A 72,089-nucleotide genomic window follows, 5' to 3' on the forward strand; every position below is an offset into this window, starting at 1 on the left:
CTTCAGGATTTCCTTGGGTCATCAGAGTACTAGCAAAAGTCTGGTAGGAATCTGGTAAGGCATCAAGAACAGTCTGCACAAGGGAATTATCTGAAATGACTTCACCTGCAGAAATAAGTTGCTCATTGATATCCTTGACACCAGCAAGGAAAGTGTCCATATCATCTTCGCCATGCATAATCTTCAACTCTAGCTCTTTCCGCAGCAAAGCAATTTTAGCCTCATTGCGGCTTGCATAAAGACCAGCCAATATATCCCAAGCATGTTTTGCAGATTTTGCTGAACGAATGTGAGGAACAATGGTGTGCTTCACAGACAACGCAATCAATGCATGAGCCTACGCATCCTTTACATCCCAACGAGCTTGTTCTGTCATAGGCAAAACAACTCTAATAGCAGCAATCCTTGCAGCAAGACCTACAATATCCTCAACATCGCCTACATCCTCAGAACCAGGATGTACATCAATGCCCTGCACAATGTTCCAGACACCCTTTTAAACAAAAACATTTTGCATCATATAAGCCCACATAGGGTAGTTGTCCCCATCCAACCTGTCCTCAACAACAAACATCTTGAACACATCTGTGTTGTTGTCAGCCATGGTAAATGCTGCACCTGATGTGAAAACTACCCAAAAATAGGAGAAATAGAGCGGGAACAACTTGTGCTATATAGCACAAACCGTAAAAGACTGTAAGGCACCTGTTATGCAGAAAACAGCACTGACAGAAATTCTGCACAAAATGACTAGATTGCCTGTGTAGACTTTACTGTATTGGAAATGGAGGCCGAAATGAGCCCGAATCAAAAATCCCGAAATATTTTTCGACTTGCAAATGCTTGCCAAACCTCATTGTAATCGGAGAAAGTGAGAAAGTGTGTGCGCGAGCAGCTCGCAACTAAGCCCGAGAGGACGTAACCTACTCTGATACCAATTGTTGGAATTAGGGTTGTAGAGAAATGCACACAGCTTGGAGAAGACGAAGGAAGCTCAAGGCACACAATAGAGAGTGTGTTACTTAGTGTGCAATGGAAAGATAGATAGCCCTAAAGTGATGGGCGTATATACAGTGCTCGGGGGAAAAAACCTCCTAAAGAGGGAAAAAATGCCCCGGAGTGGTATCAGAGCTATGCATTTTCTATGTGCATTGGCAGCTCATTTTGGTTGGGATGTACATCAATCAGACATTTTTATTGCTTTCTTGAATGGTGACATATTTGAGGAAGTTTATGTAACGCAGCCTCGCGGTTTTGTCATAAAAGGACAAGAGGACAAAGTGTGCAGATGTAACAAGGCTTTGTATGGGTTGAAGCAATCTCCTCATGCTTGGTATGACAAAGCTGACACTCATTTGGTTAAACGAGGCTTTTGTAAAAGTCCAACAGAAAGCACATTGTATGTAAAGCGTGAGGGTGATGTACTTCTCATTGTGGTTCTTTACGTCGATGATTTGCTGATCACTGGACCAAATGAGATACATATTGCTGAATTTAAGGCTGATTTGAATGCTACTTTCAAGATGAAAGATTCGGGGTTGTTGCATCATTACTTGGGTATACAGTTTAAGCAATGTGATGGTGGTATTGCTTTGTGTTAGAAAATTTACATAGAGACATTGCTATGTAAGTTTGGACTTGAGGATTGCAAACCTATTGCCACTCCCATGGAAACAGGTTTGAAGTTGAGTCTATATGATGTTGGCAATCCTGTTGATGTCACTCTTTACCAGACTGTTGTTGGTTGCCTCATTTATGTATGCAACACGGGGCCAGATATTCAATTTGCAGTCTCACAAGTCAGCAAATTTATGCATAGCCCAGGGTCTAAGCATTGGCAAGCTGTCAAGAGGACTTTTCGCTACCTTAGTGGAAATTTATATCTTGGCTTGTTTTATCCCAAGGGAGGATCATTGCAGCCAGACTTACATGCTTTTTCGGACTCAAACTGGGCTGGTTGTTTTGACACGCGAGTGTCCACAAGTGGTTTTTGTTTCATGCTTGGCAGTTCCTGTATATCATGGTTGAGAAAGAAGCAACCTACTGTGGCATTAGGAAAAATTTTCACTCACAAAGGGGCCTTATAAGGAGTTTGACTTCCTCTCTCATGTCCAAAATGGGCGTGGGGTAAACTTTTTGCAAATCAACTCTAAACTTGGGCGATTTGACAGTTAGAATCTACTCTTCAATCTCTTTCTATTAATATATAGCATGCCATGAGATTCCTCATATTTTGATAGGTTCTATTTTTTTATTCTCTTGTGATGTGACAACTCTGTCTAAAATCTAGAGAATCAAAAATAGAATCTTTCAAAACATGAGGAATCTCGTGGAGTGCTATATATCAATAAAAAGAGGTTGAAGAGTATATTCTAACTGTCAAATCTCTGCCAAGTTTAGAGTTGATTTGCAAAAATTTTACCGCACGCCCGTTTTGGACATGAGAGGGGAAGTCAAACTCCTTATAAGGCCCCTTTGTGAGTCCAAATTTTCCCTAATGCCACTTCGAGTTGTGAGGCTGAGTATAGGGTAGTCTTCACAGGTACGGTTGAGTGTGTATGGCTCAGACGCCTTATGGCTGATTTTGGTGTTGGACAGGACACTGCCAACACTATCTACACAGGCAGTCAGAGCGCATTGGCAGTTTCGAGGAACCCAATTTTTCATGCTCGCACAAAGCACATTGAGGTGCATTACCACTATGTCAGAGAGAGGCTCTTAGCAGGAGAGATCAGCTTGGCTTATGTGCCAACACAGGACAACCTTGCAGATCTTTTCACAAAGGCATTGTCTTGTGAGAAGCTTAAAGCTTTCCACAAAGCTTTGGGCTTACTCCCCTTTGTGGACTGATCATGTCCTCAGGGCATGGCACTTCCCTTTACTCATGTTCCAACTCTCATTCACCGCATCACTCCATGGGGGATTTGTTACCATATACATGTGGTAGTGATGTGTGTGAACACACTAGGACCATCAGGGCATTTTTTCCCTCTTTAGGAGGTTTTTTCCCCCGAGCATTGTATATATGCCCATCACTCTAGGGCTATCTATCTTTCCATTGCACAATAAGTAACACACACTCTATTGTGTGCCTTGAGCTTCCTTCGTCTTCTCCAAGCTATTTGCATTTCTCTGCAACCCTAATTCCAACACCAGATTCGTCAGATGATTCTAGATCATCGACACGTTGTGAGCGGGATGAAAACACACACAGCGCCTCTATAACGACCCGGCACACACTCTTGGGAAGATACACACACACACTATGGGGCACCACTTGGCTTAGACAACACACCTGGCCGAGACAGGGAACACACCTCTGGAGTGAGAGGAGAGAAACTATCCACTTGCCCACTCCACACAGACACACACACACACACACACACCCAAAAACTCAGCTCAAAAGAGGAGAATTTCTGATGTTTAGATACAAATGAGCTTGGGCCAACACCAATGGGGCCAACAGCTCACACAATATGGGTAAAAGATACCAGATACAATCACAAACTAGAGCAGAAACTTCGCTCATAGGAGAAACTTACACAGAAAAACAGCAGGCAAAGAGTGAGGAATTTGGCAAAATGGACAGCTCCATCGCGTCCGTAACGGCCCAAAACCCCAGTTTACAATGTCAAAGTGCTCAAATCCGACCTCGGATGAGCAGTTTACGGCCAAAACAGGCTCCAAAATGAGCAAAAACACACCTGCGGCTGTTCCTCCTCTCTTCTCCACGTTTTTTCTGGTCTTCTCTCAGTTTTTTCAGTTCCCACACTTAGATTTATTAGTTGGGCACCCTTGGCCTTTTAGATGACCTCAAACGGACCCCGAACAGGCCAAAAACTGACCTCGCAGTGCATAGTTGTCACCTTTTTGCATCATTCGCACACCTGGCACTCAGCTTTTTTCCAATAATGCATCTCGCCACCACGTGAAGTGGCCCCAAAAAGTGGTCCTAATGATGACCTTTCTGCATAACTCTCACAAGCAAACACCCACGTTGTGTCCGTACTTCTCCGCGTGCAAGTATTGACCCTGTTCGGCCTCTTGACGCCACTAGATGCCATCCGACGCACCAGCTTACCTCATGCCGTCGGCCCGTGGATAGGCCCGTGGATAGCTTCCTCGAGAAGTTTTATGCGCTATCAACTCCTCCTTATTGTAGAAAAAACACACTAATACTGATAATAGAGAAAATCGCTGCACTACGTACATGCTGTCCTACCTGTACACATGTGGGCCCCACGTGACCACCTGGCTCTGGAAAATGGGCAATTCTTTATTTGATGCCCCATGCATGTGTATGTACATATGCGCAATCCCTTGCTCCAAAAAACTCCTGACAACGTGGCTTCTTTGATTCTTCTTGCTGCCTCTGTTCCATCTTTTGCTTGAGCTCATTGTGAATGCGCTTCCACATGGCGCTGGTAATTTCCCGTTTTTCTTCAGCTTCCTTCCTCTTTTGTTGCTTGATCCTTTCCAAAACCTCTATTTGCATGCGTATCAGTGGAACATTCTCGGCTTCATAGTCTTCTTTCTCATCATCCGCTTCTCTTTCTTGGGTTTGATGCTGATCTTTCTTTTGTTGGCGGAGTTTTTCCTCAATGCCTGAGCCTCTTCCATTGTCCTCCTAGCATGAGTAATGGAGATAGATTATGCCAAATGTGTACCATTTTTCTTCAGCCGGGTATATCCCAGTGTGTATGGGCTATCATGCTCCTCCTTCGAAGATTGGTACTTAGAAGGAGTATCTCTTGGGTGGGACCCCTCTTCCTGGCTACTTCGAGCATGTGACTTGGTTTTCTCGTTGTCAAAATCCCTTAGAGGTGCACTTTTCCTTGTCTATTTGACTACTGGGTTCGGCCTTGTAGAAGGTGTAGCCACTGGTCTTATAGCTCTTTTGGATATGTGGATTAGATCTATCTGCGCTTCGACAGGTGGTAGATCGTCGATCATTCCTAGTGCTTGATAGGCTATCTGTGTGAGCATTGGTCCCCCGTTCATGTAAGCTTTACTTTCTTGACTGCCCTTCAGGTTTGTTTCCACAATCGTGTCAAGAAGGTAGTTGCCAAAGTCGCAATTGACCACCCTGTCTTCAGCCAAGCCCATTGCCATTACCACTGCCATATGCAACAAAGGTTCGGTATATCTAGGTGGTTTCTGCACCTTGCAATGTTGTGATATAAGATGCAATGGCAGTTCTGTTTCTGAGTAGATCAGGTCTTGATACGTCAGCTTGTGGCCTCGTTGCTTCAAAAAGGCTTTATCATTGTCTATTGCCTTCGTTTTCTGCAATAGATTGTGCGTCCCCCGCGGCAGGTGGAGGGCTTCATTGATAATTTCCGCTGTAATTTTTACCTTAATGACTACCCCATCCTTGTCTGTCAAAGTTGCTTCCCCATTGTATTGAATTGAACTATGAGCTCATGAGCTCATCTGAAGTCTGTTCCCCAAGGAGGCAGTCGTAAGAAGTTTTCGAGTTGTAGGTACCTGACCCCTGCTTGCACCTCTGGTTTTTGGTGCAAAGTCCACATTTCCTGTGGAAAGATGGTGGTCTTTACAATTTCTCCGGTCTGCTGCTTGAAACCTTCCGATGAAGATGTTTTCCGGAATTGCTTCAAGTACTTGTTCGGTGAGGTGAGCTTTCTCATTTAATGAGATATCAGTTATCTCATAGGGTGCCACATTCCGCTCCCTCTGTGCTTTCCTTCGAGGCATCCCGTTGCCAATTTTTTCAAGTGAAATCAGGTTTTAGCCATTGATCAAAATTGTCGAAAAGTGTTAACTTGACCATAAAATGAAAAAGTGAGCTTAACTTTGTCAAAACTACTCCAAATTTGACCAAATTTCACCAACGCACCTAGGATTACTATAGGCACAAGACTCTAATGTAACAGATGGAATTTGTCAAAATGGACAGCGCCATCGCGTCCGGAACGGCCCAAAACCCCAGTCTACAATGTCAAAGTGCTCAAATCCGACCTCGGATGAGCAGTTTACGGCCAAAACAGGCTCCAAAATGAGCAAAAACACACCTGCGGCTGTTCCTCCTCTCTTCTCCACGTTTTTTCTGGTCTTCTCTCAGTTTTTTCAGTTCCCACACTTAGATTTATTAGTTGGGCACCCTTGGCCTTTTAGATGACCTCAAACGGACCCCGAACAGGCCAAAAACTGACCTCGCAGTGCATAGTTGTCACCTTTTTGCATCATTCGCACACCTGGCACTCAGCTTTTTTGCAATAATGCATCTCGCCACCACGTGAAGTGGCCCCAAAAAGTGGTCCTAATGATGACCTTTCTGCATAACTCTCACAAGCAAACACCCACGTTGTGTCCGTACTTCTCCGCGTGCAAGTATTGACCCCGTTCGGCCTCCTGACGCCACTAGATGCCATCCGACGCACCAGCTTACCTCATGCCGTCGGCCCGTGGATAGCTTCCTCGAGAAGTTTTATGCGCTATCAACTCATCCTTATTGTAGAAAAAACACACTAATACTGATAATAGAGAAAATCGCTGCACTACGTACATGTTGTCCTACCTGTACACATGTGGGCCCCACGTAACCACCTGGCTCTAGAAAATGGGCAATTCTTTATTTGATGCCCCATGCATGTGTATGTACATATGCGCAATCCCTTGCTCCAAAAAACTCCTGACATAATTTGCCCACCCCCTAGCCTGCTAGATCATTCATGATCAGCAGCAGCAAAGAGAGATATGAGATTCGTCGCATCACAGGTCTCCTCATCCCTCACAGACATCACTCGCTCTTCAGAAAACTCATCTTGCTCCACCATCATCAACTTGGCATGATACAACTTAAGACGCAACCCATTTACCCTTGACTTATGTAGAACACCATCCAGGTTAGCCAGCTGATATGTGCCATTTGGAAAACACTCTACTACCTTGAAAGGGCCTTCCCACTTAATTTGAAACTTCTTTTGGAAGGTGTTGTCCAGCTTACTGTTGTAGCGCAAAACCAAGTCATGTTTCTTGATACCCTTACTTTTGACCTTTTCATTTATCTTTGCCAAAGCCTTATCCTGCCTCTGCCCATAATGCTCCAACGCGCTCATTCTATCCAACTGGACCTCTTGTAACTGCAAGAGCCTCTCTTTGAATGCATCACTAGGCGGCCCAAGCAACTTCTCTAACATCTTGACCGCAGGCAACTCTACCTCCACAGGCAATAGTGCTTCCTTTCCATACACCAAATGGAATGGAGTAAACCCTGTACCTGTCTTCACTGAAGTACGGTAAGCCCATAATGCACTAGGCAATTCCAAATCCCAATTCTTTCCTTGGTGCTCTGTCACTTTAGAAAGAATTTGTACCAACTCACCATTGAACCTTTCATTTAAGCCATTACACTGCGGGTAATAAGGAGTGGTATGCTGGTGCCTAATCTTCATCTTTGCACATAAAAAATCTAGCAGTTTAGCTCTAAAGCCAGGCCCCTTATCTGAAAGTAGCTACAGTGGCACCCCAAACTTGCAACATATTTCATCATACACAAATTTTGCCACATCCTTTGCAGTGATCTGTTTTACTGCTATAGCCTCTGCCCATCTAGAGAGATAGTCCACTGCCGTCAAAATATAGCTTTTGCCCCTGCTTGTGATAGGTAACGGGCCTATTGCATCAATCCCCCACTTTTCAAACACATCAAACGCCATAATGGTTTTTCGTAGCTCTGGCTTCAACACTCTCTTCCCAAATGCTTGACACCTATTGCAAGACCTACACCAATGGTGAACATCCTTGTGCAAACTAGGCCATACATACCCCTCTTGCAAAATCTTATGCAAGGTGATCTTTAGAGCAAAATGGCCACCACATGCGCCTTCGTGATTCTCTTCCAACACTCTGTGAAGCTCCTCCCGCCAAGGTACACGTCTCAACACGAGATCAGCCCCTTTCATGTATAAGACATCACCAATCAATTTGTACCTGTAGGCTCTACGCACTAAGCCATACTTCTTAGACTTCTGAATATCCTTTGGAATGATTCCTGTTACCAAAAACTCTTCTTCTTGAGCCAAACTTTCCCGGCCATGATAAAGAGGTAAAGTGGTCCTCAACACAAATAGCTCCCCAATCATGCCTTGAGCTGCTTCATGTGCCTCTCCATTTAGAGCACGTTCAATGTGTCTGATGCTCCATGCTTCAAACTTTTTTAACAGGCCTTTAATTCTAAAGCACATTTCCTTCAATGAGGTGTTCTTGCTCTTCCACACACCCAGCACTTGCTTCACCACTAACAAGGCATCACCTTTTATGCTCAACCTTCGAATCCCATGCTTCAAACAAATGTGTAATCCAGCTTCCAAAGTAGCATATTCAGCCTCATTGTTGCTATGAGCATCCAATTTGAACCCTCTCGTGCATACTAGCTTCCCCTCTGGATCATAAAGTGCTATACCCCCTGAAGCTGCATCGTGGCTCTTTCTGTATGAACCATCAAAGAACAACACATGTGCATTGCTGATCTGTGGCACTTCTTCAACTACCTTTCTCACCACCTCTTCCTTAACAATAAGGGGATTCTCCTTGTAGGTCAACAAATCAGCTAGGGTAGCCCTTGTACTATCTTCCACTAGAAAAGAGAACTCAAACTCTTGCAGCTCAATTACCCATTTCTTCACCACATTTGACATGTTAATACCATTAATTAACTGTGGCAAAAAGGCATAACCCGTCAAGAAAACAAAAGGCCGTGGTAGCAAGTAATGACGAAATCGTCGACAAGCAAATATTACACTGGCCATCACTAGCTCTACTTCCGATAACTTTCTCTCCGCTACCAACTTCACTCGGCTTGCACAATACACTGGCCTCATATAATGGCTTCCCTTCCCCTTTTGCAATAGCATGGCTCCAATGGCATCATCCCCTACAGATGGATTTACATAAAAAACTTTCTCCCAATCAGGAGCCTGCATGGCTGACAACCCCCCTAACACCTCTTTCACCTCTTGAAACACTTCTTCACACTTGTCATCCCATTGCAATGGATCATGCTTTGCCACTTGCTGTAATGGATAAAGAAGCTGCGAAGACAATGGAATAAACCGTGCCATATACTTCACTTTGTGTATAAAGGTTGCCAATTGCTTCGTACTCATAGGTGATGGAAGAAGAATAATAGACTTCACCTTATCTGGATCAGCCTCAATGCCATTTTCTGACACCATATGGCCCAATAACTTCACCCTTGGCTGTGCTAGATGACATTTCTTTGGATTTAGTTGTCCTCCACATTCATCATATCGAGCCAATACCATCTGCAGCTTCTCATGGTGTTCAGCCCTACTGCTATAAACACAGAAGTCATCCATAAAAGCCTTAACACAACTACCAATGAATGGTTCCAACACCCAATTTGCTCTTTCTTGATAGAAAGGTGGTCCATTTGACAACCCAAACGGCAACACTGTGTAGCAATAGCAGCCCCATGGCGTAATAAATGTTGTCTTTGTGCGGTCTTTAAGAGCAATCTTCAATTGAAAATAGCCTGAAAAACCATCACACACACTGTACCTCTCATAACCTGCCACTGAATCCAAGATCTGATCGATGAATGGAAGAGGATATGGGTTCTTCTTAGTGGCTGCGTTTAAGGGTTTAAAATCTACACAAATTCTCCACTTCCCATCCTTCTTTGGACTGACTACTACTGGACTCACCCATTCTGTGGTCTCCACTCGAACTATGAACCCTGCCTTCAATAACTTGTCCACCTCTACCCGCAAGGCTTCCATTTGCTCTTGACCCATCCTTCTTAGCCTTTGCCGTACTGGCTTAGCACCTTCTTTCAGCTCTATATGCATCTCTTCACCCTTGAACCCTCTGATCTCTTCATATGAAGTAATGAACAAATCAGGAAAACTAGCCAGCATATGCAAAAATATATCCTTCTCCATAGCTAAGAGGTCTTCACTAATCATTTGCGTCATTAATTCCTGCTTCTTTGACAACTCAACCTTGGTTTGCATCAGCCCTTCAATCACTTCATAAGGCCCGTCACTTTCATCTTCAACTTCATTCGCAAATGCGACTAAACCACACTCCTGGATTTCTTTATCCATCAAAATAAATGCAGCATCAGCATCCTCATCACTGCTGGTAGTGCTATCACTGTCCTCATCTGTCACCGTGGAAGAGTCTTCATCACTAGACTCATCCTCATCTTCATAAAGCTCCTCTAATCGTTTCCTTGTGTCCATATTATAAAGCTTCTTGGTACCTGTCTTTCCATAGAGGCTAATTGTACCATGTCGCCAATCTTGAACAGCTCCCACTGCACGTAACCATGGTCTGCCCAGTATAATAGGATATGCTCCCAACCCTGCTGGCATCACATGAAAATCAACCACTGCCTTTGCATCATATGCCTCCACTTCTAAGCTCTTTACAACACCTAAGCATTTTACTTTTTGATGGTTTGCCAATCTGATCCGAAACCCTGACACCCCAGCCACTGTGAGACCCATCTTCTCAACACATGAGTGTGTTATGACGCATATTTGGGCTCCGCCATCCACATAACCTTGTCCCAAATTTTTCCTTTTATGCCACACATCTACTATTGGACAAATGTCTGGTAGCTCATCCATTGCCAACACCTTTACTGAACCTCTCTCTGGCTCTTTCTCCATTGGGTTAACCATCCTCTTCCACTGTCGCTTTAGCTTAGGCACCATCTCTATAAGCTGCCCAAAAGTAACATCTGCCTTCCTGCTCGTCAGATCCTCCCTCAAGTCATAGCTTAATTGCCCATCCCCTAGTGAAAAATCTGAAACATGAAACTTTCGACGAGCTCTCCTTTTCCTCTTGGCCTTGACATCCTCGTCTTCATGGCTCTTTCCTTTCTTCTTACTAGGACCTGGGGCACTTCTTCCTTCCTTATCCTCTGTGGTCCTCTTCCCAATAGGCATCACTAATGTATCCTCTAGCTTTGATGCCTTCTCCAAGGTGACTACACTTAGCACTTTTGTCTTTCCCTTTTCCTCCTGGGTCAGTCCACTGGTTCCTTCGTCTCCCTTAATTTCGATGCCATAATCATGCGACCTAGTTAGCACCTGTTTTGGCAATGGATACATGTCTCCCCCCATCCTTGGTGGCTTATCACATTGCGGGCTGATGTGGCCCAACTCTCCGCAATTATAACATGTGGGCGTCTGCCTCCAAAACCTACTATTACTTTGTCCAGCACCATTCCTAGGTCTTTCTTCACCTGCTGGCTGATTTGCAAACCGCCCTCGACCTCGAGTATTTCCCACTTGACCTAGCATGTTTAGGCTGAGATTCTTCATCAAATCTACCATTTGCCTCATGTCTTGCCTTAGCCCATCATCTTGCACTGCTGTAGTGACCACTGCTGGCATAACCTGAGTAGTAACAGGAACTACTGGTTCATGATGAACCCCTGACATACGACCTTGTAAAGAGTCCATAGGCTGAAATTCAAACCTCATTGGCAAAGACTCCACCCCTAATTGGCTCATTTTCCTCAGCTTCCACTCTTTGTTCCTTGCTACCTCTAGTGCATTTTCATATGTCCTAGGCTTCTTTAGCTCCACTCTCCAACGTATATTCTCCCAAAGACCAGCCAAGAACCTGTCCTTCTTCATCATGTCAGGCGGGGGTACCTGTGGTGCTAAAGCCTTGCACATCCGCTCCCATGCCAATGAGAACTTACGTATGTACGCATCTACTGGCTCACCTTCCTTTTGCACCAAAGCCTGTACTTCTTGCCACACTTTGTCAGGATCTTCTATCTTCACAAACTCCACTTCCAAACCATGTCGTAGATTGTCCCAACTCAACCTTACAGGTGGATCAGCCACATGCAACTCCTCTTCAAATGCTTTAGACCAAACTCGTGCATCACTCTTCAAACAAATTTGGAGAAGGCGTAACATTTGCATAGGGTCATGAATCTGGTTGCTAATGCAGGCAACCTCCATCTTTTCCAAAAAGTCTTCCACATCTTCATCACTTCTTCCATGAAACTCCGGATAAGAGAAAGCCATGGCTAGAGAACCCCTTCAAACACACGTGCAAGAACCCAAGACTTTTGACTACCCAATCCCCAGAAACTTCAATGGAGCTCAAATTTAGATGAGAACAAACACATGCACATCAAATGAGTTTTCATAGTTGATCATCGGAATTACAACAGGCGAAGGACATTCCAGGATCTCTCTCAATCTTCTTGGCCCAAACATAAAGACTATGCGCTGCTGGAAAAAGATCTTCCTGGACACATGAACATTAATCTGAATTCTTTGAGTTAAATGAAAAGGAGTAAACTGAGGGCCATTTTGATCATCCATTAAAGCCAACCATGAAGCTCCCAAGAAGACACACTTGACTTATCCTCTGATTTTTGCCCAAATCTCAGCAGCATAACAGCATAAATGGCTCAAAATACCAAAAAACCAGCCATCATAACTTGGGAAAATTTCGACAGAGTTTCCCCAGAAGTAGAGCAATGAGAACCCAAAATATAGACTGTATCTGTATGCATAAACTGCCAACAATAGAACCCGAGCATCCAATAGGACTCACTAGTACATAGCCTATGGCGAGGTCACGAAAAGGGTACTCCAGCTACCTGTATCACCGAAAGGATCTCCACATTTGAGAATCCCCCAGCTCAATAAAAACCTCACGCTATCGACCCTCACACGAAGGCTAATGCAAATCGCATATAGTCAAGTCTCAGAAATGACTATCTTCTAGACCAAGTCTCAGAAATGGCTGGGACTGCCAACTACAACCAAGTATGGCTCCCCAAATGCGTACAATGGCAGTTTCCACAAGTAACGTACAATCCAGTAGACAATGCGCTCAAACAGGCGCCAAGTGATGCATACCCACAACAACTGCAAGTGACATCACTGCTAGTATATCACTGTTCTCCAGCTACCTGTACCTGTGTGAATCACCTGTACCTGTACCTGTCCCTGTAACCTGTAACCTGTAACCTGTAATCTGCAACCAGCAACCTGTAATCCCGAAGCTCGAAGCTTGAAGCTTGAAGCAGAAGGTACTCGAAGAAGATCCTCCGTGGGGGCGCCAAAAGAATGTGAGCGGGATGAAAACACACACATCGCCTCTATAACGACCCGACACACACTCTTGGGAAGATACACACACACACTATGGGGCACCACTCGGCTTAGACAACACACCTGGCCGAGACAGGGAACACACCTCTGGAGTGAGAGGAGAGAAACTATCCACTTGCCCACTCCACACAGACACACACACACACACACACACACACCCAAAAACTCAGCTCAAAAGAGGAGAATTTCTGATGTTTAGATACAAATGAGCTTGGGCCAACACCAATGGGGCCAACAGCTCACACAATATGGGTAAAAGATACCAGATACAATCACAAACTAGAGCAGAAACTTCGCTCATAGGAGAAACTTACACAGAAAAACAGCAGGAAAAGAGTGAGGAATTTGGCAAAATGGACAGCTCCATCGCGTCCGGAACGGCCCAAAACCCCAGTCTACAATGTCAAAGTGCTCAAATCCGACCTCGGATGAGCAGTTTACGGCCAAAACAGGCTCCAAAATGAGCAAAAACACACCTGCGGCTGTTCCTCCTCTCTTCTCCACGTTTTTTCTGGTCTTCTCTTAGTTTTTTCAGTTCCCACACTTAGATTTATTAGTTGGGCACCCTTGGCCTTTTAGATGACCTCAAACGGACCCCGAACAGGCCAAAAACTGACCTCGCAGTGCATAGTTGTCACCTTTTTGCATCATTCGCACACCTGGCACTCAGCTTTTTTCCAATAATGCATCTCGCCACCACGTGAAGTGGCCCCAAAAAGTGGTCCTAATGATGACCTTTCTGCATAACTCTCACAAGCAAACACCCACGTTGTGTCCGTACTTCTCCGCGTGCAAGTATTGACCCCGTTCGGCCTCCTGACGCCACTAGATGCCATCCGACGCACCAGCTTACCTCATGCCGTCGGCCCGTGGATAGCTTCCTCGAGAAGTTTTATGCGCTATCAACTCCTCCTTATTGTAGAAAAAACACACTAATACTGATAATAGAGAAAATCGCTGCACTACGTACATGCTGTCCTACCTGTACACATGTGGGCCCCACGTAACCACCTGGCTCTGGAAAATGGGCAATTCTTTATTTGATGCCCCATGCATGTGTATGTACATATGCGCAATCCCTTGCTCCAAAAAACTCCTGACAACGTGGCTTCTTTGATTCTTCTTGCTGCCTCTGTTCCATCTTTTGCTTGAGCTCATTGTGAATGCGCTTCCACATGGCGCTGGTAATTTCCCGTTTTTCTTCAGCTTCCTTCCTCTTTTGTTGCTTGATCCTTTCCAAAGCCTCTATTTGCATGCGTATCAGTGGAACATTCTCGGCTTCATAGTCTTCTTTCTCATCATCCGCTTCTGTTTCTTGGGTTTGATGCTGATCTTTCTTTTGTTGGCGGAGTTTTTCCTCAATGCCTGAGCCTCTTCCATTGTCCTCCTAGCATGAGTAATGGAGATAGATTATGCCAAATGTGTACCATTTTTCTTCAGCCGGGTATATCCCAGTGTGTATGGGCTATCATGCTCCTCCTTCGAAGATTGGTACTTAGAAGGAGTATCTCTTGGGTGGGACCCCTCTTCCTGGCTACTTCGAGCATGTGACTTGGTTTTCTCGTTGTCAAAATCCCTTAGAGGTGCACTTTTCCTTGTCTATTTGACTACTGGGTTCGGCCTTGTAGAAGGTGTAGCCACTGGTCTTATAGCTCTTTTGGATATGTGGATTAGATCTATCTGCGCTTCGACAGGTGGTAGATCGTCGATCATTCCTAGTGCTTGATAGGCTATCTGTGTGAGCATTGGTCCCCCGTTCATGTAAGCTTTACTTTCTTGACTGCCCTTCAGGTTTGTTTCCACAATCGTGTCAAGAAGGTAGTTGCCAAAGTCGCAATTGACCACCCTGTCTTCAGCCAAGCCCATCGCCATTACCACTGCCATATGCAACAAAGGTTCGGTATATCTAGGTGGTTTCTGCACCTTGCAATGTTGTGATATAAGATGCAATGGCAGTTCTGTTTCTGAGTAGATCAGGTCTTGATACGTCAGCTTGTGGCCTCGTTGCTTCAAAAAGGCTTTATCATTGTCTATTGCCTTCGTTTTCTGCAATAGATTGTGCGTCCCCCGCGGCAGGTGGAGGGCTTCATTGATAATTTCCGCTGTAATTTTTACCTTAACGACTACCCCATCCTTGTCTGTCAAAGTTGCTTCCCCATTGTATTGAATTGAACTATGAGCTCATGAGCTCATCTGAAGTCTGTTCCCCAAGGAGGCAGTCGTAAGAAGTTTTCGAGTTGTAGGTACCTGACCCCTGCTTGCACCTCTGGTTTTTGGCGCAAAGTCCACATTTCCTGTGGAAAGATGGTGGTCTTTACAATTTCTCCGGTCTGCTGCTTGAAACCTTCCGATGAAGATGTTTTCCGGAATTGCTTCAAGTACTTGTTCGGTGAGGTGAGCTTTCTCATTTAATGAGATATCAGTTATCTCATAGGGTGCCACATTCCACTCCCTCTGTGCTTTCCTTCGAGGCATCCTGTTGCCAATTTTTTCAAGTGAAATCAGGTTTTAGCCATTGATCAAAATTGTCGAAAAGTAATAACTTGACCATAAAATGAAAAAGTGAGCTTAACTCTGTCAAAACTACTCCAAATTTGACCAAATTTCACCAGCGCACCTAGGATTACTATAGGCACAAGACTCTAATGTAACAGATGGATTTTGGCAAAAAGGAACATGGATCGCGATCCATGTTGGGAAGAATTTGAAAATTCTAACTTTGGGAACTTGATCTTGGGCATAAGGGGATGCTATTGAGCAATTTTCTCTAAATTTAGGACTGAAGGCACATGGATCGCGATCCATGTTGGGCAATATTTTGGAAATCTGATGATATCATCTGGTAGGGTTCATCTTGATTATGACTTGGTCCAAAAAATTTGGAATTTAGATCAATGGTTTGACACTTGGGTTGAATTTTGGAAATCATGTACAGATTTAGAGATTTTGGCTTTTTGAAGTGGATTTTGGGATTCAAATGGCTTGAAACTCTATGGCTTGGCTTTCTTGATCATACTAAATTAGATGGCATGGGTTTTACTTATATTGGGCAAAAAGGTACATGGATCGCGATCCATGTTGGAAAGAATTTTGATACAATTCTTGTGCACATTTGTTCCTATAGGTTTTCCTAGTACACTGGTGAAATTTTTTCAACTTTGGACATGTTTTTCCATAGTTTGCCCCATGTTTTAGTTTATGGCCATATTTTTTCTGTTTCGACCAAATCTGTTTCTGGCAACCACTTTTGGAGTCATGTTTTGCCTAAGATCTCTCCTTGCTTTGATTTCTGATGATTTAGGTATGTAGTTCATAGCTTTTCTTGGTTCCTTGGCAATTTCCCCCAAACATTGAATTCTTTTGAGAAGGCAAACTGAATCCTGCAAGTTTCACCATTTTGCAAGTAAACTTTTGCTTAGTTTTGATCCCATCACCATTCTTAGGTTACATTTGCTTGTTGATAGGCTTCAAGGAGAGTGTGAAGTTTCCCAAATAACTTTAGCAGTAATTTGACCAAAAAAACATTTGCAAACTGAAAGTAGCAATCCAAATGGGTTTGATGATCTTTAGAGCTTTTTTGTGATTATTTTGCAACACCGGTACTATTTGTACATTGTCCAGCTAGTGAGCCACTTTTATCCTAATTTTTGCAAAAAGGAACATGGATCGCGATCCATGTTGAGATGCTTTTTGAAAAACCAGTCATAGGAGTTTGTTCCCGACCCTCTATTGTTGCTCCTGTAGAAGTTTCCATGATTTTAGGGTTTGGGGAACATGGATTGCGATCCATGTTCCAGCACTTTTTTGTGTTGTTTTTAGCTTGGTTGATTCTGTCAGTTAGTTGGGATCTACTGATGAACTTTTTCTTGTTTTCGATGGGTTTTAAACTTCCTCATTGGCCCTGTCAATTTGCCGATTTTGTGACCTTGTACTGCTTTGATTTGTTGTTTTGGGACTGTTGATGCAATATGGGTAACACACACATGCTCTTGCAAGGTTAATGATCATACCTATCAAATCTAGTGTAGTGAGATCCACCAAGGTGGTCACAGCGGGCAGAAGCAACTCCAAAACTCTATGCTCCTGCGTCTCTCTCTCTCTCTCTCTCTCTCTCTCTCTCTCTCTCTCTCTCTCTCTCTCTCTCTCTCTCTCTCTCTCTCTCTGTGTGTGTGTGTGTGTGTGTGTGTGTGTGTGTGTGTGTGTGTGTGTGTGTGTGTGTGTGTGTGTGAATGCAAATGAGCTTCTGTCCCCTTTTGACTATATGATCCCAGTCTACCCGGAATGCCCATTTACACTTACCTTCAGTGCTCATATCTTGTTGTTCATATCACCTGCGGTTCGAACCGTTCGTCATTCTGACACTCGGTTTACAAATGGCATTCGATCTGTCCTTCAAAAGTTCGCTCAAAATTCATCTTGTGTTGAGTTTTCCCATATTTGCCATGTTTGAAGCCCTCACTTTGAAGTTTTGGTGTTTGCTTTCAAAAGTCGATTTTGACTTTCGTGGCTCGACTTATCAATTTTTTGTTGATTACCTGTCATTTTTTGCTTTTTTTGTAAAAGAAATTTATTTACAATGATTATTAGTCGGCCAAAACTTAGCCAAAATTAGTGTCGCCTCCCTTATATACATACTCTTATTCTGGTATTAGATGGTGACGGTATGGCTCATGATTATGCCAACTAAGAGTCTGTCAGGCTCTGAAAAACTTGTGTTTTTTAAAGAAAAGGAAACAAAAAGAAAAGAAAAGAAGTAAGATAATAATAATATTATATACAAATGATAATCCAGCCGCATTTCCTCCCTTCCTAGAGTGAGTCATCCGTGACGAACATGTGTCAGAGTGCTTGGGAATAAAGTGTGTGTCTATGCATAGCCGTATAGTGTGGCTCTTTGATGCTGATGGAGGATATGCATGGGAAAACAAAATGTTGTGCAAGAGATAGATGCTGAACAATATTTTCAGTGGCTGTTGGTGGCGAGGTTTCTTGGAAGCTGCATGGTCCAAACAATAGTAATTGTAGAAGACGCGCTCTGTGTTTAACTGTGACCTGCAAAAGTTTTGATGCTGCCGGTGGGGTTGCTTTTTGGCACTTTTTGGGTTGCCATCGAAATTGCTTAGGTATGGATCCGCTAGAAGAGGCATCATGAAGGCGAGGTTGTTTTGGTTGCCATACCCATTTGAGTGTGTTTGGATGTCGAAGATAGTGGTCGATTGGGTTAGGCCATTTGACAACAGCGGTGGGCAATTTGTGGTGGTTTAATTTCTGTGTAGGCAATGTAGATTTACGCATATTGGTTTGTTGTTTAGGTATCCACAATTGCCTAGGCTTGGTTTCCATGATTGATTTCTTAACCCATATTTTCGTGACCATGGTGGTGGATGATCGCTGAGCTGTTGCATGTGGAGATGGTAGAGGTTCCTCCTATACATGGTCCGTTTGTATGAATGGCGTGGTGAAAGATTGGCCCTCGTGTTCGATGAGTAAAGCGTTGTCCTACCAGTTTGGTGTGGCTTGATAAGTGTGCATCCACGGCACTCCCACAATAACTACTTCATTAAGATGTTGATCTTCGACCACATGAAATTGATGTGGATAAAATGTCCCATCAATGTTGATTGGCAAATTTATGTGGCCTAGACTGTCCATAGTACCTTTGTTTGTGACTTTGAACCCTATAGTGTTGGGCATTAGAGGTTCCTGTGTGATTTTTCTAAAAGTTGAGTAGTTAACCACATTAGCTTTGGCCCCTGTGCCCACTAACTCTCTTTTGGTGGTGCCGTCGGCAAGTTGTAACTGAACGTGTAGATCCATTCCTCCTAACCATGTAGCCGCCGTTTGCATGGATGCTATTGGAGCATTCTTAATAGCCACGTCCTGTTGTTCTTTCCTCTGGAAGCTTGCTTGTTCCCTATGTTTTAATATTCTGAGTTTGGCTTCCTACTGTGCTTGACGTCTGCACTGAGCTGCTGCATGGAGTGTTCCGAGTTCTTCTGGTGTCAGCGGACAAGGTCTTTTGGTCTTCTTCTTAATCCATTTGGACAAGTTCTCTTACAAAGATATTGTCCAATATGCGTCGGCACTCGGCCACCCCTTCTTTGTCAGGTACGGTCTTCCTTTGTCTTTGGAGTTAGGTGGATATTCATCACCTAGAATGGAATGATAGCATACCCTTCCTCATCATAGAATTTGGTGACGGTCACCTCGTTTACACAAACATCAAGATTAGCTAGTATTTGTTGCCATCCAAACGGTTCGAACGTCTCTTTTGGAAAAGGCTTTGGTATGTATGCTTTGTCTTGTGCAGTCCTATCAAGAATGCAGTCTTCCTGTTTTAGACTTCCACAATCCAAAGCTTCTCCTGTCCATTGGTGAGCTTTGTTCTGGAGCCAAGCCGGTATTCCTCCTTCTTGGTCAGTTGTGGAATGCAAGTCTTCTGCTGGGGTTCTTTCTATGTCTCTATAGCTATGATCTATGACACCAATTTTCATAGTGACATCCTTGTTCCTGAGATAGATATAGTCATAGCCCCAATCTTGCACCATTTTGAGCTGACGCATGCCAAGTATGATGTCGAAATTACTGTTCTCATCGAAATTCATAATAGCGAAGGTGTATTCATATGCAATTCCATAAGAGTTTACTAGAATCTGCTCCAAGATGCCAATAGGTCTCTCCAGGTACCCATCCGCTAGTTGAAGTTTCATTCTACTTTTCCTTAGAGCAGGTTTTCCCCACTTTTTCCACATTGCTTTGGTGGCCATGGCAATTCTCGCTCCACTATCCAATATCACTACCAATTTTACGTCCTTGTACTCTATCGGTACGATAGTATTTCCTTCTTCACCTTCACAATAGTCCCCTACCTTGTTTACTGGCACTGGCTCATGTTTAGTTTGCTTCGAGGGTTGTGTCTTTAGTGTGTTTCAAGAAGCCTTGGGTGAAGGAATTACCAGCCCTATGTTTTCCAAATTTTTTGCGACCTCGTCCCAAAGATGCAGTCTAATATTCAGTAACTCTGATAGAGTCAATGTACAATGGATAGGGGATGACATCAGCTCGTGAGAAGAGTTTTAGTATCCATCATCTTAGGATTGGCTTTCCATTGAGATGGGACTTTCCTTACCTCAGATCAAGTTTCAGGGTTACCAATAAATGAAGGTAAAGTCTTCAACGACTGTGGTTTACAGTCTTCCAATATCGATATGCCAGCATCGCCATACAATGATCGGATGTCATTTGGGTAGAGCTCATGCTCCAAGTGGAATTCTGGGATAGGAGCTGACACAAGTGTGGCACTTCCATCGTTTCTATTCCTAATCTATTCCCATAGCTCTTGAGGCCATTGTTCTTCTACCTTCGGAATTGGCAGTGGTACTTGAGAATGCATTCCATCTCTTGTATTGGCTACCATCTTCGTATCCAACGGTGTTTCGTCTACAAGATTGGGTAGGTTATTCACTTCGATTTCCCTCGCCTCTAACTCCTGAATCTTTTCTCGTATGAGTACCTCGATTTTTGGAGTCGTAGGAACTGATCGTTCCATAAACGCTTGAGCGGCTTGAATGAGCTTTTTGCACATCTTTAGCCTCTCTTTCTCATAGCTTGGATGAGGGTATGTTAACCATCTATCCTCTTGGGTTTGGTTAAGCTTTAGCCTTGCCTCGTAAGATTTCGAAAGGTTCAAACGCCTTGTCTACTAAGACTGACCCTCCTGATGGTAGTTTCAACGGTTTCTTTATGTCGTTTTTGCCCTTAAGGTCTCTTTCCCTTTAAAGTTGTTCCTCTATTTTCAGCAATTTGGTTTCCAATGCCGTTTTTTCCTTTTCTCTTTTGGCTTTCATCTTGTTTCATTTCACCTTCCAGGATTTTTTAAGGGTTCGGACAGACAAGTTGTCCATCTCTGTTTGGCTAGTTGGGACATTCCTTGCTACCTCATGTGCTTGAGCTCTAGTGACTGCGTTTATCAGAATGTTTGATTTTGTTTCTGATCCACTTGAGCTTGGCACAATCCCTATTTTGTTCATGGTTGCTTTTCCTTTGTTTTCGGGGTTTTTTGGGCAGTGTGGAATAAGATGGTCGGTCGTGCATCCGTCACAGAATCCAAAAAAGTTCACCCGCTCATCTTTGTTTGGACAAACTCTAGCCCAATGATCACCGCCACATTGGTAGCATGGTCCTACACGTGGTGGAGAAGCTTGTGGAGATCCCATCGATTGTCCTGTTCTAGGAGGGTACCCTCTAGGTTTGTAGCCTTGATTTTCCATAAACATGAGCATATTCTCATCAACCAAGTAATGATTTTTGGTTGGTTGTGCTATGTATGAGGGCTCGGGAATTTCTTCCGGAATTATCCATGGATTATGTCCCTCTGGAGCATATGCATTCCTATCAATTTCCCTTTCATAAGTATTGTCTGAATCTTCTGGGTATGAGACTACCTGGATCATCCTCTGATCAGAAGATGGTTCTATGGGTTGAGAAATCCTTACCATAGCCCTTTTCTCCTGGGGTAAAAGAGGTCGATGTCCCAACACAGGTTGAGCTTTTTTCTTACCCAAGATTGTGTTATTATGTCACACTTGGTACCGTGGAGGGGGCGGAAGTTTTTGTCCCCCATATGGTATGTATTGTCTCTCTCTAACATAGTTACGATTATAGAAACATTCATGAGTTTCGTGGTTTGTCCATTTTTGTTCTGTAGCACACCATTTCAATATTTGTTGTGCGTTTACTCTTGGCCTTTGTTGAAGGTTGCTCCACTGGGTTGGACAATCTCCTCCACAAGTATCGCATTTTCGAGTGGGCGGTTGTCGTGTGTTTGGGTTCGTCCTGTTTCCTTGGTTTATCCTCCAGACCACTTCCTCGACCATTCGATCAATGTCCGTCACAGTTGGGTTTTGCCCTGCCAATTTTGTCGTGGACTCACTTGTGGTTGAAGAGGTGCTACTAGTCCCCTGATCTGTGTCTTCAATCACCTTCCCATATGCTTTGCAGTTATCTACAAGATACAACGCCTGTTTTGTGACTTGATCAAAGGTTTCACATGCTTTCAGGTGCAAGTCCTTTTTGAGCATGTCATTTTGCAATCCCTCTATGAAGAGGACTGATAGTCTTTCATCCTGAGGTAGTTCTCGAGCAGGGCATCTTTCTATGTACTACTTGAAACGAAGCGATGCTCCTTCACTTTCTCTTTTCCTTTTGCCTAAATGCATAGATCTGGGAGACAATGTTACGCTTGATCCCTCTTTTTGAGCATTCCTCAGCGTCAAAAAAGTTGCTCAATACGTGGGAATTCCAAGCTGTTTAATGGTTGGAACCAAGTCAGGGTAGTACCTTCCAATGTCAACCCAAATCCTTCATATTGAGTGTGGAAATCAGTTAGCTATTCCGCTCTCAATACTTGTTTGAAGATTGAAACATGGGCATACGGATCTCCAGATCCATTATACTATTTGGGTAAGTATTTTTCCACCTGAGATGGTCGCATACGCCTAGCCTTTGCAACCATTCTAACAACTCCTGGTCCCCATGGTGTGGCTTCTCTTGGTTCATAATCTCCTCTTGGTACTAACAGTGGCATCCTATCCACTATACGTTCATCAAGTCGATCTCGTGTAATATCAGAGGGATTCCATTGGTGTAACTGAATTCAGGAACAGTACTATCCCTATGTGTGTTCATGGAAGCCCTAGTCGTCATCGATCCTAAAGGTTCTATTTTTGGAACTCGTTCATGTCCATAAGATTCCTCCACTCTGGTTCTCAAGGGGCTCTCAAGTGCAGTCTCAGGTCTGATGTGAGTAGTCGTGGTTTTTAACTCTTTTGGATTTACGTAGTATTGGTGGAGTGGTCCTCCAAAATATGTATATCTCTCTAACTCCTTCCAATCCATTGGATAGTACTTTCGACCATACTTGTCCATTATGACCACATGCCTACTTCTGCCCTCCGTGTACATATAAACATACAAGTTTTTCCGGTCTATTAATTCTTTGATGCGGGGCTCGTCACATCTGTAATAGAGTGTTTGTTCTCCATTATTGAACTTATAAAGCCCCACATATATGTTGTCTGTGTTAAGGTGCTCTGTCTCATTGGTGCATCTAAGTACCGCTCTTTTGTTTCTCTATTTTGGGTGGTGCATCGGCCAGCTCATTATCTACTTTTTCCTTGGTGCCACTCATTCCCCATTTATCCACAATAAAAGGGTTATGAACCACTAGGTACATCATTCCCTCTCGGTCGAAATATCTATCCTCATCATAATCAACATCTACAAGGTCTCTGAACTCGCTCGGCTTATTTTCCAGCTTAACACAGTAGCGGTCCATTCCATCCTTATAGATTTGGCTTTAAGCACATTTTCAAATTGAAACTTCAAATACAACAATTTCACATCAAATGTAGGCTTAGAAGGACCTGCACCCATCAAATTTGTTTCCTTAGGGTCTGACTTGTTAGAATCTTCAGTCATGAGGCCGTATGATCTCTCAGATGAAGTGTCAGAGAAACTCTCCTCTAAAATGGGTTCCAAAGGCGGCAGTGGTCTCTGATTCACACTTTCTTCTATTGAGTGATTACTCCCTTGATCAAAGATGTTGGGGTTCCTATTCTGGTACAATCTTCTTTATCGTAGATTCATGAATAATTGGTTACAAAAAAATCCAAACCAAGTTACCTCATTAAATAGTTTGAATCTCCCGTTTGATCTTGCTTGTTGGGTAGTATCTTCTAGTACCTACAACCTGTCAAGAATTTTCTTGATAGTTTTAATCTTATAGCTGTTCTTGTTAGTTCTTGCTTTTGTTCGACAAAACTTAGCACACAATTCCCTACACAACCTCAACAATTTTGATCCAATTTCAATTTTGAAAGAAGCACCAGGTTTCTATGGACTAGCTCCTTGTATGGTAAGTTTCTTTCTCTATTCTGACTCAGAGGTACATGGATCGTGATCCATGTTGAGAAGCCAATTGAACTTTGTTGATATCATCAGATTAAACATGATTAAGAGGTCTTCCAGTACCAATTTTTTTTAAATGAATCTCTGGATTGGAGGCTAAGTTGATTTTGTCACTTTGTCTGAGCTTCTGTGAGTTCTGAGCTGTTAGAATGGTTTTTTGCATCCAATTTCAACTCTGGAAGGACCACTAGACTCTCTGTGATGCCCTCTAGCTATGGTAATAGTTTGGTATCAATTTGTGTTAGGGGAACATGGATCGCGATCCATGTTCCTTTGTGTCAAAATACACTGAATTTTGTCCCACATCTAGTCCTTGGCCTAGTGATGCTGACTATATGGTTTTTGAATGCCTTAAATCTTTTTCGGACAGACAAAAGTCAGCTTTAGGGTTTATTTCAGTGGTTTTCCCCTTGATCTGATTTTTGCCACCTTCTACCCTCTTTTTTAAATTTTCTGATAAGGGTCCAATAGGATAAAGTGCTCCAATTGTTATCACTTCCCTGCTCTTCTTTTATCAGCTCAAACTTCCAAAAAGGTACATGGATCGTGATCCATGTTTGGCAAGATTTTCGATTGACACTTTGAGCTGATCACACAAGGTATGATGATGCTATTCCCCAAGTCTTTTTGGATTTGGTCAGTTTTTTCCAAGTGAGAAGCAGGATTTTGTGTCTGTTTTGCGGTTTTTTGCAAACCACTCCTTTTCTGGTATTTTGACCAGCTTTTTTCACTTTTTGTCTATGGATCCTTTTGGAAAAGTTGTTCAACTAGTAATCAGGAGTACACTGGTCAAATCTTAATGTCAGATGTCTACCTAGAACATGGATCGCGATCCATGTTGGGAAGCACCTGGGCATGAAATTTGGTTCTGTTGATTCCTTGCTTCTAATTGATCCCAATTCTCATCCCTTTTTGGATTTGGGCAAATAAAAGTTTAGTTTTTCCATTTTTTTCTTTTTTTCCAAGGTTTTGGTCTGCTCACCCCAATCTTTTGATTTTTATCATCTTCTAGCCCTGTTTTTTTCACCAAACTCAAGGTTCTGATGCCTGAGAGCCTGTTCTAAGCAGAGGAAATGATTTTAGCACATTTTGCCAAAAAGGTACATGGATCGCGATCCATGTTTGGCAAGCAAATTGACAGTTTTTAGCACAGTATTTTCCAACAAGTGTTTTTATCCCCTTTTTGGAAGTTTTACTGTGTTTGGTCCAGTTTTGAAGCTCTGACCATCATTTCTTCAATGTTTCCAAGTTATTGTCTTCAACACCAAACTAAGGTTTTTGACAATTTTTTCCTCGATCCTTTTGGTCCTAACCTACTCCTATAACTGAAATGAATATGCAAACAGAACTGAACTTAACAGTACGGAAATAACAACAACGTGTGTGCCCTTTCAAAGCATGTGAAAAATCAAAGCGAAATACTATCTTGTACTTCACTCACAACTTTCTTTGCTCTTAAGGAATAGCAGTGGCTAGTCTCGGACTCCAGTCTCAATCAAGCACTAAACCTACATCTAGCTGCTTCACTGTCTATGGGTAAGCAAAACGGGTATCAAAAGCTTGAAGGGAGATTTTTTGTTTTTTGTACACTAAGTCACTCACCACCTAAGGACCGGTTTCCCCGACAACGGCACCAATGTCGCCGCGACGGACGTCTGCAGCATAGCTCTTTGTACTAACATAATGTCAATATGCAAGGAAGCGACTCGGGATGGGGCACGGAGACTTAATGAGAGTGTCAATCTCACCAAAGTGAAGTCAAGGGCTACTCGTTCTACGACAAAAGCAAATCAACCACTTCCTTGTCAGACAATCAGTATGCGTCCAATCTCACCACTTAACGTCCTCACGCATTTTCGGTATCCAAACGAATCTGGAATGCCACAAAACTTAAGGAGAGGTATCACAACACTTATGGGCTCAATCCTACCAAGTTCTGTCACCATATGAGAAGGTACATAAATCACGATCCATCACAAAAAATGGACAGAAAACTGAAACAGAAGTACTTGGAAAGATCTTCCTTAATCATAGAAACACTTATCCATGGTCAAAACATCAAAAAGCAACCATTTTAACCCCCAAATCAATGCATTTAGCTCACAAACAATACGTCATGAACCACAGCAGAATTGGAAATGATAACACTTAGATTGTAGAGCAAGAGACAAGGAGCGCAATGTGTTATTCGGAATAGAATTCTGATTACCAACTCAGGAGAAAAGAAGATTACAAGTTGTAGTCACAAGAGCCTCCATAGTGCAGGTTTTTTACTTCCTCCAGCTAATGATACTTCTTTTCTCAAAACTAAGGGTTTTGACTTTAAAAGTTAGGAGGCTTTCCCATGGCCATCCGGCCTCTTACAAGGGTGTAGAATTAGAGAAATAAAGAGGGTATTGTCTAATCACATCATGATTACAACTCATCTTAGGCTGAATTACATGGTTTTTTTCAAAAAAATAGAGTGTCCACAGGGTTTAGTGTGCATACGTTGTGAGCGGGATGGAAACACACACAACGCCTCTATAATGACCCGAAACACACTCTTGGGATGATACACACACACATTATGGGGCACGACTCGGCTTACACAACCAGCCTGGCCGAGACAGGAAACACACAGACGGAGTGAGAAGAGAGAGATTTCCCACTTGCCCACTCAACACTCACACATACACACTCACACACACACTTTCAATTCAGCTCAAAGGAGGCAAATTGCTATTGTTTATACTCAATGAAGCTCATCCCAACACCAATGGGGCAAATAGTTTACACAGTATTGAGGAAATACACCAGATACAACCACAAAGTTAAGCAGAGGCTTCACTCACCGGAGAAGATTACGCAAAAAAATAGCAGAAAATCTGTGAGGAATTTGGCAAAATGGACAGTGCCATTGCGTCCGGAACGCCCAAAAACCCCACTCTACAATGTCACAGTGCTCAAATCCGACCTCGGATAAGCAGTTTAGGGCCAAAAAATGCTCCAAAAACAGCAAAAACACACTTGCGGCTGTCCCTCCTCTCTTCTCCACGTTTTTTTCTGGTCTGCTCTCCCTTTTTTCAGTTCCCACACTTATCTTTATTAGTTGGGCACCCGTGGCCTTTTAGATGACCTCAAACGGACCCCGAACAGGCCAAAAACTGACCTCGCAGTGCATAGTTGTCACCTTTTTGCATCATCCGCATGCCTGGCACTCAGTTTTTCCAAATAATGCATCCCGCAACCACGTGAAGTGGCCCCAAAAAGTGATCCTCATGATGACCTTTCTGCATAAGTATCACAATAAAACACCCACGTCGTGTCCATACTTCTCCGCGTGCAAGTATTGACCCCGTTCGACCTCCTGATGCCACTCGATGCCATCTGACGCACCTGCTTACCTCATGTCGTCGGCCTGCAGATAGCTTCCTCGAGACGTTGTACGCGCAACCAACTCCTCCTTATTGTAGGAAAAACACAGTGGTACTGGTAATAGTGAAAATCGATGCACTATGTACACCATGTCCTACCTGTACACATGTGGGACCCACATAACCACCTGGCTAAGGAAAATCGGCAATTCTTTATTTGATGCACCATGCATGTATATGTACATATGCGCAATCCCTTGCTCCAAAAAACTCCTGACATAATTTGCCCATCCCCTTGGTCTGTCACTTTAGAAAGAATTTGTACCAACTCACCATTGAATCTTTCATTTAAGCCATTACACTGCGGGTAATAAGGAGTGGTATGTTGGTGCCTAATCTTCATCTTTGTGCATAAGAAGTCTAGCAGTTTAGCTCTAAATCTTGGTCCCTTATCTGAAAGTAGCTCTAATGGCACCCCAAACTTGCAACATATTTCATCATACACAAATTTTGCCACATCCTTTGCAGTGATCTGTTTTACTGCTATAGCCTCTGCCCATCTAGAGAGATAGTCCACTACCGTCAAGATATAGCTTTTGCCCCTGCTTGTGATAGGTAACGGGCCTATTGCATCAATCCCCCACTTTTCCAACACATCAAACACCATAATGGTTTTTCGTAGCTCTGGCTTCAACACTCTCTTCCCAAATGCTTGACACCTATTGCAAGACCTACACCAATGGTGAACATCCTTGTGCAAACTAGGACATACATACCCCTCTTGCAAAATCTTATGCAAGGTGATCTTTAGAGCAAAATGGCCACCACATGCGCCTTCATGATTCTCTTCCAACACTCTGTAAAGCTCCTCCCGCCAAGGTACATGTCTCAACACGAGATCAGCCCCTTTCATGTATAAGACATCACCAATCAATTTGTACCTGTATGCTCTACGCACAAAGCCATACTTCTTAGACTTCTGAATCTCCTTTGGAATGATTCCTGTCAGCAAAAACTCCTCTTCTTGAGCCAAACTTTCCCGGCCATGATAAAGAGGTAAAGTGGTCCTCAACACAAATAGCTCCCCAATCATGCCTTGAGCTCCTTCATGTGCCTCTCCATTTAGAGCACGTTCAATGTGTCTGATGATCCATGCTTCGAACTTTTTTAACAGGCTTTTAATTCTGAAGCACATTTCCTTCAATGAGGTGTTCTTGCTCTTCCACACACCCAGCACTTGCTTAACCACTAACAAGGCATCACCTTTTATGCTCAACCTTCGAACCCCATGCTTCAAACAAATGTGTAATCCGGCTTCCAAAGTAGCATATTCAGCCTCATTGTTACTATGAGCATCCAATTTGAACCCTCTCTTGCATACTAGCTTCCCCTCTGGATCATAAAGTGCTATACCCCCTGAAGCTGCATCATGGCTCTTTCTGTATGAACCATCAAAGAACAACACATGTGCATTGCTGGTCTGTGGCACTTCTTCAACTACCTTTCTCACCACCTCTTCCTTAACAATAAGGGGATTCTCCTTGTAGGTCAACAAATCAGCTAGGGTAGCCCTTGTACTATCTTCCACTAGAAAAGAGAACTCAAACTCTTGCAGTTCAATTACCCATTTCTTCACCACATTTGACATGTTAGTACCATTAATTAACTGTGGCAAAAAGGCATAACTCGTCAAGAAAACAAAAGGCCGTGGTAGCAAGTAATGATGAAATCGTCGACAAGCAAATATTACACTGGCCATCACTAGCTCTACTTCCGAGAACTTTCTCTCCGCTACCAACTTCACTCGGCTTGCACAATACACTGGCCTCATATAATGGCTGCCCTTCCCCTTTTGCAATAGCATGGCTCCAATGGCATCATCCCCTACTAATGGATTTACATAAAACACTTTCTCCCAATCAGGAGCCTGCATGGCTGACAACCCCCCTAACACCTCTTTCACCTCTTGAAACACTTCTTCACACTTGTCATCCCATTGCAATGGATCATGCTTTGCCACTTGCTGTAATGGATAAAGAATCTGTGAAGACAATGGAATAAACCGTGCCATGTACTTCATTTTGTGTATAAAAGTTGCCAATTGCTTTGTACTCGTAGGTGATGGAAGAAGAATAATAGACTTAACGTTATCTGGATCAGCCTCAATGCCATTTTCTGACACCATATGGCCCAATAACTTCACCCTTGGCTGTGCTAGATGACATTTCTTTGGATTTAGTTGTCCTCCACATTCATCATATCGAGGTGTTCAGCCCTATTGCTATAAACACAGAAGTCATCCATAAAAGCTTTAACACAACTACCAATGAATGGTTCCAACACCCAATTTGCTCTCTCTTGATAGAAGGAAGGTCCATTTGACAACCCAAATGGCAATAATGTGTAGCAATAGCAGGCCCATGGCGTAATAAAAGTGGTCTTTATGCGGTCTTTAAGAGCAATCTTCAATTGAAAATAGCCTGAAAAACCATCACACACACTATACCTCTCATAACCTGCCACTGAATCCAAGATCTGATCGATGATTGGAAGAGGATATGGGTTCTTCTTAGTGGCTGCGTTTAAGGGTTTAAAATCTACACAAATTCTCCACTTCCCATCCTTCTTTGGACTGACTACAACTGGACTCACCCATTCTGTGGTCTCCACAGGGACTATGAACCCTGCCTTCAACAACTTGTCCACCTCTTCTCGCAAGGCTTCCATTTTCTCTTGACCCATCCTTCTTAGCCTTTGCCGCACTGGCTTAGCACCTTCTTTTAGCTCTATATGCATCTCTTCGCCCTTGAACCCTCTGATCTCTTCATATGAAGTAATCAACAAATCAGGAAAACTAGCTAGCATGTGCAAATATATATCCTTCTCCATAGCTGAGAGGTCTCCACTGATCATTTGTGTCATCAATTCCTGCTTCTTTGACAACTCAACCTTGGTTTGCATCAGCCCTTCAATCACTTCATAAGGCCCTTCACTTTCATCTTCAACCTCATTCGCAAATGCAACTAAACCAAACTCCTGGATTTCTTTGTCCATCAAAATAAATGCAACAACAGCATCCTCATCACTGCTGGTAGTGCTATCACTGTCCTCATCTGTCACCGTGGAAGAGTCTTCATCACTAGACTCATCCTCATCTTCATAAAGCTCCTCTAATCGTTTCCTTGTGTCCATATTATAAAGCTTCTGGGTACCTGTCTTTCCATAGAGGCTAATCGTACCATGTCGCAAATCTTGAACAGCTCCCACTGCACGTAACCATGGTCTGCCCAGTATAATAGGATATGCTCCCAACCCTGCTGGCATCACATGAAAATCAACCACTGCCTTTGCATCATATGCCTCCACTTCTAAGCTCTTTACAACACCCAAGCATTTTACTTTTTGATGGTTTGCCAATCTGATCCGAAAACCTGACACCCAGCCACTGTGAGACCCATCTTCTCAACACATGAGTGTGTTATGACGCATATTTGGGCTCCGCCATCCACATAACCTTGTCCCAATTTTTTCCTTTTATGCCACACATCTACTATTGGACAAATGTTTGGTGGCTCATCCATTTCCAACACCTTTACTAAACCTCTCTCTGGCTCTTTCTCCATTGGGTTAACCATCCTCTTCCACTGTCGCTTTAGCTTAGGCACCATCTCTATAAGCTGCCCAAAAGTAACATCTGCCTTCCTACTCGTCAAATCCTCCTTCAAGTCATAGCTTAATTGCCCATCCCCTAGTGGAAAATCTGAAACATGAAACTTTCGACGAGCTCTCCTTTTCCTCTTGGCCTTGACATCCTCGCCTTCATGGCTCTTTCCTTTCTTCTTACTAGGACCTGGGGCACTTCTTCCTTCCTTATCCTCTGTGGTCCTCTTCCCAATAGGCATCACTAATGTATCCTTTAGCTTTGATGCCTTCTCCAAGGTGACTACACTTAGCACTTTTGTCTTTCCCTTTTTCTCCTGGGTCAGTCCACTCGTTCCTTCGTCTCCCTTAATTTCGATGCCATAATCATTTGACCTAGTTAGCACCTGTCTTGGCAATGGATACATGTCTCCCCCCATCCTTGGTGGCTTATCACATTGCGGGCTGATGTGACCCAACTCTCCACAATTATAACATGTGGGCGTCTGCCTCCAAAACCTACCATTTGTTTGTCCAACACCATTCCTAGGCCTTTCTTCACCTCCTGGCTAATTTGCAAACCTCCTTGGACCTCGATTATTTCTCACTTCACCTAGCATGTTTAGGCTGAGACTCTTCATCAAATCTACCACTTGCCTCATGTCTTGCCTTAGCCCATCATCTTGCACCGATGTAGTGACCACTGCTGGCATAACCTGAGTAGTAACAGGAACCACTGGTTCATGATGAACCCCTAACATGCGACCTTGTAAAGACTCTATAGGCTGAAATTCAGACCACATGGGCAAGGACTCCACCCCTAGCTGGCTCATTTTCCTCAACTTCCACTCTTTGTTCCTTGCTACCTCTAGTGCATCTTCATATGTCCTAGGCTTCTTTAGCTCCACTCTCCAACGTATATTCTCCCAAAGACTAGCCAAGAACATGTCCTTCTTCATCATGTCAGGCGAGGGTACCTGTGGTGCTAAGGCGTTGCACATCCGCTCCCATGCCAATGAGAACTTACGTATGTACGCATCTACTGGCTCACCTTCCTTTTGCACCAAACCTTGTACTTCTTCCCACACTTTGTCAGGATCTTCTATCTTCACAAACTCCACTTCCAACCAATGCCTTATATTGTCCCAACTCAATCTTACAGGTGGATCCGCTGCACGCAACTCCTCTTCAAATGTTTTGGACCAAACTCGTGCATCACTCTTCAAACAAATTTGGAGAAGACGTAACATCTGCGCAGGGTCATGAATCTGGTTGCTAATGCAGGCAATCTCCATCTTTTCCAAAAAATCTTCCACATCTTCATCACTTCTTCCATGAAACTCCGGATAAGAGAAAGCCATGGCTACCCAAGTTACAATGCTTTCAGAACCCTTTTGAACACACGTGCAAGAACCCAAAACTTTTGACTACCCAATCCCCGGAAACTTCAATGGAGCTCAACTTTAGATAAGGACAAACACATGCACATCAAATGAGTTTTCATAGTTGATCATCGGAATTACAACAGGCAAAGGACATTCCAAGATCTCTCGTAATCTTCTTGGCCCGAACATAAAGACTATGCGCTGCTGGAAAAAAATCTTCCTGGACACATGAACATTTATCTAGATTCTTTGAGTTAAATGAAATGGAGTGAATTGAGGGCCATTTTGATCATCCATTTAAGCCAACCATGAAGCTCCCAAGAAGGCACACCTGACTTAACCTCTGATTTTGCCAAAATTTCAGCAGCATAACAGCATAAATGACTCAAAAGACCAAAAAACTAGCCATCATAACTTGGAAAAATTTTGGCAGATTTTCCCCAGAAATAGAGCAGTAGGAACCCAAAATATAGACTGTATATGTATGCATAAACTGTCAACAATAGAACCCGAGCATCAAGTAGGACTCACTAGTGCATAGCCTATGGCGAGGTCACAAAAAGGGTGCTCCAGCAACCTGTATCACCGAAAGGATCTCCACATTTGAGAATCCCCCAGCTCAATAAAAACCTCACGCTATCGACCCTCACACGAAGGCTAATACAAATCGCGTATAGTCAAGTCTCAAAAATGACTATCTTCTAGACCAAGTCTCAGAAATGGCTGGGACTGCCAAATACAACCAAGTATGGCTCCACAAATGCATACAATGGCAGTTTCCACAAGTAACGTACAATCCAGCAGACAATGCACTCACATAGGCGCCAAGTGATGCATACCCACAACAATTGCAAGTGACATCACTGCTAGTATATCACTGTACTCAAGCTACCTGTACTTGTGTGAATCACATGTACCTGTACCTATCCCTGTAACCTCTAACTTGTAGCCCTGAATCTCGAAGCTCGAAGCTCGAAGCAGAGGGTACTCGAAGAAGATCCTCCGGGGGGGCGCCAAAAGAATGTGAGCGGGATGGAAACACACACAACGCCTCTATAATGACCCGACACACACTCTTGGGATGATACACACACACATTATGGGGCACCACTCGGCTTACACAACCAGCCTGGCCGAGACAGGAAACACACAGACGGAGTGAGAAGAGAGAGATTTCCCACTTGCCCACTCAACACTCACACATACACACTCACACACACACTTTCAATTCAGCTCAAAGGAGGCAAATTGCTATTGTTTATACTCAATGAAGCTCATCCCAACACCAATGGGGCAAATAGTTTACACAGTATTGAGGAAATACACCAGATACAACCACAAAGTTAAGCAGAGGCTTCACTCACCGGAGAAGATTACGCAAAAAAATAGCAGAAAATCTGTGAGGAATTTGGCAAAATGGACAGTGCCATTGCGTCCGGAACGCCCAAAAACCCCACTCTACAATGTCACAGTGCTCAAATCCGACCTCGGATAAGCAGTTTAGGGCCAAAAAATGCTCCAAAAACAGCAAAAACACACTTGCGGCTGTCCCTCCTCTCTTCTCCACGTTTTTTTCTGGTCTGCTCTCCCTTTTTTCAGTTCCCACACTTATCTTTATTAGTTATTAGTTGGGCACCCGTGGCCTTTTAGATGACCTCAAACAGACCCCGAACAGGCCAAAAACTCACCTCGCAGTGCATAGTTGTCACCTTTTTGCATCATCCGCACCCATGGCACTCAGTTTTTCCAAATAATGCATCCCGCAACCACGTGAAGTGGCCCCAAAAAGTGGTCCTCATGATGACCTTTCTGCATAAGTATCACAAGAAAACACCCACGTCGTGTCCATACTTCTCCGCGTGCAAGTATTGACCCCGTTCGACCTCCTGATGCCACTCGATGCCATCTGACGCACCTGCTTACCTCATGTCGTCGGCCCACGGATAGCTTCCTCCAGAATTTTTACACGCTACCAACTCCTCCTTATTGTAGGAAAAACACAGTGGTACTAGTAATAGTGAAAATCGATGCACTATGTACACCCTGTCCTACCTGTACACATGTGGGCCCCACGTAACCACCTGGCTCTGAAAAATGGGCAATTCTTTATTTGATGCACCATGCATGTATATGTATATATGCACAATCCCTTGCTCCAAAAAACTCTTGACAACGCCTGTATGCGCCTGTATCCACCAAACAGAAACTAGCAAAAAAAACTATGTGTGTATTGGATCTATGATGAAATTTTCATTTAGGTAGTTGACTACATCGGCTACAGACTTCATAGGCCAGCACTGATAATACCTAGCCACAGAGTAGAAAGGTCTTCATGCTTTAAACTGATATGCTGCACCATCTAACCACACCCAATGACGTCATTAAGAATGGCTTTCTGTTTCAACCACTTGTCATGGAGAAGAAAACAATGTTGTACAAATAGAGTGTCATGCAACATATCATTAGATATGTAAAAATGGAGTGTCTTTACAACACCATCGCTTGAGTTTCTCACATAAGTGATGTGAATTAGTATCGTAACTTAATTAGACCATTAGTGCATGGACTGTATCTCATTTTGTATTTTAAATTGGTAATTCTCGACAAAGTTGATGACCAAAACAACAATATCTGATGGAAACTTGAGTAAGCACTCTTTAAATTGTTGTGCCTGTCATTGAAAAATGTAGTTATTCTTGATGAAGCTCTTAAGATGAGATGACAATACGTCAATAAAAGTAGAGCTTCTTATTCGTTTCACTACCAAGTCCTTTATTTTCTTCTCAGACCCAACTGCATCAACTTGCCTAATTGAAACATTTGTGAAGATCTTCATAGTGACCTCCCTACTATCCATTGAAATCTCATCAAGACACAATGTCAACCTGTTTATGCCACATCTAGAGAAATCCCCAAACAAGAATTTTTTTGCATAATATTCTGCATCATGAGCCTTTGGACATAAAAGTGATTCCCACATATCAGTGATGCTATGACACACTGATTGGTTTGCAGTACACTTACCTGAATCATCAATGCAACAAACGGAACATGTGCAGGTATGATCCTTTCCATGATGCCCAAACTTGTTTTTTCGCATCTGATTAAATGACTCTTTAAAATATATAATTTGGACATGATATACACAGCAACACATATATCACTCCTTCAATTTTGGACAAAGCCTCAAAACATCTAAGAGAAATTTCCACTTCTGGATAGGCCCTCTTGAATTTTTGGTACAAGTCAACATGTGACATTAAAGCAAAACAACTTATGAGAGTAAAATATTAGCCATTTTGTACAGTACCATTTGGTACAATATAATACCATTTGGTACAGTACAATAGAAAATGTGGGGCTGCAAAATACCAAATGTGGGGCTCTGAAATATTAGCCATCTAGTACAGTACTATTTGGTACAGAATAGTACCATTTGGTCCTGTATAGTACCAATTTTGGTACATTTGGTAGAGTACAGTAGCAATTGGATTTTGTACAGTACCAGATTTGGTATAGTAAGACATTAGCTATTTGGTACTTTACCATTTGGTGCAGTAGAGTACCACTTTGGTACTCTCCGGTACCAAGTTTGAAACTAGCTTGGAAATGTCTTATAGAGTACCTTAAATGGTAGTACAACTTGGATGCCACAAAGTACCAATTTGGTGGTGTATAGTACCAATTTTGGTACTGTAAGAGTATCAATGAAAGATATTTTTATTTTGTACTAGGAATTGTACTGTAGAGTACCTTGAGTCATGTTATAAGGACATGGAATTATAGGGTACTCTTTAGTACATTCTAGGGTGCTCTATATAACATGCTACTATATGGTAGATAAATGTACTTTGGCCTACATCACAAGGTTCTATAGAGTACTCCAATGAGATGGAATGTACTATGGTGTACCTTATATGGTAGTATAGGGTAGATAAAGGACCTAGGATCATTATTATAGGGTACTCCAATCACATGAAAAGTGCTATTGAGTACCTAGTGTGGAAGCATAGGGAACTATAAGGTATAACAATGGACTACCTTCATATTAATATAGCTACTATTATATCCTAGGTTGCTACATGTACCAGATGATATACCTTCAACAAGTTAACTAGAGTTATTGTATGAGGTAAAAAAAATGGAATACCTTCAAGTAATATATGTAGAGTACATTACATCTGAGAAAATAGAGAGGCACAAAAGACATTAGCGACGGTTTGAATTTACTTGAGATTCATCGAGCAGATGCACTAGATGTTTGACAACACTTTTTCTTCCAATCCTCTTCTGACATATGTCCTTTTTGTTGCACAAAACTCCAGTCTCTGAGCTCCAAAAGACATAAACTAGATCTCTTACTTCACTTGGGACAATGTTACCTTGAGGCAATTGTCTTTGACAAGCACTCAATGGTAAAACTTCCTCATCATCTTTAATCTCACGACGGTAACTGGCTACAGCAATGTTTCCCCGATGAACACCCAAAATACCTGCTATTCTTGTATGGTTTGTTTGTGTTGTGCCATCAACATTATTCATTACCCTCGTCAAAGAATATCTCTTCAAGAAGAGCTTGAGCTAGCTGAGGGTGTTATGGATGTTGATAGAAGAGTGCTTTCAACATTAGATGTTGATGTTTGCAGATCCTTAAAAGCAACATGAAGCAAGAGTTGTTGGAATAACTTTGTTTGGATACCTCTTGTAATCCCTAGTGTTTGCGTGCACCAAAACTTTGCCATAGCTGAACAAATCTGCTTTCTTGATTTGTCTTCATCCATTAAAGATGGATCTTGCAACCTACTGCTTTCTATTTCTTTCCTTCTCTATTCTCGTTTCCTAACAGCCCTATACTCCCGCATAGAAGCGGTGTCCATGCTGTGAACACTTGCATTCCTCTCCATAGTCCAATCCCTGTTTGGACAGCCTTTCATAGTAGTCCAATCCCTATTTGGATAGCCTTGCTCATTCACCATTCCAGGAGAAGTAGTTGTGAGTTCCATGCCTTGAGGATTATCCATGTTTATGAAGCCCTGCGTAATCTCCATGCTAGGAAAACAAGTTGTATTCTCTGGTCAATCTGTGAACTCCATGTTGGAAAGAGTGTGGGTAGTGTAGAGAGGTAAAGAGCTACAACTACAAAATTGGCTATGTCCTGAACACAGAGGAAGAAAGACAGAAAGAAACACACACACACACACACACACACACACACACAGAGACCAATACTCGTCTATAATCATTACATAGAATTATGTTGTTACAAACCAAAAAAAAAAAAAATTACATAAAAGAATTCCCCACAAAAAGATAAAAACAAATTTCCCAATAAAGTGGATAAAAAAGACTTCCCCAAAAAAGGCTAATTTTCTACCCAAAAAAAGTATGTCCTTGACAATGCATATTGTACCACCAAACCATGCTTTCAACCATTTTGAACATCTCAAAAAGGTCTTTGAAAAATGTAGACTTTACACGTTTGCTTAAATCCTAAAAAGTGCATATTTATGGCCAGACAAGGAAAACTTCTTGGACATATATTGTCTAAGGACAGCACAACGAGACTGATATGGATAAAATTGATGTTATTGTTGAATTGCCAAGACCGACAATAGTCAAAGGGGTTCACGCTTTCATGGGACATTGTGGATATTATAGATGATGCATTTATATGTATGCTTTAATTGCAAAGCCCATGTATGGCCTGATTACACTCTTTGTATGGAGTGATGAGTGTGAAGAATCCTTCATGAATCTTAAACAAGCTCTCACGAGTCACTACATCCCCAATATTGAAAGCACCATATTTAAATAAGATATTCCATGTATATGTTGATGCTTCCAATTTGCCATTGTTTGCATCTTACCTCAACCTGGGGACGAAAACATCAATTTTTCCATTTCCTATGCTAGTAGACAGCAGAATGTGGCAGAGAAAAACTATATAACCACCTAAAGAGAAGGATTAGGTATGATCTATGATATAAAAAAGAATAGATATTACCTATTAGCCAACAAATTTGTGTTCTTTGCAGACCACCAAGCTTTAACGTATTTGGTCAACAAGCCATGCAACACTGGAAGTATAGCGAGATGTTTCTTCATTCTTTTGGAATTTGATTTCACTATAGTTGTAAAAAGAGGCCCAACACACCAAAAAGCAGATCATTTATCAAGGGCTATTTCAGGAGACTTACCACAAAAGCAGTAGAAGATGATCTACCAGATGCATATTTGTTCCCCGTGGAAATGATACCCCGTTGGACAAAAAACATGGTTTCATTGATGATACCCCGTTGGACAAAAGCAGTAGAAGATGATCTACCAGATGCATATTTGTTCCCCATGGAAATGATACCCCGTTGGACAAAAAACATGGTTTCATTGATGACTATAGCTCAAGTGGATTCTCAAATATCACTTCCTATTACACCAGGATTAATTGGGCAATCGGCTATGTATCAATTACTTGCTGGGAGGCTATACAAAAGAAATCAAGATGGAATATTTCTTTTGTGTATTAATCGTCAAGAGAGAACCCAATACCTAAATCAAACTCACATTATTTTAGTGGGACTTCACTTTGCGGAAGACCAAACTATGCAACAGATCCTTGGACTTGGAGTATTTTGGCCAACCATGAGAAGTGTGTTCACTCATTTTTGAAAGACTATATTCAATGCCAAAAACAAACACCCGTACCTCATGTGACATTATTTCAAATCTCAGGCATTCCTAAGTGGAGTAACTATAGAGCTACTTACTTATCAAGCAGAACATTTCGTGAGGATATGAGTAAACGCCACCAGAGAGCTATTGAAACTGAAGTAAGAGACTATGCTCTTATTGAAACCAATTGTTTGAGAGTGGAAAGGATCAACATTTGTGTCTTTGTGCAAATAAAGATGAATATATACCCATTCTGGAGCAAGCACATGCTGGATTAGCTGGAGGTCACTTTCTAAGTGAACCCACCGCTAGAGCAATTTCAATGGCAAGCATATGGTGGCCAACACTTTTTGCAGATGCCAAAGAATATGTTCAAAGATGTGATCCATGCCAATGATAAAAAATGCCAACAGCGGTAAATAGCATGCCGTTAAGGCCAATGATGAAGGCTAGAGCTTTTGCAAAATCGGACATAGACTTTGTCGTACCAATATAACCACCTACTTATATAACTCAAGCATTGTAGCTACGGACTATTTGACCAAGTGGGTAGAGGCTAAGGCAGCCAAGAATAATTACGCTAGAACCACAGCCGCATTCTTGTATGAGAATGTATTCACAAGATATGGACTTCCAATATAAATGGTCAGTGATAAAGGAACTCATTTCCTCAATGAGATAATTGAGTATCTATTGAATGAATTTATGGTCATCCATAACAAATCCGCTCCTTATCATCCACAAGCAAATGGAAGATGAGCACATAAATAAAATTCTTAGCTCAATATTGACTAAAGTGGTTAGTTCAGGACGAACTGATTGGGAAATGAATCTACATGCTTCTCTATGGGCTTATAGAGTTTCATTCAAGACAGCTTTAAATGATACACCTTTTAACCTTGTTTATGGTCTTGATTCCATACTACTGATGGAATTTCTATTGCCGACACTAAAGGTAGCTAAAGATCTTTAGTGGAAAGGACATGAATTGTTAGAGAGGCTTGAAGATTTAAAAAATATTGATGAACAAAGGCTAACATCTGTAGCTCACATTTATGTACAGAACGGAAGCAAAAATAGCTTTTGATTTACATCTAGTCACAAAACACTTCAAAAAAAGGGGACCTAGTTTTAGTTTATTTCCTTAAGCAACACATTCCCAAATTCAAGGCACTTTAGATGGTGAACCAATGGCTAACTGGATTAGTGGATGCCGCTTAAAGAAGTACCATTTGCCACTAACCAATGATTTGCTAGAAAAAACGCATGCAAGAAAGTAGAGAAATATTAAACGAGAGCAGGTTGTTGACAAAGATCAAGAGGAAGCTTGACTCTAAGTACTCAAGAGGAAAGCCGCTTTCAAAAATTAACAAACACCTATTCCTACCAAAATTTTGGAACCAAATAAAATACTATGGGAATCACAAAATGATGCGGTATCAAACGGATGATGAATGGTTGGATGGAACTGACCTTTGCATCATAGTAAAATAAAACAATCATAGCACAAGTGCATTAGTAGATATTGGTGCTTGAATGAATGCAGTCAATTATTCCACTTACAAGAAAGCTACGGATCAATTTTTAGCATCGGGAATATCTACTATCAAAGGATGCAACAAAAACCCAACATCGGCATTGGGATTGGTTAACAATAACGTGATAGTAAATGGATTTTCAAACCCTGATTAGTTTATATGCATACTAGATGAACATATGAATGAAACTATGATTCTTGGAATCTCATGGATGCGGACATACAAGGCAGTACCAGATTGGGACACCAATCAACTCAAGCTATCACTTAAAGGATGACAACTCTTAGTTCCAATTGCACCGAGAAAACAGGAATGGAAAAGAGGTTAAGAAACCAGGGAATAATCCATCTACATCAGCCTCTAGTCAAGAAAATGCTACAAGCAGCATGTAAGGAGTTAGGCAGATTTGGGTACCAAAACCAAAGCTCAAAGACAATCGGTCTCAAATTTGGGTGCCCAAAAACTCATCTACAACACTTAAGGAAGTTTCCCATCTAACAACTCAGAAAAGAACATCTTTTCGAAGAGAATCTAGCACTAGATGGGTTTGGAAACCAAAGGAGTCTTCTCCACAAACTGCAAAGCTGATAAATTAGTGGAAAGTTAAATCTCAAATAACTCCACCACAATAGTTCATTAACCAAAAATTGAAACACCAATGGAGAGTTAAATCTTAGCAACCATCATCATTGTTACCAACAGCTCAAGAATCAGTGTGCCAAAGCATTCAGACAGTACAATCAGGCAAAGAACACATAAAATACAAAATCTACTATTTAGAAGACATCAACAAGATACCTTGACCACAGAAACCCTCGAGTTAACTACTCAAGACCCAAATCTTGCACCGCATACTGATTTAAATTGCATTGGCCTTCAAAGCATGGTAGAGCCAACCACGACTATGCATAGATACGATTGTTCAACCCATGCACACAGTCTCTCAGAGTACTCCATCTAGGAGAGGGGGAAGGAAACTTCATTAATTAAGGGCAATGTTTGAAGAGGGAGAAAAAGTTGGATGTTAACACGTAATTTTTTGCAAAATTACCTAATAATGCCCTGAAAAATCATCAATAGCAAAATTTCAGCTGATAAAATCTCCCCGATGAGTGTAAATATTGTATGTACTATCAGAAATTACATCATTCCTTTTTGCTTATTTTTATTAATTTTTCTTCATATTGGAGCTTTAAAATGGATAATTCCACCAAAAAGTAATAAAATAGTGTTTTTCAATGGATTTTCTTAATTGTTGATGTTTTAATTTTCTTTTTTGTGCATTTTATTATTTTCTTTGATTTTCAATAAATAGGTTAAAAATTAATATTAAAAATCGAATGAGCTCAAATGGAGAAATTGAAAATACGTTGATGATCAAGAGGACAAGACGGATAGGTACAAAAAATTTTGATCAAAACGCCAAACAAAAGCAGGAAGCCTAAATTAGGCCGCCAAGGCGTGTTTTTGCAAAATTCTCGTAGAATGAGCTAACGGAGTCCGATTGAGGAAATCTTTGAGTCTAACGGAGATTTCACAGCCCATTAGGACTAACAAGGGAATCTGGGGGAAATAACTTTGAAAAGTCCGAGTATAGATGTCTTAGGTAGCCCAAAATCACCTCATTTCTACTAGTCACCCTTGGAGAAGAGATCTCTTGGCCTACTTCGCATGCGATTTTTGGATTCCACAGTCACCATTTTCACTGCCGTTTCACACAAGACATGAGAGGTAAAATCTAAACTCATCAAAGAGCATTTCTATACATTCGGATAACAGGTATAGGTTCGGGAAAAACCCTAGAATCCCAATTGTGTACAGACTCCTAGGACACAAAAATGACCATGGGGACCTGTCAGCTCAACAAATTGGACAAGATTTGAATTGTAGCATGTCCCTAGATAGTAGAACACTTCCATATCATTAGATGACCATTTGGTAGGGGTCGAGGGGGTCCCCAAGTAAATAATCAAGGTTTTTCCCACATGCCAGAATTGAATTATGACTTCACGGGCAGCATATAGACAAGGTCTATAAACAATGTACTTATATGGTTTCAAGAAAACTGTCAAGGAAAGCCCTCTAATAGCATGAAACATCTCACAAGCTACGAAGCGTCATTTTTGACATATGGAGTCAAATTGACTTTGAATGAGCCCAAAATGAATGAGCAGCATCAGGACTATGTAACGGACAAGTCCATGTCTTCAATAGTGACCAAACACCTCTACACACCAAGTGGTAACAAAACTGGTGACTTCAGAGTCAACAAGAGCACAAAGTGATGCCAACATGACCAAATCTTACCAAACTCATTTTACGACATGTTTTAGATGTAATAAATCTATGTGGGTCATCAAATTGTCATTTCAAGCATAAATTTTAGCTTATGTAAATAATCAAAATTATTTACTGTTTTGCAAATTTACTTGAAAATCATCATCAGGCTTGACCTATCACTTGTACACATCTATTTCATGTCACATGTCAAATATGAGCCCAAAATGTCCAATAATTCTCAGACTTTGTAAAAACAAAAGTCGCCAAGTAGCTCTTCAATACTAATTTTGAGTTATTTGTCACAGTTTTTGACCCAAAACCTTTCATATCTCACATAGAGGGTCTATAGCATGTCTAGAATCAATTTGAAAGAAAAAATGTTCAAATTGATGAAAATGTAAATAGTTGCAATTATTTACATTTTGCTCAAATGAGCCCAAATCTCATCTTTGACCTCATGGGACCAAAGTTCATACCATCCGTTTTGCAAATTTACTTGAAAATCATCATCAGGCTTGACCTATCACTTGTACACATCTATTTCATGTCACATGTCAAATATGAGCCCAAAATGTCCAATAATTCTCAGACTTTGTAAAAACAAAAGTCGCCAAGTAGCTCTTCAATACTAATTTTGAGTTATTTGTCACAGTTTTTGACCCAAAACCTTTCATATCTCACACAGAGGGTCTATAGCATGTCTAGAATCAATTTGAAAGAAAAAATGTTCAAATTGATGAAAATGTAAATAGTTGCAATTATTTACATTTTGCTCAAATGAGCCCAAATCTCATCTTTGACCTCATGGGACCAAAGTTCATACCATCCGTAGGCTATTTAATCAAAGTTCATACCATCCGTAGGCTATTTAATCAATTTGAGGAGGTGCAATTATATCATATTCCTAGGAAACAAAATGAAGATGTTGATTTACTTGCACAACAAGCCATTGCATGTGTTGAGAGAGAAGTGCAGGTCATCATGGTGGCAGCAGCTGTCAAGCAACCGAGATACCAGGGATTGGAGTCATTGGCTCCCATTATTGGCTACATTTTGGAGGGTGAGTTTCCACAAGACTTCACGAAGGCTCAGAAGAGGAGACTCATGAAGAAGGCAAGTTTCTATCTCTTCCTAGAAGGCTCCCTCTATCAAAAAGGGAAGGATCAAGTGTGCAGAAGAGTACCAACTATCGAGGAAATTCCAACCATTCTAAAAGGTTTGCATGAAGAGGCATGTGGTGGTCATTTTTCCCAAGAATTAACTGTGAAGAAGATTTTGCTTGCGGGGTATGTTTGGCCAAGTCTGCATGTGGATGTCCAACATTGGTGTAAAAGTTGTCACAATTGTCAGGTAAATGGGAATAGAAGATTGATTTATGGTCCAAGGCAAATCATGCTTGCAAATGGACCCTTTGAAAAGTGGGGCATTGATGCTATGGGTCCTCTGCCTAGGACAAAAAATGGTAAACTCTACATTCTAGTGGCTGTAGACTATATGACTAGGTGCGTGGAAGCACAAAGTGTGGCAAAGGTAAATGAGAGGACAGTGAGCAAATTCGTCTACACTCACATTTGTTCTAGATTTGGCACACCTTTGGAGATTGTTTCTGATAATGGTCCAGGGTTTAGAAAGGGATTGCTCACAGAAGTCTGTGAAGAACTTCACATTCTACATCGTCACAGTACACCCTACTATCCCCAATCAAATGGTTTGGTAGAAAAAGCTAATGGTGTCATTGCAGGCATCATTAGAAAGATGGTGAAAAACAAGACAAAGTTGTGGGATGACTTCTTGGATGGTGCCTTGTGGGCGTATCGAACCACATATAGGGAAGCCACGGAGTTCACACCATTTCACTTGGTCTATGGTCAAGAGGCTTTACAGCCAATTGAACTAAACATTCCAACAATGCGACTTCATGGAAAATCAGCACAAGATGATCAAGAAGCATGGATGGATCGACTTCTTACCTTAGCTGAGCTTGAGTGGAAAAGAGAAGCAGCATACGAGTGCTATAAGAGGAAAGCCACACAGACAAAGGAGAAGCTTGACAAGAAACTGAAGGACAAAGGCATCAATGAACGAGATCTTGTGCTAAGGTATGACAATCGACTCGATAATCATTTTGATGCCAAATTTGAAACAAGATGGTAGGGGCCATACATAGTCAAGAAGGCTTTCAATTCAAGTTACTATCAACTTATGGACTTGAATGGGAAAGAGCACTCCAGGAAGGTAAACGGCTATCGCTTGAAGCCTTACTTGAGTCGCCTTCTACCAAAGGATCTACCATAGCAAAAGGCAACTATCCGATGTAAGTATTGTTCCATGAAGCATGAGTGTAACACAAACCAAAATTCCAAGGGGCCAAACAATGAAGATCTTGTCAAGGACTCTGAAGCACTCTCTTTGGAAAAGATTCTTTATGATGGTACATGAATATACCATCATCCTGGGGGAGGGCTAATGATAGCCATTTTTCGGCTCTCTGTGATTGCCATAGTGAGTTATCTCCCCCTATCAAATCACTCAAACACTGTGGTTACCCTCACCCTTTCACTGTATATAGGTGCGTGTGAGTTAGGGGACTTTTTCCATATCTCCTTACTGAAATAAAAAACCCTCAATTAGCTAGGCATTGGGCTAGTTGAGCCAAAAAAATAAAAAAAATAAAAAATATAAGTATATTATGGCCCATGCGTATGTAAATATTTCTTTGTATATAGGGCCTAAATAAAAGATTTTTTCATAATTATTTTGGTATTTATTTAAATATTTTTACCTAGGTGTGTGTTATTTATGCTCTGTACATTGCCTCACCATTACCACAATTTTTCTTACCATTTTTCATACTCTTTATTCCATATAGAAATATTTTCATGTAATCTTCTCTTATATTTGGTGTAACTCCACCCCAACAAAAATCCAAAAAAACTAGTTTTATTTATGTGTATATTTTTTCACTATTGTGATTTTTCCCTTCCTACATCTATTTTGTTTTTTTTCTAAAAAATTAGAACACCAAAAATATTTATCTTTTTATGGTAGCCTCATAATGAGAGAGATTTCTTTTGACCCCTTTATATTTTTTCCACTTATATTATTTATATTTGACATGTACATATTTTTTAGACCCCTCAATATTTGATTTTCTTAGTTGTACTATTCACTTATATCATGATCTCACCAATATCTTCAATTATAGACCTACCAAATAAGGTCCAGGGTAGGTGGCATGCATACATGCACTATGGAGGGCTCACTCTTGGAGGTATTCAAAAGAATCATCCAAAGAAGGACCTTGTGCAGTGGAAAAACACGGTCGGTTTTGCTGAATTTTTAAAGTTCACTTGCTCTCCAAATTTGAAAAGGTGATACAAACAAAATTTGTAGCTCGTGGGCTGAACTTTTGCCTCATATTTTTTTCATATTTTTTTGAGCTACGAGCTGTGAGCTATGATTTTATTAGTGGACCCCAGTTTTCCCATGCTATGCAGCCACACTCTCTCTTCCACTTTATCATTTTCCTCTTTCACACACACTTCTCCACTCATCATCCCCACCTCTCTCACCACTCCTCTCTGCACCCTACTCACCTTCTCCTCAACCTTGAAGAATAAGAGAAACCATGGTGAACTCATACCTCCCACACTCAATTCTATTCCAAAATTGACCACCTAGTTTCATTTTTCCTCCTCCAAATTACCCATATCTATCAAAAAACCACAAAATTCAGCCTCTTCTCTTAAAAGACAGCATCATGGTGGTTGATTACTCAGCTTCAATTACCTTGTCTCTCAAGGAAGGTCAAGAGTGGAGAAAAAATGTACCGTCAAAGCTAGTGGACCGTCAACAAGCGTCAAAATTGGCCCTAGCTACTCAAGACACTTGGAGCATCAACCTTGTAAGAAATCCACCTTTTCTTACCTCTTAAGAGTTTTTCTTCCTTATTTGTATCCTACATGGATACTCCCATTGTAAATATCCAATTCCATTTGTAAATTAATACTAACTCTACTAACACTAACCCACTATGAAAAGTCCTATCACCTCCATTTCTCTCCTCTCTCTTTCCCCACCAACTTCTTAATAATTCCAAGCAAAAGAAATTAGATAAATTGCTGAAAATCTAACCCAACCATGGTTAGATGAGTAACCCTAGCCTTCAAAATTGCTATAAAAGGAGGGTGTAGCTAGCACAAAAAGGGGGGAGAAGAAAGAGCACTATGCTATAGCTTGAGAAGCCAAGCTCAACCTCTTGAGAAGGAGCTCTTGAGTGGAATCTCATTGGCATTAGGCATATGTATGTGTTGTATTAGGGGTGATTAGCAAGGGAACTCTATGCCATTGTAAGAGAGAGGGATCATTAAATTGAGGGTAGGAAATCTATCATTTCTCCTACTAGTGTAAGCCCAACATTTGCTGAATCAAGGAGGGTGAATTTGCACTAAGCATGGATACCTTGTCTCCCTTCCAACGTGAAGTCATGGACAATAATGATGTGTAAGTGTCTTGGTGTTTTATTTAAGTTCTTGATAGCTTGTCTCTGGTGTTGTCATCAATCTAGCCATAAATCCCACATACTGTAAGAGGGCGACAGGGTGGAGAGGACTCCCCTGGCCTTAAGACAGTGATTGGGGTGGCTTTTTTCTTGTGATGTGTTGTGGTGTAATGTACTCAGGCTATGTTGAACAAATACTAATCTCACTTTGATTGGTCATGACAGATTTGTAAGAAGGCATTAGTGCAACAAGCACCCCCTTCCCCCTTCTCTCTCTTTCTTACATATATATATTTATGTTTGCTTGATCATTAACGATACACTTCAAAGCAGTCCGAGCACCATCTCTCTCTCTCTCTCTCTCTCTCTCTCTCTCTCTCTCTCTCTCTCTCTCTCTCTCTCTCTCTCTCTCTCTCTCTCTCTCTCTCGTGTTTTAGTGTGTGAGAGTGTTCCATTGGTGTTAGGGTTAGTGTAAATTCCTTGCTTGGTTGTGGGTTGCTCTAACGATTCTCCTCTTTTTCGTCCTAGTTCGCTCTTAAACTAGGTGGTGCCACTTGTGTAGTTGGGATTTGGCTGTGGGTTTGTTTTTTTGGTTTGTGTTGTGTTGTGCCCTAGCCCCATTGAGCAGCACGGGAGCCTTGAAGGGTGTCTAGAGGTTGCTCTTCTTGTTGCCCGCCCCGGACCGCTTCAACACTCAAATGAGCTCAAACTTGACTCAGAGTATCTAAATCACATGTTCTTCAAGTCTATGAATTCAAAAGTGCAAAAAAATGAACAAAACTCCCTACTTTAAATAATCGCAATTATTTACTTTGCTTGCAATTTTTAACCTGGAGTGGATGATTTTGATATATACATGTTTTTATGCATCTATGCATGCTCCAAAATTGGTTTGAAGCAAAACGGACATCATTTGCCAACAATTCAGACAAAGAGCATGTCAGAGCAATATTTGTGGAATTTCCTAACTTTGAAACTATATCTTTTCTCATAGGTGCAATCCAAGCTGTTGAGAAAGCAAAGACGAGAAAGACACAAAAAGAAAAGTTGCAAGAGCTGCCACCATATCAGTTGGAGCCCAACTATGTGAAAATGGCCAAAGTAACCTACCTGTCAAAAGAACAGCTTGAGAAGCACAACACCACACTCTTCATCGAGAAATTCAAAAGTGAAGATGGAAGTCGGGTAGAGTTAAAAATGATACCGAAGGAGTTCTATGGCATAGTAGTTGAGCCAGCTATGAGAGAAGCCAACAGTAGGTTGGCACTTCAAGCATTTTACGATCAAGAACCATGTGGAGTAGATTTCCAATGAGCTTACGAACTACTATCAAAAATCAAAGAGGATGGATCCTCCTAAGTCATAGATCACCAAGGACAAAATGTCGAGGTATTCATAAACAAAGATATAGCTGTTGAAGCAGTAAAGCTTCCAACAGAAGGTATGATGATGAGAGCAAGAGATAGAAAAAAAGCTAGATTCCACCAACAGAAAGAGTACAGATGCCGCCACCTTCTCCAATCTTACGCTAAAGCAAGTAGAGGATCCCACCCGCCTATACCACCAACACTTCCACTTCCTTGCCAAGAAACCACCAAGGTACAATACCACAAATCATGTTGTGGAAACCACATTCATGCAAGCATTGAAGTCGTTAGGTAGACATCAGACCATAGATCATGCTCAGTATGTGCTTACAACACTCAAGAGCACAAAGAAGGAAGGTAAATTCACATAATTAGGAGCTCTGAAAGTCTTAATCCAAATTGCATACCATGCAATTGGGATGGTCGATAACTTGCCACCAACCCTAGATCAGAACACATGGATAATCACTGAGAAAGCTCAACCCTCTCCATGATGCACAAGATTAAAAAAGAAAGGGATTTATAAGTGAGATGAAGGGTCATCTGAAAGCTCACTTGAAACCCATACATAGCAGTGAAGAAATTTTTTTATGATGAATAAAAAAGGGCAAGAAGGGAAGAGATGATCAGAATGATAGTGGCCGCTCATCAAGAAGAACCTCAACAAAAGAAGGCGCAATTTGAAAGGGAAAAGGAATCTTATGAAGAAAGTCGACAAGCTATAAGATAGACTTCAATTCTATGGGATCCAAGGGAAGTCAAGGGTCCTAGGACCAGAATCCTAAGAAGAAGCTCCAAGAAGATCCTATAGAAATGCTAGAAAGGATGTATGAGGAGGCTGAAGGCCTGAAAATACAAGAGGCATTGTCAGAAGCTCAAAGCAAAGCTAGAGAAGAATCAACTACTCAACAACCACAACAAGAAGAAGCTGAGATACCAAGTGAAACATAGCATGAAAGGGAGGTTATATCTCCACGACTACCCTCACCCATTCTTGAACAGTTGGATCAGCCAATTCCTAGCCCAAGCTCTTCATCAACTAACAAATAATGTGAAATCATGGAGATAAATGGAGGTGGGTTCGGGATATATGAAGTTTCAAAATCCACACAACCTCTCGAAGACACAATATCTCAAGAAAACCTACTTTTCCAAGTGAGGAGGTGAGTCAGTGTCAAGGAATTAGGGGAAAAGCCTAAAATTCTGGAACAAAAAGAAACTAAGCTGATGGAAAAGTCATCAATGGTGATGATAAAAGAGAAGAAATACATTGAATAGCAGCTACCAAAAACAACCAAATATGCCACTGGACCTTCCAAAGATCCTCATGCGATATCCAAAGATTGGGACACGACTGATGAAGTTATCACTCAATTCAATGAATATGAAAATCAGATGCAGCTGATGACTGAGAAAATGCGGACAGCATCTCTTAGCCGCAGTGCTACTAAAGCTCAAGAACTTGAACAGGTGATTGATGCGCTCCAAGGCGAGCTTGAAGACAAAATGAATATCATTGAAAATCTTCAAAACCAAATCAAAGATCTCCAGAATGAAGCAAAACAACATCAACACATCAAGGAAAAGCAAGAAAAAGAAATGGAGGAGTTAGAAGAACTCCTCAAAAAGCTATCAGATGCATGTAAAAGCAAGGAGCAGTGGCTGACTAAAGTGAAAAATAAACTTATGAACACTAGTTATTCTATACAAAAGTTGCAGGTACAGCTGAATGTGGCAAATGCCTCTTTGCAATACTTAGAGCAAAGAATCAATGACCAATAAATATTTTTAAAGCAAATAAGGGAAAACCCATCAGTTGCTTCACTTAGGGGGACTGATGAAGTTTACAAAACTTTAGAAAGAAAAAAAAAAGAATTGGAGCTTGAACTAAAGCTGGAACAAAACCAAGGAAGGGATATCTCCCTAATGTGCATGCAAAGGAAAGAGCCGTTGCATAAAGAGATAGAAGAATTGAAAGAAGCCAACGAGTTGCTAAGGCAAGGGAATGTGGAAACTCTAGAGGAGGTAGTACTTTTGAACAGCTAACTCTAGAGATGCCATCAATCACCTTTGATGACATAGAAACACAACTAGCTAAAGAGCAGGCCGAAAGTTTTCAATTGCAGCAACCAATCACTGACAAGGAACAATTGTCAATGGTCCAGCTCTCTAAAGTTGAAGAAGCTATACTTAAAGAGCAGATTGTTCAAAAAGTGGATGTTGATTGGAAAGCGGCTATGGATTGCGAATTGAGAGAACTTCACTTTGTCAATGTAACTCAGCTTACTCCCAATGAGATCAATTCTGAGTGGCTCAACATTTGCTTCCATATCCTTTGATAAAGGTGGAGCTGTTTCAAATAAAAGGAATTCTTTACAAGGATATGCAAGACCAAGGGCAAGGTGCTCTCCACCCCACATGGAGGAAAATTTGGCTCAACAAAAACTCAAGGTACCTCATATTGTTTACAAGGACACTGGCAGCAATTCAAAAGGACCCATCAGTCTATCATGTACCAAGGGTAAGGACATGGAAAGCACATGAAGTACTAAAAAATAAAATGCTAACTTGGCTTAACTACCCAAAATTTACAGCATTAGAGCAAGGACAAGCACCTAAAGAATACATGGTGAAAACCCTAATGGGAACCATGCACTTCTTCAAGAGCCTCCCTGACCTCTATGTGCAATGATTTTTAAAATCTGCAAAATGCTGCTCACATATATTCAAGTTTCTCATGAGCCTAAAAAAGTGAGAGCCCCGTGGATGTTCTTATCACGGCTTATGCTATGATCTAAGTGAGAAACCTTCAGAAGAATTCCTTTATGGCTTCAATGTCAGATGCATGTTCTTGCCATCCAGCAATATGTTGGCATTCAAAGAATCCTTTTACACCGGGTTACATATGGCGTACAAAAATTTTTGGACCGATGATTAACAATTTAACTACAAGTTTCGTCGGATATTCATCCATCAAACTAAAGAATAGATTTACTACTCAATTTTTGCAAGTCCCTTGTTTGGGGTCATCATAGCATCACCTAATCACAACCCAAGACCAACAAAATTATCATCCGTGGATCGGCAGCCCGGCTAGAGCTTGGAGGCATGAGCATCATTGGATATATTGAATGAGAGGATTCAAGAGAATGCTCTTCCAATGAAATAGAGATTAGCCATAAATCACTAACTCTAATCACATCATAATCATCAATCAAGCATTATCTACACACATTAAGCCCACCAAAGTTCAACTTTCCATAGACTTGAATCTCAAAGCACTCTCTTAACAAGCACACACTAATTGCATTTGTGTTGGCCTCTCTAATCACCACATGTCACTCAAGGTACTTAATCAAAAGCTACACACACAAGGGTGAATGGTGCTTGAGTCTCATTAACCCCATCGACACATGAGCAAACAATAGGGCACATACTCTAATCACAAGATTAAAAACCCACTTAATCAACCTAATTAGAGATGTTAAATATCACAAATTGAGTACTCCTAGAATGATAAGAGTGGTCAATAATCAAGAAGACATCACAACATACTCAAATCTAGAATAATGAGAAGGTGAAACTACTTCATGACATAATGGAATATACAAGAATTAAGACTAATGAATACAATAGAGATTAGATTAATCAAGAAGTGCTTCTCTAATTACAAAGGATTAGCACTATCCTTCTAAGTATTGGGCATTAAGCTCAAGGCTAGGCCATCCATAGAATGAACACTCAAGAGTGATATCTCAAGAATGGATACTCAATAATGAAGCCTCTTTGCATAAAAGGGCTTCTTATAAAGGCATACACCACAAGCCTTTCTACTATGGGATTAAGTTAAGCCCTCTAGCGTATAAAAATTGGAACTCCCTTGCTTCCCTGGCATCTAGTTCACCTCTATCTATAGTGATCTTTCCCACACAACCATAACGGAAAATCACATGATCAAGAAGGAATTTGCATACAAATTCTGTGGTTTTTTCTCTTAATGGTTGCCCTTCAACCTAGCTACTTAGGTCCTATCATGCAAGAACTAAGTATCTCATCTACCAGAGTCCTAAAGGCATTGAGACTAGATCTAAAACCCATTTATAGTGCATGGCTAGTAGATATGTAGGGTGCCACCCATCACAACATTGTACATTTGAATACATTTGACAAGTTACACACAAATCAGCAAATTGAGATATACCTTTATACATACCCTTCCACCAATAGTTTTCTTTCATCTTAGAGAAGGTTTCCCACACACCCCTATGTCTAGCCCATAGACTCTCGTGAAACTCTTGCTTGAGCTTTACTCGAGTCTCTTTATTACATATAGACCTTTGTGGTGTAGCACCCTTTTGTTTAGGATGCTTCCACAAGTAGACATCCCTCAAAAAGTACCCATATGCTTTCCTGACTATTCTCATGAACTCTTGTTCAGACTAACCATCCTATTTTTCTAGAGTACTCAAGTAGATTCCAATAATAAGCCAATCATCTTCATAGATATCTTCCAAGAACAATTCAAGTGGATTAAACATGCAGACGTAGTTACCTTTGACATGAGAGATGGAATAGAAATTTGTGCCTACATCATCACCCTCATAAATCATCTTTGACTCATCATTATACCTTGCTCTTGAGAGCATATCTTCCACTGTATTTTCCTTACCTACAATGTGCTTGAACTCAGGATTTAAGGACTTAATGTAGGCAATCTATGCAACATAGTGAGTGGCTGGCATCCTGGGGGATTCACTCTATATATAAAACGGGACGCCACGTGCGAGCGGACAACTTGATAAAACCCCTATATACGACTCATATTAGGGAACATGACCCCCCTTTCTACGCTTATACGACAATCAATGCAAAAAACTATCATACCCCTATCCTACATATAAAATTTAGGTCTCACATGATCTAACTGAGTAAAACTAGTCAAAGAGCGTGTAGCATACTGACTGGAAATGTACTAAGGAACCACTTATGTTGATAACTAGATGTACTCTCAATGTTTATTAGTTTGACTCTCAAACTATGTACCTGTTCAGCTTGCACTCTAGCTACTCATCCAATTCTGCCCCATCTAAATTACTCAAAAAACATGGTCATATAGTTGTGCTAGGTTCTTTGTGTAAATTTGCATTTATACAAACTCTTTATAGGTTTCATCCCTCAACAAATGAATTATAATCACAAAACAATCAATTGATACAAAGCAGTGTTAGTTCTTGCATGGATCTTTGTAGCTATTGACTCAAAAGTTCAAGGGAAGACTCTTTTGGGAAGCAATGATTTTGAAACACAAAAACTTCCTCTCATTTTTCCTTTTCTCACTCCCCCCCCCCCCAACCAATAAATATGATACCCCCTCCCTTATTTTTAAGCTTAGGAGATAAATTATTGGGGTTTTGCCCCTAACTTATACGCTTATGTAACTTGTATAAAAAAAACCCTCCCTTGCACTTACGTGGTGCGATAAGTTTTCCATGGTGAATCCCCCGGGGCTGGCATTGAGCAACTTGTAATCATCCCAAGAAGTGGTAGAAATTTGTTTCTACCACCACACATGTGCCAATTAGGTACTCTTTCTCACGTTTCAAGGTTGTAACCATACCCCACAACTCTCTCCTTATTTTAGGATAGTTTCTTTGGCAAGGACTTAGTACCTTAGCCTTAAACCTCACCACATGTATGTGACCTTCTTCATCATTTTGGCCATCCAATCCCTGTAGGAATGGTATCCACAGTCACAATGACTGGCCTTTTATATTTTTTGTTCACCTTCCTCAAAGTTGGTGTTGATTGTAGTGACTCCTTTAGCTTCCTTATTGCTTTATATGTGATTCACCACATTTTAACTTCTGATTCTTTCTCAACAGCTAGTAAAGAGGTTCAGCTACATGAGAATAGTGTGGAATCTACATAACATAAAAGATACATGCTCCCACAAACCTTCTAGCTTCAATGATGCTAGTGCATGTTTCTTTCATTCTTTGTAAGGAATTTACCTTTTTTGGACAAGGTTTCTTACCATATGGCCCGCACATGTGCCGCACAATGAGTACTTCATTGACACCAAATATAGACTTTTTCAGTAAGATTCACTTCCTCCAACCTAGACAAAATTCTATCACAATCATTTATATGATTTGCCACAAACTTACGGCACCCCCTAAAATCCAAAGCTTCATCTTTCTCATTTTCTTCATATCCTTTGATAGTAAAATCATCAATGAAAGGCATTGTATTTTGAATAGAGTCACATAAGACCTTATTTGTCCCATTCATCATATGTGCAACCAGTTGGTTACTCCCTGTGGCAATGTACACATTCTTACCAAACCTAAAGGTTCCTCATGATTGTCAACTCTCTGTTTTCAATTGCAAGTTGAAGTTGATCATACCCTGAGTTGAAATCCCCCACGAGTAAATTCCCTCGATGCAAATGTCTCTTCAAACTCATCCACAATTGAACCTGTACCTACATTCCTAATTGTCACCTTGTTTACTAGTTGCATGTCTTGGATGAAGTGTAAGGCAGCATTCTTCTTTGGGAGTATGAACCACCTATTTGAGTATGGAGCACAAGAAGGCTCCAAAATCCTTATTTTGATATTCTCATTCAATAGCTCTACTAACTTTGGTGAATGAGCCTTTGGAACTAGAATAGGTCAAAGATACCAAGGTACATGAGGTATTGTCAAAATTACCATAGAAGCCACAATATAAGGATCAACACACTCTATCTCATGTGGCTCAAGTGAAAAATCCTTACAATGCTTTGAAAGTATTTCTTTGAAGCACTTTGTCTCCTCCTATGTTAAAAACTCCTCCTAGCCAATCTCCAACTCTTGAAAGATGCTTTTGTGAAGGTATGCCCAATCTTTTAAAGATTTCTCAAACTTGGTTGCAAAGAAGCATATTCAATGTTTTCCCTGTTGTTGGGTGGTAAAGGTGAAGCTATCACTTTCTTTACACATTTTTTTTCTTCAAAAGCCTCTATCTCTTGATACATCTCCATAGATCATACTTCCACAATCTCACTTCCACAATGCAAACTAGATCCCATTATTTTATTAAGCTCACCCATAGTATCCACAAAACAAACTTTCTCAAACACACGAAAAACATTTTCATTGTGCACAAGCAAACCATTCTCTACCAATTTGTTTTGCACATTATGTACATATCTCTTCCTTTATGTCCTCAAATTTTGTAAAACATATTGATCCATGTTTTGTTACCTGTGAATTTGTAGAAAAGACTTTTCCTTTTCTTGAATCGGGCAAGAGCCCTCCCTATTTTATACCATTGCAGTCCCGCTTCACAATGGTATTTTCCCAAAACCCATCATCGCTTAAGGTCATGAAACTCTTTACTTACCTTTGTCAAAAGATTCTCTCAAAGATTGTCTCTATTTCTTTCATGGTTCACACAAACAGTAAGAAATTGAACAGCACGCTTTCCATCTTTGCTTCTTATTCTAGCATAATCTAAACAACCATCCATTACCTTTGTTTCCATTCAAACTCCTACAATGTAGGGTTACCCCAAGATGAGATGTTATGAAGATGTATCATGTACAAAGAAGTTTTGGTCAATTTTCACATCACCTATTGTCACCTTCACACCTAGACATGTTGCATACAATTCACCGGATGAGTTGTTTTCCACTTTCATCATCCAGCCATGATCGATGTCCATCATCCATTTACACTTATTGTAGAGACTCTTTGACATTACATTTATTTCTAAACCATGGTCAATTAAGGGAAAAAAATTGCTCTTCAAGATCATCTACCTTTGACCAAAGTTTTTGTAGTAGCCTTGCCAAGTGCCTTTGTGAATGGGTTCTTAGGACTTGTTTCACCTTCTTCATCATCATTTGAGAAATGCACTTGATTCACTCTCCCAATGGATTGGTAGCATCCTACCACACCTTCATCATCCTCCTTACCTTATCTTGCAACTACCTCAATTATGTCTTCAAGGTTTCACCTTCAACTTGTGGACGAGTAACCTCAACAAGAGTTTGCCTCTTTCTCTTGAACATGTCAATGATCTCCTCATGGAATTCATGCTTTGCAATGCCCAGGACTTATCCCATATTAAACTCAATCTTGATATTCAAAATCCTATCCTCCAAGAACTTTTTTAAATTTGTAGCAACCTCAATATCAAATTCTAGGTTATAAGTTGTACCTTTTGGCTTACCTTTTGTTGACTCTCTCTTCTTTTCTGTTGTAGACTCATCCACGAGTACTTGAGGTGGAGATGCTCCTTGTGTAGCGGGTGCTTGAGAAGGCATCGGGTCGCTTCATCCCCCACTCCTAGAAGATCTTTTTGATGGTCCTTCATCAGCATTCTCATGCATGCCCTTCTCTTCTACAATAGCCTCATTTTGTTGGCGTTTTGTAATGTAGGCATGCACTGACAATGAGTCCACTGGATCATTCCATCATGTTTCTAGGTGTATGAAATCTCTTGCCTCATGTAGTATCTCCTTTGAAGATCTCCTTCCCTAGAAAGTTCCACAACATTTGGCCACAACTTACCATCATCATTACTCATAGAACCCTAGGAATGCTCCATAAGTGGTAGCCTCAATTGTAGATACAGCATGTTAGAAGCCATATCCTCTACTAAATTTTGCATTCCTCCCTTCCCAAAGTTAGTTCTCAAGGGTACACACGTCTCCCTTAAGTGGATCTTACCATCCTTAAATACCACAATATCTTGTATCACAATCCTTTCACACATGATCTATGCTATCACACCGTATACATTTGTGAACAAACCCTTCTTTGGTTTGTGTATTTTCCTTGAAGAGGTGATGCTAATGGTTGTCCCTTCTCTTCAAGCTTTGCAAGTTCTAGCTTTAATTCACACATGTCTTTCATAAGCTTGATCATTTACCTTCTCTATGATGACAAAAGATCCACAATATCTTGCACTAAGCTTCTTGAATTGAATCATTGAAAGAGAGCTATGTTGAGGTTTTACTTTCAAAAATACCATATCTCCTTTTTCAAAGAGTTGAGAAAATTGTTTTAGGTTAATATAAGAGTCTTTTGTCTATCTTGAGTAGTTTTTATATCTTGGCGTTGTCGGAGTTTTTTGGAGCAAGGGATTGCGCATATGTACATATACATGCATGGTGCATCAAATAAAGGATTGCCCATTTTCCTTAGCCAGGTGGTTACGTGGGGCCCACATGTGTACAGGTAGAACAGCATGTACATAGTGCATCGATTTTCACTATTATCAGTACTAGTGTGTTTTTTCTACAATAAGGAGGAGTTGGTAGCGCGTAAAACTTCTCGAGGAAGCTATCCGCGGGCCGACGACGTGAGGTCAGCAGGTGCGTCAGATGGCATCTAGTGGCATCAGGAGGGCGAACGAGGTCAATATTTGCACGCGGATGAGGACGGACACAACGTGGGTGTTTTCTTGTGAGAGTTACGCAGAAAGGTCATCATTAGGACCACTTTTTGGGGCCACTTCACGTGGTGGCGAGATGCATTATTGGAAAAAAGCTGAGTGCCAGGTGTGCGAATGATGCAAAAAGGTGACAACTATGCACTGCGAGGTCAGTTTTTGGCCTGTTCGGGGTCCGTTTGAGGTCATCTAAAAGGCCAAGGGTGCCCAAGTGATAAAGCTAAGTGTGGGAACTGAAAAAACAGAGAGAAGACCAGAAAAAAACGTGGAGAAGAGAGGAGGAACAGCCGCAGGTGTGTTTTTGCTCATTTTGGAGCCTGTTTTGGCCGTAAACTGCTCATCCGAGGTCGGATTTGAGCACTTTGACATTGTAGACTGGGGTTTTGGGCCGTTCTGGACGCGATGGCGCTGTCCATTTTTCCAAATTCCTCACTCTTTTCCTGCTGTTTTTCTGTGTAAGTTTCTCCTATGAGCGAAGTTTCTGCTCTAGTTTGTGATTGTATCTGGCTTATTTTACCTATATTGTGTGAGCTATTTGCCCCATTGATGTTGGCCCAAGCTCAATTGTATCTAAACATCAGAAATTCTCCTCTTTTGAACTGAGTTTTTTTGGGTGTGTGTGTGTGTGTGTGTCTGTGTGGAGTGGGCAAGTGGATAATCTCTCTCCTCTCACTCCATAGGTGTGTTTCCTGTCTCGGCCAGGTGTGTTGTCTAAGCCGAGTGGTGCCCCATAGTGTGTGTGTGTGTGTGTGTATCTTCCCAAGAGTGTGTGTCGGGTCGTTATAGAGGCGCTGTGTGTGTTTTCATCCCGCTCACATTCTTTTGGCGCCCCCATTGAGGATCTTCTTCGAGTACCTTTTGCTTCGAGCTTCAAGCTTCGGGATTCGGGATTACAGGTTGCAGGTTGCAGATTATAGATTACAGGTTACAGGGATAGGTACAGGTATAGGTGATTCACATAGGTACAGGTAGCTGGAGTTCAGTGTTACACTGACAGTGGGATTCAGTTGCAATTGCCGTGGGTATGCATCATTTGGCGCCTGTTTGAGCACATTGTCTGCTGGATTGTACGTTACTTGTGGAAACTGCCATTGTACGCATTTGTGGAGCCATACTTGGTTGTATTTGGCAGTCCCAGCCATTTCTGAGACTTGGTCTGGAAGATAGTCATTTCTGAGACTTGACTATATGCGATTTGCATTAGCCTTCGTGTGAGGGTCGATAGCGTGAGGTTTTTATTGAGCTGGGGGATTCTCAAATGTGGAGATCCTTTCGGTGATACAGGTAGCTGGAGCACCCTTTTTGTGACCTCACCATAGGCTATGTACTAGTGAGTCCTACTTGATGCTCGGGTTCTATTGTTGACAGTTTATGCATACATAGGCAGTCTATATTTTGGGTTCCTACTGCTCTACTTCTTGGAAAACTCTGTCGAAATTTTCCCAAGTTATGATGGCTGGTTTTTTGGTATTTTGAGCCATTTATGCTGTTATGCTGCTGAAATTTTGGCACAATCAGAGGTTGAGTCAGGTGTGCCTTCTTGGGAGCTTCATGGTTGTCTTTAATGGATGATCAAAATGGCCCTCAGTTCACTCCTTTTCATTTAACTCAAAGAATTCAGATTAATGTTCATGTGTCTAGGAAGATCTTTTTCCAGCAGCGCATAGTCTTTATGTTTGGGCCAAGAAGATTGAGAGAGATCCTGGAATGTCCTTTGCCTGTTGTCATTCCGATGATTAACTATGAAAACTCATTTGATGTGCATGTGTTTGTCCTTATCTAAAGTTGAGCTCCATTGATGTTTCTGGGGATTGGGTAGTGAAAAGTTTTGGGTTCTTGCACGTGTGTTCGAAGGGGTTCTCAAAGCATCATAATTTGGGTAGCCATGGCTTTCTCTTATCCGGAGTTTCATGGAAGAAGTGATGAAGATGTGGAAGAATTTTTGGAAAAGATGGAGGTTGCCTGCATTAGCAACCAGATTCATGACCCTATGCAAATGTTACGCCTTCTCCAAATTTGTTTGAAGATTGATGCACGAGTTTTGTCTAAAGCATTTGAAGAGGAGTTGCGTACAGCAGATCCACCTATAAGATTGAGTTGGGACAATCTAAGGCATGGATTGGAAGTGGAGTTTGTGAAGATAGAAGATCCTGACAAAGTGTGGCAAGAAGTACAAGGTTTGGTGCAGACGGAAGGTGAGCCAGTAGATGCGTACATACGTAAGTTTTCATTGGCATGGGAGCGAATGTGCAAGGTTTTAGCACCACAGGTACCCCCGCCTGACATGATGAAGAAGGACAGGTTCTTGGTTGGTCTTTGGGAGAATATACATTGGAGAGTGGAGCTAAAGAAGCCTAGGACATATGAGGATGCACTAGAGGTAGCAAGGAACAAAGAGTGGAAGCTGAGGAAAATGAGCCAGTTAGGGGTGGAGTCTTTGCCAATGAGGTCTGAATTTCAGCCTATAGAGTCTTTACAAGGGCGCATGTCAGGGGTTCATCATGAACCAGTAGTTCCTGTTACTACTCAGGTTATGCCAGCAGTGGTCACTACAGCAGTGCAAGATGATGGGCTAAGGCAAGATATGAGGCAAATGGTAGATTTCATGAAGAATATCAGCCTAAACATGCTAGGTCAAGTGGGAAATAATCGAGGTCGAGGGAGGTTTGCAAATCAGCAAGGAGGTGAAGAAAGGCCTAGGAATGGTGTTGGACAAAGCAATGGTAGGTTTTGGAGGCAGACGCCCACATGTTATAATTGTGGAGAGTTGGGTCACATCAGCCCGCAATGTGATAAGCCACCAAGGATGGGGGGAGACATGTATCCATTGCCAAGACAGGTGCTAACTAGGTCAAATGATTATGGCATCGAAATTAAGGGAGACGAAGGAACCAGTGGACTGACCCAGGAGGAAAAGGGAAAGACAAAAGTGCTAAGTGTAGTCACCTTGGAGAAGGCATCAAAGCTAGAGGATACATTAGTGATGCCTATTGGGAAGAGGACCACAGAGGATAAGGAAGGAAGAAGTGCCCCAGGTCCTAGTAAGAAGAAAGGAAAGAGCCATGAAGGCGAGGATGTCAAGGCCAAGAGGAAAAGGAGAGCTCGTCGAAAGTTTCATGTTTCAGATTTTCCACTAGGGGATGGGCAATTAAGCTATGACTTGAGGGAGGATCTGACGAGCAGGAAGGCAGATGTTACTTTTGGGCAGCTTATAGAGATGGTGCCTAAGCTAAAGCGACAGTGGAAGAGGATGGTTAACCCAATGGAGAAAGAGCCAGAGAGAGGTTCAGTAAAGGTGTTGGCAATGGATGAGCTACCAGACATTTGTCCAATAGTAGATGTGTGGCATAAAAGGAAAAATTTGGGACAAGGTTATGTGGATGGCGGAGCCCAAATATGCGTCATAACACACTCATGCGTTGAGAAGATGGGTCTCACAGTGGCTGGGGTGTCAGGGTTTCGGATTAGATTGGCAAACCATCAAAAAGTAAAATGCTTGGGTGTTGTAAAGAGCTTAGAAGTGGAGGCATATGATGCAAAGGCAGTGGTTGATTTTCATGTGATGCCAGAAGGGTTGGGAGCATATCCTATTATACTGGGCAGACCATGGTTACGTGCAGTGGGAGCTGTTCAAGATTGGTGACATGGTACGATTAGCCTCTATGGAAAGACAGGTACCAAGAAGCTTTATAATATGGACACAAGGAAACGATTAGAGGAGCTTTATGAAGATGAGGATGAGTCTAGTGATGAAGACTCTTCCACGGTGACAGGTGAGGACAGTGATAGCACTACTAGCAGTGGTGAGGATGCTGATGTTGCATTTCTTTTGATGGACAAAGAAATCCAGGAGATTGGTTTAGTTGCATTTGCGAATGAGGTTGAAGATGAAAGTGAAGGGCCTTATGAAGTGATTGAAGGGCTGATGCAAACCAAGGTTGAGTTGTCAAAGAAGCAAGAATTAATGACGCAAATGATTAGTGGAGACCTCTCAACTATGGAGAAGGATATATTTTTGCATATGCTGGCTAGTTTTCCTAATTTGTTCATTACTTCATATGAAGAGATCAGAGGGTTCAAGGGTGAAGAGATGCATATAGAGCTGAAAGAAGGTGCTAAGCCAGTGCGGCAAAGGCTAAGAAGGATGGGTCAAGAGCAAATAGAAGCAGTGGACAAGTTATTGAAGGCAGGGTTCATAGTTCCAGTGGAGACCACAGAATGGGTGAGTCCAGTTGTAGTCAGTCCAAAGAAGGATGGGAAGTGGAGAATTTGTGTGGATTTTAAACCCTTAAACGCAGCCACTAAGAAGAACCCATATCCTCTTCCATTCATCGATCAGATCTTGGATTCAGTGGCAGGTTATGAGAGGTACAGTGTGTGTGATGGTTTTTCAGGCTATTTTCAATTGAAGATTGCTCTTAAAGACCGCACAAAGACAACTTTTATTACGCCATGGGGCTGCTATTGCTACACAGTATTTCCATTTGGGTTGTCAAATGGACCTTCCTTCTATCAAGAGAGAGCAAATTGGGTGTTGGAACCATTCATTGGTAGTTGTGTTAAAGCTTTTATGGATGACTTTTGTGTCTATAGAAGTAGGGCTGATCACCATGAGAAGTTGCAGATGGTATTGGCTCGATATGATGAATGTGGAGGACAACTAAATCCAAAGAAATGTCATCTAGCACAGCCAAGGGTGAAGTTATTGGGCCATATGGTGTCAAAAAATGGCATTGAGGCTGATCCAGACAAGGTTAAGTCTATTATTCTTCTTCCATCACCTATGATTACGAAGCAATTGGAAACCTTTATACACAAAGTGAAGTACATGGCACGGTTTATTCCATTGTCTTCGCAACTTCTTTATCCATTACAGCAAGTGGCAAAGCATGATCCATTGCAATGGGATGACAAGTGTGAAGAAGTGTTTCAAGAGGTGAAAGAGGTGTTAGGGGGGTTGTCAGCCATGCAGGCTCCTGATTGGGAGAAAGTTTTTTATGTAAATCCATCAGTAGGGGATGATGCCATTGGAGCCATGCTATTGCAAAAGGGGAAGGGCAGCCATTATATGAGGCCAGTGTATTGTGCAAGCCGAGTGAAGTTGGTAGTAGAGAGAAAGTTATCGGAAGTAGAGCTAGTGATGGCCAGTGTAATATTTGCTTGTCGACGATTTCGTCATTACTTGCTACCATGGCCTTTTGTTTTCTTGACGAGTTATGCCTTTTTGCCACAGTTAATTAATGGTACTAACATGTCAAATGTGGTGAAGAAATGGGTAATTGAGCTGCAAGAGTTTGAGTTCTCTTTTCTAGTGGAAGATAGTACAAGGGCTACCCTCGCTGATTTGTTGACCTACAAGGAGAATCCCCTTATTGTTAAGGAAGAGGTGGTGAGAAAGGTAGTTGAAGAAGTGCCACAGATCAGCAATGCACATGTGTTGTTCTTTGATGGTTCATACAGAAAGAGCCATGATGCAGCTTCAGGGGGTATAGCACTTTATGATCCAGAGGGGAAGCTAGTATGCAAGAGAGGGTTCAAATTGGATGCGCATAGTAACAATGAGGCTGAATATGCTACTCTGGAAGCCGGATTACACATTTGTTTGAAGCATGGGGTTCGAAGGTTGAGCATAAAAGGTGATGCCTTGTTAGTGGTGAAGCAAGTGCTGGGTGTGTGGAAGAGCAAGAACACCTCATTGAAGGAAATGTGCTTCAGAATTAAAGGCTTAAATCCATGGTGAGTTGGTACAGATTCTTTCGAAAGTGACAGAGCACCAAGGAAAGAATTGGGATTTGGAATTGCCTAGTGCATTATGGGCTTACCGTACTTCGGTGAAGACAGGTACAGGGTTTACTCCATTTCATTTGGAGTATGGAAAGGAAGCACTATTGCCTGTGGAGGTAGAGTTGCCTGCGGTCAAGATGTTAGAGAAGTTGCTTGGGTCGCCTAGTGATGCATTCAAAGAGAGGCTCTTGCAGTTACAAGAGGTCCAGTTGGATAGGATGAGCGCATTGGAGCATTATGGGAAGATGCAGGATAAGGCTTTGGCAAAGATAAAGGAAAAGGTTAAAAGTAAGGGTATCAAGAAACATGACTTGGTTTTGCGCTACAACAGTAAGCTGGACAACACCTTCCAAAAGAAGTTTCAAATTAAGTGGGAAGGCCCTTTCAAGGTAGTGAAGTGTTTTCCAAATGGCACATATCAGCTGGCTAACCTGGATGGTGTTCTACATAAGTCAAGGGTAAATGGATTGCCTCTTAAATTGTATCATGCTAGATTGATGATGGTGGATCAAGATGAGCTGTCTGTGGAGCAAGCAATGTTGGTGAGGGATGAGGAGACCTGTGATGCGGCGAGTCTCATATCTCTCTTTGCTGCTGCTGAACATGAATGATCTAGCAGGCTAGGGGATGGGCAAATTATGTCAGGAATTTTTTGGAGCAAGGGATTGCGCATATGTACATATACATGCATGGTGCATCAAATAAAGGATTACCCATTTTCCTTAGCCAGGTGGTTACGTGGGGCCCACATGTGTACAGGTAGGACAGCATGTACATAGTGCATCGATTTTCACTATTATCAATACTAGTGTGTTTTTTCTACAATAAGGAGGAGTTGGTAGCGTGTAAAACTTCTCGAGGAAGCTATCCGCGGGCCGACGGCGTGAGGTCAGCAGGTGCGTCAGATGGCATCTAGTGGCGTCAGGAGGGCGAACGAGGTCAATATTTGCACGCGGATGAGGACGGACACAACGTGGGTGTTTTCTTGTGAGAGTTACTCAGAAAGGTCATCATTAGGACCACTTTTTGGGGCCACTTCACGTGGTGGCGAGATGCATTATTGGAAAAAAGCTAAGTGCCAGGTGTGCGAATGATGCAAAAAGGTGACAACTATGCACTGCGAGGTCAGTTTTTGGCCTGTTCGGGGTGCGTTTGAGGTCATCTAAAAGGCCAAGGGTGCTTAAGTGATAAAGCTAAGTGTGGGAACTGAAAAAACAGAGAGAAGACCAGAAAAAAACGGGGAGAAGAGAGGAGGAACAGCCGCAGGTGTGTTTTTGCTCATTTTGGAGCCTGTTTTGGCCGTAAACTGCTCATCCGAGGTCAGATTTGAGCACTTTGACATTGTAGACTGGGGTTTTGGGCCGTTCCGGACGCGATGGCGCTGTCCATTTTGCCAAATTCCTCACTCTTTTCCTGCTGTTTTTCTATGTAAGTTTCTCCTATGAGCGAAGTTTTTGCTCTAGTTTGTGATTGTATCTGGCTTATTTTACCTATATTGTGTGAGCTATTTGCCCCATTGATGTTGGCCCAAGCTCAATTGTATCTAAACATCACAAATTCTCCTCTTTTGAGCTGAGTTTTTTTGGGTGTGTGTGTGTGTGTGTGTCTGTGTGGAGTGGGCAAGTGGATAATCTGTCTCCTTTCACTCCATAGGTGTGTTTCCTGTCTCGGCCAGGTGTGTTGTCTAAGCCGAGTGGTGCCCCATAGTGTGTGTGTGTGTGTGTATCTTCCCATGAGTGTGTGTCGGGTCGTTATAGAGGCGTTGTGTGTGTTTTCATCCCGCTCAGAGCGTATAAAATAATTTTATAGCTGCATGTCATCCAATATTTTTTAGAAGCTTGAACTCTTATTATTAAATATGTCTAGCTCAACAGAGTCAAGCACTCTTGGCCATAAAATGATTGAAAAGAGACATCCCAATTGTCCATTGAAAGGATGAATTGTATGAACATTCAACCAATTATATATAAAGTGTGCACTTATATTGTGCATGCCTACTCAACATTTATTCAATAATATGATTTGGTCTCTCTATTTGGCTATCATTATAAGGGTGATAAGTAGTAACAAAGGCTAATTTAGTTCTTATAATTGAGAATAAGATCTTCTAAAAATTTGAGGTAAACTTTTCATAATGATCCAAAAGTGTGCAACAAGGTAAACCATGAAGCATAAAAACACCTTCCATCAAAACTTGAGCTATATCTTTATGTAAAATAAGTGAGTCTTTTTTATAAGCATGTCAATCATCACAAAAATAGAATCATATCCAAGAGATGTAGGAAGTCCTATGATAAAATCTATAGATATGCATTTTCATTTAAATTAAGGTACATCATCTAGATGGAGCTTACCAAGGTATCAAAATCATTCAGCTTCAACGCATTGACATGTTAGGCATTTGGTGACATAACTTGACACATCATGTTTTGATCCTAGACAAAAGAAAGTGTTCCTCAAAGTAGCATATGCTTAAATGTAATGTGCATGACTTGCAATAGGGATATCATGTGCTTCTTGAAAGATTTGAAGCTTGATACAATCATTATTAGGAAGATAATTATTGAAGTATAGCATCATCTTTAACTTGTGATTTGACATTCATGTTTCTTGTTCAATTACTGAAGCTCAAAAAATATTTAATTTTCTTAATAAAAGAATCTTGTGGCATACTCTCATTATTAAGGTCAATCAAGGAGGTTGTAGAGGTTGTTCCTATTGCTATTATACTCAATCTGCTTAAAGTATCAGCTACAAAGTTTTTTCCTTGGTTCTCAAAACCATATTCACAAAGTAGTTCCATCCATCTCCATTGTTGGACATAAAGGTCATATTGAGCGTAAATCCACTTAAAATAATTTTGTGATCTATATGCAACTCAAATCTCCTTCCAAGTCGATAATGTCACCATATTTTGAGAGCATTACTACTGCTAACAATTTAAAATCATGAGTAGGTTAATTCAGCTCATAAATGCATAACTTACAAGATTCATAAGACATTTGTCTTCTTTGTTTAGAGAAAGCACCACCAACCATCACTTGTGCACTTGCATCGATCTGTGAGGACAATAAATTTATGTGTGAAAATCTAGAAGTTGTAAAATAGTGGCATTTACCATAACTTCCTTGTCTCAAAGATAGCCTTGGCATGATCCCTGGGTTGTCCACTAGGAAATATGTAAGATAGCATGTGCGAACCAGGGATTTAATATTTACGTAATTACGACAAATTATGTGTGATCACAAGGTCTTATTGACACATTTATATGATTACACTAAACATAATCACACAAAATCAGGTTAAGGGTGACCTGTAAACCCACTAAATTCCCGCCGGGCTTTTTAGTATTCCTGGTGGGCCCGTCGGAATTTCTCATTTTCCCTATGGGCCCGCCGGGAATACTGAAAATCCCGGCGGGCTCGTAGAATTATATATATATATATATGGGCCAGATTGGGCCCATTGGGTGTTATTTCTTCTTACTTTCATCTTCACATAGAGAGAGAGAGAGAGAGAGAGAGAGAGAGAGAGCTCGTCGACCCCTTTGCAGGTACATCGAGAGGAGAGAGGAGAGAGGGAGAGAGGGGGTCGTGTTGCAGCATGCTCTGCGTCGCAGTGCGTGGCAGCAGAAGAGTACCTGACCACACAATCCGGGTATGTGTTGTGTGTGTATATGCATTGTGTCGTAGCGTGTCTTTTGTTGTATTGCGGGGTAGTAATAAGGTAACTTACCACACAATGGGAGTGTGTGTGTAAGCTGTTCTACGGAACAATGCTTATCATGGGGGCATCACCTCGGTGACGCGGGAAAGATGGTGTCCTTGTGATAAGTATTGGCTTACTGTCTGGGTACTACGTCGGTAACGCGGCAAATCTAGTATCCTTATGGTAAGTCAACTTCCCTTCCCGTGTCCCAAAAAACATATGGGTATCGATCGGTAACGCGGCTATATGATTTTCGTATGCAAGCCATTGTTTTTTTATTAGATTCAGGTGGCACTCGATCGGTAACATGGCTAATAGAGTGTTGTTTGTTAGAAGCATCTATTTTTGCATAAATGTGGCGTTCAGGTCATTAACCCGACCGTACAAACGTCATATAATTTGTATGTGCATGTGCAATTATTTTTTTAAGTATTAAGTATATGAAATACTTGGTCGGTAACGCGGCTGTGAAGAGTATTTCATATACAAAATGTATGAATTGTTTGATTTTGTTGTTTTTAACTGTCCATTTGAAATTGTATACTAGCTAATCGTATTCAAAAGAATACTTATTCATCAATCATCGCTATTTTAAATGTTCCATTTATATAAATTATATGTAAAAAAGTATCTGCACACAAATTTCATGTTAAATATTCTTTTTTAATCCTTTTGAAGGACTCTCAAGCGTTATCGCTATTTTTAATGCTTTATTTACATAAACTCTATGTAAAAAATCTAAATTCACACAATTTGCATGTTAAATATTCTTTTGCATCTTTTTAAAGAGCATCAATTATCATTGCTTTTTGATTGCTACATTTACATAAATTCTATGTAAAAAAGTGTGTGAACACAATTTGCTAGTCCAATTTGTATACTTCCAATGTTTTAAATGTTTTAGAAGGTTTTAAGTCGGTGTGTGCTTTGTTTGAATTAGTATGTGCGCATGGAGAAAAATATAAGTTAAAAATTTAATATATGTTGAAATGTGCCATACTATTAACATGTATTGTTTGATTTGAATTAAGTTCTTATAAACCACTTGTTTGATCTGCATTTTACGCAAATAACACATTGCAATTTTAAGCGAAGATTATTTTCAATTTTTATTAATATTTCCTTGCACATTTCTTAAAGTCTTCAAGTGGTGGTTAACAGTGTACCTGAGATAGTGTGAGAGTGTTAGTGTCATTCGCGACCATGAATTTATATTTGATATGTTGTTTTTTATTGTCCAGTGCAAATATAACGCGAGATCAAAAGAAATGTATTATGTGTGCCATTCGTAAAGAATGTATTTTGGCAATCTCATCATGTGCAGCTGATCGCATACAGCAGATTAGTGAAAGTGATGTCTACATCAAAGACCTCACTAGCGCTATATGGGAGAACATAGAGTGCAGGTTGCGACTTGAAGGCCAATAAAAGTTGTTGCTTCTAGCAGGGATACAAGAATTTGACCCCCACCACAAGGTTAGGACAGTGTTGGGCAATATGAAAGTATCTTGCAGAGACTTAAAGGAGGATATCCCACCTGCCTGCAACATGTCAAAATTAGAGCTCTGGGATAAATTGTGGGAAGAACATAAGGTAAAGATGAAGTGTGTGAAAGCGCAGGACCAAGAAGCTTTACCCAAGAGATTGAAGATGCCCCAAGATGCACACGCAGCTTTGGGAGGTCGATCCAATGCCAGTGGCACTGGCACAATCATGCGCACTGCTTTGAATGGAAAGTGCACTTATCTTGTCGGCATCCCTCACGAAGCCTTGGTAGAAGGTAGGAGGATTGGAGAAGGTAGGATGTTTGCACATTGTACACCATCAAAGGCATCTCATTTTCTCCAAACCACATTACATATGTGGGAAAATGTTACAAGGGAGGGAGTGAGGCAAAATTTGACAGCTTTCAGACAGAGCAAGGAATGCAAATGCTTCACCCCTCCATTGTAAGGTGCATTGGGTTTACTATTGAATCTCCTTGGATCACGATATTCCCATACTACAAGGGGATACCATGGGCGACATGATGTGTCGCTTATCGTTCGCTCATGGATTGTTTAGACGACACATGCACAGGCTACAACATGGCTGGAGGTCATTGTCTGTAGAAAATCTTCATGTAAGCGAGATAGACACGGTGCGGATCAAAGCAGTGATCGAACAGATGCCAGCCATTTGTCATGTCTTAATCGACGGCGTTGCGGCTGCCCACTCGGCCAACATAGTGCACAGTGACCTGCACGCGTTTAACATAATGTTGGACTTTACTCGCATCAATAAATCCCGCATTGGCATCATTCATTGGGGTATGATGCAGAGAACACCAGCTAAGCGCATAGCAAATAATAATCTCATCCAAACGCACAGTTAGACGAAGCAATTTTGGATGCACGGAGAGCAGGGAATGTCGAGATGGCTAAGCGATAGGGGATTGCTCCCAAACTATACCATCCACGGTGCACAGATGCATACACAAAAGCGAGCAACATTTATGCATTGGGCTAGCTATTCGACATGCTGGTAGATTTTAGGAGTGCAGCCAGAAAAGTTTATTTTCCACAAGATGTTTTTCACCACCTGGATGAAGATGTTATGAGGGCTATTCGAATTAAAGTAGATTGTTGGATGAAGTTAAAAGATCGAGAATAAAGAAGGAATGATTTTGACGTGTTGATATTTTTCAAAGAACATTTAAAGACAGACCCTAACCCTGTCTAACGTCCACTTGTTGAACTTGCACCATCATTTTATACGATTCAAACATTTCTATGATATACGTATGTCTTGTCCACGTTATTCTATTTTTTATTGAAGTAGTTCACCTAATTGAGTCAATTATCTTTAGTCATTTTAAATTTTTTATTTAACTGTCAGTATTTCAAATTTGCCTTATGGTTAAATTAGTCGCATTTGTTGTGGTTTGATTTAGTGGATTCCGTGCACTTTCCCTGTGAATGAGAAGTTATTATATTCTGCATCTGTGAGACTGTTGAATTGTGAGAATATATATTTGTCAATGATATTGAATATTTGTCTATCTGTTGACTGCAGCTCTAAGAGAAAATGGCCGATGAAGAACAAGATACTGGCACCCGATGATTAACAATAAGCGACTGTTAATGCATTTCAGCGCATGAAGTCTCTGGCACACGGCATGTCGGCACAACAAGCGATGCGCACTACTCGACGACTCTCAAAGTGGGCAAATCCAAACCACATGCAATGGAAAGAGATCAATAAAGAAGTGACAAAATACATGATCAAGACAATATGGCCATGTGAGACGCAGAGATCAAGAAAGAAAGGTGGAAGGTTTTGAAGTGCAACCATGATGCGATCAAAGAAAACGCTGAGAGGATTTATTTGGAGGTTTATGGCCATCCCCTGCACAATGCAGATTGAGTGCTATATTTTGCAAAAATGTTATATGTTCACTTTGTGCAACATCGACCAGTAGACTTCTCGTCAAAGGAGACAACTGTTGCCACTCATGATTTAAGGGAGAGTTGTGTCACTTTCAAACGAGATGAGCTGGCATTGATAGTAGAAGGAACCGACCTATAGTTAAAAAGAGAGAAGGATATTTACACGACACAGTTGGTAGAGAAAGATGCAAAAATAACACGCCTTTTAGCCACCTAGACACCCCAACCCTCACAAGTCCAGATGGAGAAAAACATTCACCGCTTAAGTCAAGATGTTCCAAATCTAACAAAGCAAGTGAATCCAACATATGTACAAGGGACACACATCAGCCACCTTGTCATGCATCCGAAGTTGGTCCCCTCGTCTACTTCAAATGCATCCTCATCTTCCCAATGTTCAGTTTTCTACAAGAATTTTGATGGATGGAGTGGATATTATACATTGACATGTGGTCATTATTATCATTTAATTTGTCTTATTTGTTTAATGAAAAATACTAGTCGATGCACAATTTTTTCATAAGATATTCCACAAGGAATATATATTATGTTTGGCACAATTAGAAATCTGTTTGATAAGCAAGATGTTGCTTCAGGGCAACACAATTGAGATCTACAAACTATGTACTATCACGAATATGAAGCATTGTAATTACTCAAAACACATTTGAATACAAGGTCTTTTACAATGGTTTTTGACATTTACTTGTTCTACTGTCAAGCTATATTGAATCTGTTGAGTTGTTATCTGGTTCTAAGTCTGAGTGTTGTGGTTCTCCTTATAATTTAACCTCCACATCTATTATCAAATTCTCTTCTATTTCATCTATAGTGCATTGAGATACACCAACATTGAACTCTTCTTCATCTTCGTTTTGACAATCAT

The sequence above is a fragment of the Adiantum capillus-veneris genome, chromosome 15 (genome assembly GCF_014529385.1).
Source record: "Adiantum capillus-veneris isolate H3 chromosome 15, ASM1452938v2, whole genome shotgun sequence".
Classification (NCBI taxonomy): domain Eukaryota; kingdom Viridiplantae; phylum Streptophyta; class Polypodiopsida; order Polypodiales; family Pteridaceae; genus Adiantum; species Adiantum capillus-veneris.